The sequence below is a fragment of the Polypterus senegalus genome, chromosome 15 (genome assembly GCF_016835505.1).
Source record: "Polypterus senegalus isolate Bchr_013 chromosome 15, ASM1683550v1, whole genome shotgun sequence".
In the NCBI taxonomy this organism is placed as follows: Eukaryota; Metazoa; Chordata; class Cladistia; order Polypteriformes; family Polypteridae; genus Polypterus; species Polypterus senegalus.
Genome location: NC_053168.1, coordinates 19,872,854 through 19,927,425, shown reverse-complemented (window position 1 = coordinate 19,927,425; position 54,572 = coordinate 19,872,854). Strand labels below are relative to the sequence as shown.

The 54,572-nt window shown below is 42.7% G+C and overlaps 1 protein-coding gene across 1 annotated transcript; it reads right to left on the bottom strand.

The window, feature by feature from the left end:
- Positions 1 to 24,612: 24,612 nt before the first annotated feature.
- On the bottom strand, positions 24,613 to 39,125 carry gstr (glutathione S-transferase rho). The gene is made up of 6 exons (XM_039737052.1): positions 38,863 to 39,125; positions 37,887 to 37,952; positions 33,190 to 33,295; positions 29,579 to 29,697; positions 29,278 to 29,366; positions 24,613 to 24,803 (listed from the first exon to the last, which is right to left on the bottom strand). Exons 1-6 carry the CDS (start codon positions 39,034 to 39,036, stop codon positions 24,671 to 24,673), a joined length of 687 nt encoding a protein of 228 aa, XP_039592986.1. The 5' UTR covers positions 39,037 to 39,125; the 3' UTR covers positions 24,613 to 24,670.
- Between the last annotated feature and the right edge of the window lie 15,447 nt (positions 39,126 to 54,572).

Genomic DNA, 54,572 nt, shown 5'->3' with positions numbered 1-54,572 from the left:
GATTATCTGGTTACAACAGCAAGCACTGTCAAGTGTGGCATATATTAGGCAGCAAGTGAACAGTCAGTGCTTGAAGGTGATGCATTAAAAATAGGAAAAAGTTCAAGCATAATAATCTGAGCGACTTTGACAAGGGCCAAATTATGATGGCTAGACGACTGGGTCAGGTCATCTCTCAAAGGCTAGGTCTTGTGGGGGTTGCTTAAAATATTAAAGAAAAGTGTCATCTTTAATGTTAAGTCTTAATGATCAGTTTGTCTTCTGTTCGCAGTAACAGACATTTTAAGTAAGAGGGTCCAAACTTTTGTATACCATTATATCCATAAGTATATACACATACATTTACATGTCATTAGTCAACTGTGGAAAAGGCAGTTTGCAGGTAGTGTGGACCTGACTGCGACCAAACCTAAAATGACAGACAGAAAGAAAAACTATGGCACAGTGGTGACAGCTGATGCTAAAATGTAAAAGGTTGATGTTATTCAACAAGAAGCCAGCTCACAAGGACAGTGCTTAAGTGATGAATATTTACAGAAAAAACAGAAAAAATAAAATCTGCATGGGTTCCAGGCCATGAGACCACCCAGCCCCCTCTAGGCATTCTACCTCACATAAATGACCTCAATCAGTCCTCATTGTTTTCAGGGTTTTCATGGAAGGACTTGATGATGACGGTCACATGGACTTCTGGTCTTTAATCCATCAATGTAGGGACATCATGGTGCTTTGATTAGGTGGTGGTGGTGCATATCGCCAAGTAATGATAATTAATTGAATATACAGAGAATCAGGATTAAACTAAAATGAAGCTATGAGAAAGCCATGTTAAAGTAATGTGTTTTCAGCAGTTTTTTTAAAGTGCTCCACCGTATCAGCCTGGTGAATTCCTATTGGCAGGCTATTCCAGATTTTAGGGGCATCACAGTAGAAGGCCGCCTCACCACTTCTTTTAAGTTTAACTCTTGGAATACTAAGCAGACACTCATTTGAAGATCTAAGGTTACGATTTGGAAAATAAGGTGTCAGACATTCCGATATATAAGATGGAGCGAGATTATTTAAGGCTTTGTAAGGTTATTAGAAACAAACTTGATGTATTAGGATTAAAAGTCAAGATGAAGGTAAAGAATTTAGGGGAAACTGTTGACTGTGACCTGAATTTTAAATCGCATATTAATCAGATCACTAGGACAGCATTTTTTCACTTAAGAAAAAGCAAAAGTTAGACCTCTTATATCATTGAAAGATGCTGAGAAATTAGTTCCCGCTTTGTTTTCAGTCGACTAGATTACTGTAACGCACTCCTCTCAGGACTACCCAAAAAAGACATAAATCGATTGCGACGAGTCCAGAATGCAACTGCTAGAATCTCAACTCGGAAAAGAAAATCCGAGCACATCACACCAGTCCTAGCGTCACTACACTGGTTACCTCTGTCATTTAGAAGTGACTTTAAAATACTGCTCATGGTTTACAAAGTCTTAAATAATCTGCTCCATCTTATATTTCAGAATGTCTTACACCATACACTCCAAATCATAACCTTAGATCTTCAAATGAGGGTCTGCATAGAATTCCAAGAGCTAAACTTAACAGAAGTGGTGAGGCGGCCTTCTGCTGTTATGCACCTAAAATCTGGAATAGCTGACCGATAGAAATTCACCAGGCTAATACAGTGGCTAATACTTTAAAACACTGCTGAAAACACATTACTTTAACATTGGCTTTCTCATAGCTTCATCTTAGTTTAATCCTGATGCTCTGTATATTCAATTTATTATCATTATTATTCATGGTGGCTCTAAAATCCATACTAACCCCTACTTTCTCTTCTGTTCTTTTTCCGGTTTTCTATGGTGTGATCTGCACCACCACCACCTGTTTAAAGCACCTTACATTGATGGATTAAAGGCCAGAAGTTCACATGACTGTCATCATCAAGTTCTTCCATGTGAACCCTGAATACCATGAGGACTGATTGAGGTCATTGATGTTAGGTAGAATGCCTAGAGGGGCTGGGTGGTGTCGTGGCCTCGGAACCCCTGAAGATTTTATTTTTTTCTACAGCTGTCTGGAGTGTTTTTTTTTTTTTGTTTTTTCTGTCCTCCCTGGCGATTGGACTTTACTTTTATCCTATGTTAATTAGTGTTCCCTAATTTTAATTCTTATCTATTTTGTCTTTTTTCTCTTTCTTCATCATGTAAAGCACTTTGAGCTACATTATTTATATGGAAATGTGCTTTATAAATAAGTTATTGTTGTTGTTGTTACCTTTACCTTATAATTTACTCTCATATGTAAGACACCTCAACAAGAGTAAATTGAGTGCAGTATGAATAGACAAAGGCAGACCATTTATGTTGCTGTTACCTTGTTTTCCTGCACTGCCTCCTTGATGCCCCAATCATTATCTGTTTATATTGTGGTCCCCGGCCGGGACGCCCAGGAGGACCAGAGGAGGGCTTGTGCCTCCTCCAGACTGCGAGGGGGCGTCCGTCCTGGTTATGTTAGGGGCCTTGGGTAAAGGGCTTGGAGGCCCAGCCCTGTAGGAACCCGTGGCCACCGCCAGGCGGCGCCCCGATGCTGGTATATCCCGTGTGGTCCCCACCTGGGACGCCCAGGAAGACCAGAGGAGGGCTTGTGCCTCCTCCAGACCGAGAGGGGGCGTCCGTCCTAGTTATGCTGGAGGCCTCGGTAGAGGGCTTGAAAGCCCAGCCCTGTAGGGACCCGTGGCCACCGCCAGGCGGCGCCCCAGTGCCTGATTATCCCGGGAGCCCGGCACTTCTGCCACACCAGGAAGTGCGGGGAAGCGACAGGGGACACCGGACAGCTTCGGGTGCGCAGCGGCACTTCAGCCACGGGGTGTGTCCGCGGGGAGATTGCCGGGAAGCAGCTGGAGCCCATCCGGGTTCCTATAAAAGGGGCCGCCTCCCTCCAGTCCTTAGTGGATGTCGGGTGGAAGTGGATAGAGCTGGAGAGAGGACGGGAGGCAGTCAAGAGAGAAAGGCACAAAGGACTGTGTGGCCTGGACAATTGGTGGATCGGTGCAAGAGGCACTGGGGTTTGTGCACGTGACTTTTGTAAATAATTATTGTAAATAAACAGTGTGTGGTGGAGCCAACTATGTCCGTCTGTCTGTGTCCGGGTCCCAGTTCACAATATATATAAAAGTCAATGTATGTGTGTGTTTGTATGTATGAACAGCTGGAACGATTTTCATGAAACTTAGTCCACATGTTCCTCATTGGTTGACTAAAAATACTGTAGGGTGAAATCAACCCTAACCCACCTCCTTCTGGATAGGGTGTGGGGTGATCTTGTGGTCTTGTATGCATGCTGTCATCCAGTTGACACTCGGAACGACCACCAGAGGAAGAACTGGAGGTGACTGCCAGCATTCGTTATGTTTGAGCACCACCACCACGCACCCCTGTTGCTTTTCAAATTAAATAGTAACATACATACAAGACCGCAAGACAAGCACATTAGTGAGTCTTCATTGTTTGTTAATTTATTTTTATTTTTAAAATTGTGTTTTTTTTTAAATTATATTTTACAATAAAAAAAAAACAACATTATTTTCCTCCAGGGCAACACCAGGTATTTCAGATAGTAACATATGTAGTGTGGCGAGTGGCTGGTACACAGCCGGGACACCCAGGAGGACTGGAGGAGGGCTTGTGCCTCCTCCAGACCATGAGGGGATGACCGCTCTGGTGGCTTTGGGGACCACAGGAACGGAGCTTGGAAGCTCAACCCTATAGGGGCCCGTGGTCACCACCAGGGGGCACCCAAATGCCTGAGGAGCCCTGGCCCTCAGCACTTCCGCCACACCCAGAAGTGCTGGGGGGAAGAAGACCAGGGACACCCAGAGTGCTTCCGGGTGTGCAGCCGGTATTTCCGCCACACTGGGGAGTGCCGGCGGAAGATTATCGGGAGTTACCTGGAGCACATCCGGGTGATTATAAAAGGGGCCGCCTCCCTCCTTTCAGTGGCTGGAGTCGGGTGGAAGAGGACGGAGCTCAGAGGAGAGGAGTGGAGGCGGTCAGCAAGCGAGAAAAGACATTGTGAGAGGCCTGGACTTGAGGGGTGATTGGTACGGGGTACTGGGTTATGTGTGTGTTCACTGTAAATAAGTATGAATAAACGTGTGTTTGGTGATAATACATCGGTGTCTGCCTGTCTGTGTCCGGACTGTTCCCCACAGTAGGTAAGCATCTGAAGGTGTTTACTGAGTATGCCATGCAACTTTCTATACGCCATAGCCCTGTCAGTCATAATATCAAGCATATACTGTATGTGCTAATTAACAGAAGAATGGCATCACACTACTTCTGTAGAATCCAAGATGCCACTACATTAAGTGGGATGGCACATAAAAGCAAATTGTCAGAGAGCTGTGCTCACTTGTGACAAGCGTCCCCTTTTATGTGTCAATGAATGAATGAGCCACTAGGTGTCGCACTTTACCTTCTCTTCTTTAGCTTTTCATGCAGTAACGGGGCTAACTTAGCCCTTATACAGCAATTGTGTTTGTTGCTCCTCGGTCAATACACAATATTACGGTTTAGGACACAGGCTAATGTTATAACTATTTAAAGCCCGAGACCATCCAGAGTATATAGAGGTCCTTGGCAGTTGCATGAAAAGCAGTTTTCTAGAGGACAAATAACAAAGGTGCTGCTTTCTACTTGTGTTGTATCTCATTCATCATTTTTCTGAGGATGTGTTTCTTGGCCCTGGTCTGATGAACTGGACTGGCCACCCCAGCAATTTTCTTCAACGTGTTTTGGGGAATGATGAGATTCTCCCCAGACAGTCAAGATGAGATAATCCCTCCAATATGTCCTAGTGGGTCTTCTCTGAGTGCACCACACCCTGCACATCTTCCTGGGGTCATGCCAAAAGCATGGCCAAACCACCTGAACTGATACATCTATCAGGTTCTATCAGATCAGAATTAACAGCACTACTGACACAGGCTCTTTATTCTCTGCCCTCCTCTACCTCCTTCCTCAATCTCCTTGTCCGATGATGACTTTGCCTCCTTTTTCCGGAATAGGGTGACCATTATCAGCAGTCAGTTCTCACCCTCGCTGTCACCCTTTATGCTGCCTCCCAAACATCACCCAACATCCTCCATATTCTCTCCACCCTCTGCCAGTGACATTTCCAACCTCCTCTCCAATCACCCCCACTACCTGTCCACTTAACTCTGTCCCCTCAAATCTCCCTTAACCATCTCCCCCTCACTCATTCCTGCAATTACAAATGCCATTATCACTTCACTCAGCTCAGGCACATTTCCTACCATCTTCAAACACGCTCTGATAACCTCATCAACACTTGATCCATCCCAAGCTAGCAATGGTCTGTCTCTCTCCTTTCCTTTCTGTCCAAAACTCTTGAACGTGTTGTTTCTAACCAGGTCTCTTGCTACCTTGTACAAAATGAATTGCTCAATACCCACCAGTCTGGCTTCAAGAGAAACCACTTGACTGAGACTGCTTTACTGACTGGTCGACCAGCTATGACTTGCTAGAACCACCAACATCTCATAGGTCCTGATCCTTCAACACAGTCAACCATGACATCCTTCGTGCCTCCCTCTCTGACCCTGGTATCACTGGAACTGCTTTCAGATGGTTTGAGTCCTACATCTCAGGCAAATCCTACAGTGTGTCCTGTTGAGGAGAGTTGTCAAAGGCTCATTAGACATGCACAGGTGTACCCCAAGGATTGGTGCTGGCTCCTCTACTGTTCTTTCTGTACACCATCTCACTGGGCTCCATAGTAGTATCAGCCAAGAACATTCTGTCAAATTGTCAATCAGAATGATGAATGACCTTAAGCCCCGCCGTCATACCAAAAGTCCCGCTCCTTATAACGTCACACCGAAATTTCCTCCCCGTACGATCCACCCCCCTTATGACGACATACCGGAAGTCCTGCCCCCTACTTGAACCCGCCCCCTGCACCTGATTGGTTAAAAAAACTATCAAGGGCAGTTTGATGGATGTCTGCCCCCTCCTTGAAAACACCACCGCCCCCACCCACTTCTCAGCCCCCCTCGCCCGAAAAACAAGCCCATGCATGTTTCAGCCTTTACTTCGACAAGACCAGGCATGTCCCGACAAGTTCAGGCAGGTTGCTGCCTTTGCCCTGGACAAGTGCGGGCACGTTCCTATCCGTACCCTTTCCGGCCTGAAGGGCCTGCCTCAGCCCCAGTGAGGCAGCACCTGACGGCCGGCATCCCCACACTTCCCAGTCCCCCACATTTCCCAGTCCTCTCTCCGGAGGACGTGTGTTTCCTGCTGAAAGCCCTTCTGAAAGTGCTGTATAAAAAAGCGAAGCATTTTCTTTGGTTCTATCTATGATTTTAATATTAACACGAAATTAAAATATCTATCGAATCTTTGCTTTGTGACTTGCAGCTCCAGGCTTTTTCCATCTCACAGACAGATTCTTTTGTCATCTTGCCACAGCAATAGGCACATCAAGAGAGAAAGAAATCAAGCACACTGAGACCTTGGCCAGTCCCGTACTCCCTCGTTCATCGCTCTTAGGTCATATGCTAACCTCCCTCTTTGATTTATCACCTTTCAAGACATGGAGCAGTCCCGTGTTACAAATGCTCTCTGATAAGTCTTTGCTCTCAAATCCCTCTAATAAAGTCACGTGTGGCACAGCAGAAGGGTTTCTGAACCATTTCTTAGTGAATTTATTTTGATCTGTTTGTATAACAGCTCCCTGTTTCCTGGTTATCACATAGCGTGTGACAAGAAGGACATTCTGAAAAGCAGTTTCAGAGACCCATCTCCACTCCAATTATTTTAGACCCATTTCTCAACTATCAACTTGTTGTTTGCAAGTTCCCTTCCTCCGGCCCCAGCCTGTTGGTGAGCACCCAGAACGTCTGTCCATGGGATGTACTTTTCAAGGTGATGCATGAGATAACTAGTTTGATAAAAGCCTTGTAAAAATCACACAGATGTATGCCGCAGTTCCCTTTTAAATCATGTTTGAGACGTATAAAAAATCTAGCCTGGGCTGATTGATGGCTGATACCAAAAATGTTCACATATATACAGAGCTTAACCTTAGGGCTTCTTTTCCGGGGTCTCTCTAAAATCAGACAAAAGACAGTTGCTAAGAAAGAGAAAAGCCCTGATTTCCTAAATTATAATAAAGTCCTCCTGGCTGAGTAATGAACCATGTTTCTACCTTAGCCTGGTTACTCACCTTATCCCACCTTTGTATGTAAAAGCACTCACTGTTACACTAGCACAAAATTTTGATATTTTCTGTCTACTCAAAAACTAAAATTATTTATATTAACACAGGTGATAATTAGAAATCATTTTACTATTTTTAATTGAAAAGTTAAAAACAGAAAAGCCCAATTATGATTTTTGTTTTGTCATGGGAGGGTCCTAGGGTGACACTTTTCCACTTTATACTCTTACTTGTATAGACCTTAACACATATTCTTACCAAAATAGTTCATCACTTCCCAATTCCCAATTTAACTTCAAGTAATTAAAAAGATCTCCATAACAGGCAAGAGAAGATTATAGGTCAAATATACAGTGCCATAAAATAAAGTGTGAACGCCACACAACCTGGTATACCTAGAGGTTTCGTTTTTTCCAGGTGACCCATTTTTGTGTTGCTTAAGGTATCAGCCATAAGTCAAGATCTTTCTTTTATTCTTTTTTGATAAGCTTTTATACTTATTTTATAAAGGTAATCTAGGTACGATGCGGTCATCCTGTCTCCTAGACAACTTTTCCTTTATTACATTTAAATTTCTTGTCTCTGAAAATTCAATCATAGCTCATACATTTCTGCTCTTTGAGCCAGAAGGTTATAGCGAGGTGTGCTTGTTTAACTCGAGGCAAGGGATGTAAGAAGCGCTCTTCTACACATCCGAAGTTCATTGAACTAAAATCATGTTTTTAAAATCAGCAGCTTTAGCTCATGCTAGTGACCTCATAAATGGGAGCCAACAGCTCAGCACGCTTGTATAGCTCACAAAATAGCAGAGCTAATTATCCATTCATCCATCCATCCTCTTCCGCTTATCCGAGGACAGCAGCTTAAGCAGAGAAGCCCAGACTTCCCTCTCCCCGGCCACTTCTTCCAGCTCTTCCGGGAGAATCCCAAGGCGTTCCCAGGTCAGCCGGGAGACGTATTCCCTCCAGCGTGTCCTGGGTCTTCCCCGGGGCCTCCTCCCGGTTGGACGTGCCGGAACACCTCACCAGTGAGGCGTCCAGGAGGCATCCTGATCAGATGCCCAAGCCACCTCATCTGACGCCTCTCGATGCGGAGGAGCAGCGGCTCTACTCTGAGCCCCTCCCGGATGACTGAGCTTCTCACACTATCTTTAAGGGAAAGCCCAGACACCCTGCAGAGGAAACTCATTTCAGCTGCTTGTATTCGCGATCTCGTTCTTTCGGTCACTACCCACAGCTCATGACCATAGGTGAGGGTAGGAGCGTAGATCGACTGGTAAATTGAGAGCTTTGCCTTACGGCTCAGCTCCTTTTTCACCACGACAGACCGATGCAGAGCCCGCATCACTGCGGATGCGCACCGATCCGCCTGTCGATCTCACGCTCCATTCTTCCCTCACTCGTGAACAAGACCCTGAGATACTTGAACTCCTCCACTTGGGGCAGGATCTCTCCCCCAACCCTGAGAGGGCACTCCACCCTTTTCCAGCTGAGGACCATGGTCTCGGATTTGGAGGTGCTGATTCTCATCCCAGCCGCTTCACACTCAGCTGCGAACCGATCCAGAGAGCTGAAGATCACGGCCTGATGAAGCAAACAGGACAACATCATCTGCAAAAGCAGTGACCCAATCCTGAGTCCACCAAACCGGACCCCTTCAACACCCTGGCTGCGCCTAGAAATTCTGTCCATAAAAGTTATGAACAGAATGGTGACAAAGGGCAGCCCTGGCGGAGTCCAACTCTCACTGGAAACGGGCTGACTTACTGCGGCAATGCGGACCAAGCTCTGACACGGTTGTACAGGACCGAACAGCTCTTATCAGGGGTCCGGTACCCCATACTCCCGAGCACCCCCACAGGATTCCCGAGGGACACGGTCAATGCCTTTTCCAAGTCCACAAAACACATGTAGACCGGTCGGGCAAACTCCCATGCACCCTCAGGACTCTGCTAAGGGTGAAGAGCTGGTCCACTGTTCGCGACCAGGACAAAACCACACTGTTCCTCCTGAATCCGAGGTTCACTATCCGGCGGACCCTCCTCTCCAGAACCCCGAATAGACTTTTCCAGGGAGGCTGAGGAGTGTGATCCCTCTATAGTTGGAACACACCCTCCGGTCCCCTTTTAAAGAGGGGACCACCACCCCGGTCTGCCAATCCAGAGGCACTGTCCCGATGTCCATGCGATGTTGCAGAGGCGTGTCAACCAAGACAGTCCTACAACATCCAGAGCCTTAAGGAACTCGGCGTATCTCATCCACCCGGGGCCCTGCCACCAAGGAGTTTTTGACCACCTCGGTGACTTCAGTCCCAGAGATGGGAGAGCCCACCTCAGAGTCCCCAGGCTCTGCTTCCTCGTGGAAGGCATGTTAGTGGGATTGAGGAGGTCTTGAAGTACTCCTCCCACCGACCCTAGCGTCAGTGAGGTCAGCAGCGCACCATCCCCACCATATACGGTGTTGACACTGCACTGCTTCCCCTCCTGAGACGCCGGACGGTGGACCAGAATCTCCTCAAGCCGTCCAAAGTCGTTCTCCATGGCCTCTCCAAACTCCTCCCATGCCCGAGTTTTGCCTCAGCAACAACCGGCCGCGTTCGCTTGGCCTGCGGTACCTATCAGCTGCCTCCAGAGACCCACAGGACAAAAAGTCCTATAGGACTCCTTCTTCAGCTTGACGGCATCCCTCACGCGGTGTCCACCAGCGGGTTGGGGATTGCCGCCACGACAGGCACCGACCACCTTGCGGCCACAGCTCCGGTCAGCCGCCTCAACAATAGAGGCACGGAACATGGCCCATTGGACTCAATGTCCCCACCTCCCTCGGGGCGTGGTTGAAGTTCTGCGGAGGTGGGAGTTGAAGCTACTTCTGACAGGGGACTCTGCCAGCCGTTCCCAGCAGACCCTCACAACACGTTTGGGCCTACCAGGTCTGACCGGCATCTTCCCCCACCATCGAAGCCAACTCACCACCAGGTGGTGATCAGTTGACAGCTCCGCCCCTCTCTTCACCCGAGTGTCCAAGACATATGGCGCAAGTCCGGCGACACGACCACAAAGTCGATCATCGACCTGAGGCCTAGGGTGTCCTGGTGCCAAGTGCACATATGAACACCCTTATGCTTGAACATGGTGTTCGTTATGGACAATCCGTGACGAGCACAGAAGTCCAATAACAAAACACCGCTCGGGTTCAGATCGGGGGGGCCATTCCTCCCAATCACACCCTTCCAGGTCTCACTGTCATTGCCCACGTGAGCATTGAAGTCTCCCAGCAAAACGAGGGAATCCCAGAAGGTATGCCCTCTAGCAACCCCTCAGAGACTCCAAAAGGGTGGATACTCCAAACTGCTGTTCGGCGCATACGCACAAACAACAGTCAGGACCCTTCCCCACCCGGCGGAGGGAGGCCACCCTCTCGTCCACGGGGTAAACCCCAATGCACAGGCTCCAGTGGGGGCAATAAGTAGGCCCACACCTGCTCGGCGCCTCTCACCGGGGCAACTCCAGAGTGGTAGAGAGTCCAGCCCCTCTCAAGGAGATTGGTTCCAGAGTCCAAGCTGTGCGTCGAGGTGAGTCCGACTATATCTAGCCGGAACCTCTCGACCTCGCGCACTAGCTCAGGCTCCTTCCCCTTCAGAGAGGTGACATTCCACGTCCCAAGAGCCAGTTTCTGTAGCCGAGGATCAGACCGCCAAGGTCCCGCCCGCCACCACCCAACTCACACTGCACCCAACCTCCTTGGCCCCTCCCATAGGTGGTGAGCCCATGGGGAGGAGGACCCGTTACCTCTTCGGGCTGTGCCCGGCCGAGCCCCATGGGTGCAGGCCCGGCCACCAGGCGCTCGCCATCGAGCCCCACCTCCAGGCCAGGCTCCAGAGGGGGGCCCCGGTGACCCACGTCCGGGCAAGGGAAAACGTCGTCCATGGTTTTTATTCTTCATCGGAGGTTTGTTGCTAATTACTCTTTCTGCTTAAACTAATGATCAAATATTCAAGTAATTCTTAATTAAACACTAAAGCATTAGTGAACAAAAACACATGTTCAGTAGCCAAGTAAAATGACCGCTTGCTTTAACATGAAAATAAGGCATCTTTAGAAAATAAAGCATCTAAAAGCATCTTTGTAAAGGTCCGATTTTAAAACATCATAAGAAAAATCCTTGTTTCCAAAAGAGTTCTGCCCATTTTTCAAACAGTTTTCTTGACTGATCTTTGGAATCATCAGTGCCTTTCTGATCACATCCACCCCAAACATAGCATATAACTTAATGTCTGTACTCATTTTAAATGATAATAGCCAGTATAAAGTCCCAAAGGACCTGGAGACATCAGATATCTTCTATCATATATCTTTTCTTACCAGCCCAAGTAATTCAGATTCTGCTTACAACACAAATGTATGATTATTTTTTCTCAAATGGCCAAATCTTTGGAATGCTAATCATGAAAAAATAAATACATTTAAAAAATTAAAAAATCAGATTTTATTCTCATTACACTTTATTTGCATATTTTATTATACCTACTTAACTTTTATCCACATTTATCTATCTCTATATTTATTTTTCTAGTATCAGAATGTAGTTTAAGTTAATTTGTTTCAGGTTCAATTGCTGTATTTTTCATATTTTCGATTCTTGTTTTCTTTTTTTTACATCTTCGAGCCCCCTTTTTGTTACTTCGCACCCCCTAGTGGGGTCAGCCCACAGTTTGAGAACCACTGTTGTAGGGTTTTAGTTGTAAAACACTCTGCGGCATTTCAAGCTAAATTAGATTTCCTTGTTTATTCAGCCGTCCACCGGTGTTCCATTTTTGTTATAAATTGTATTTAGTCTCTTTATTTACTAAACATTTTATATGATGATTAGAAAACAGTTATCTTGTTCAGGCTTTAATTTAAAACAGCATTTTCATAAAACAGCTTATAACCACTTTGGCACTCAGGGTGCTTTGTATAATACAAAGTTTTCGAAATTCTGTTAATGCTTGGTAATAGCCTTCCATTTTACATCAGTTATGAGCCCCTGAAAATAAGAACGGTTATAGTAGGTTATAGGAGCAAATACACTACAGGGCTGATGATGATTAGGCTTATATTGGACACGTTAGGCCAATCAGGATGGAAAATGTTTTAGTGAATAGTTACATCAGATCTATTATATGTGTTAGCACAAGGATTATAATTTTACTAAAACTGTGAGGTTTTATTCTTTCTTTTAGGTAGTCCAGGTGACATAGGACCTGGGTTTTTCAAAAGAGATAGGACGAGTGCGACGTGTGTTCGGTATTCTCTTTTCTGTGTTAACTATTCACAGTGACCATACCCCCGAGACCTCAGGTTTTTTATGCCGAAGTACCTTTCACAGACCCGAATAAGAGACATCCATCCAAATGCTCTTGACAGTTTCCTTAACCAATCTCGCCGGTGGGGTGGGAGTCTCTTTTCAAAGAGTTTCAAATGTTTTTTATCCATCATGGCAGTTTTTCAAATTGTAATAACTCCTTTATAACTCCACTTTTTCATGTAATTATTTACTTCATAATTAACTTGATTTATTTAATTATTTTGGCACAAATGTCCTTACCATCAAGACTACCAGTCTAGTTCATATTCTAAACTCCAATATTTAATGTTCTTCCTGAATCAGGAGGAACACAAGCCTCACTTTTAGTGCCAGATAAGATTCTAACAATAACCGGCTAATGTTAATTAGCTTCATACTAGCAGATGTTAAATAATGTTTTCCCCAACTCCTCTTTGCAATCCCGTGGAACTGCCTACATAGATGACAGTTCAGCTGATAATATACCGCAGAACACGTAGGTTCTGTTGTAGTGTGCGGTGAGCTTGGGGTGATCCCTTGTTGATCCGGTCTTAATATGTTTTTTTAATCTCCTCTGTGACTTAGTATTTGTAAATTTTAGTTTTTATATCTTATATTTGTGATATGGGTGAGTCAATGTTTCATTTTGGAATAATAATGTCTACCTTAACTCTGCCCTTGACCGTGATCACTGCACAAACCCTGGTCCTTTGACTCGTATTCAAGACGTTTGCAGACACTTGTTGACTCTTGGAATCACAGTTTAAACTTACATCCCCTTCACCCTGAATGCTACTAAAACAAAGGGGGCTTTTTCACAAACAGAGGGGAAAAGCAGTTTTCAATGATAGCTGTCCTATGTCACCTGGACTACCTAAAAGAAAGAATAAAACCTCACAGTTTTAGTAAAATTATAATCCTTGTGCTAACACATATAATAGATCTGATGTAACTATTCACTAAAACATTTTCCATCCTGATTGGCCTAACGTGTCCAATATAAGCCTAATCATCATCAGCCCTGTGGTGTATTTGCTCCTATAACCTACTATAACCGTTCTTATTTTCAGGGGCTCATAACTGATGTAAAATGGAAGGCTATTACCAAGCATTAACAGAATTTCGAAAACTTTGTATTATACAAAGCACCCTGAGTGCCAAAGTGGTTATAAGCTGTTTTATGAAAATGCTGTTTTAAATTAAAGCCTGAACAAGATAACTGTTTTCTAATCATCATATAAAATGTTTAGTAAATAAAGAGACTAAATACAATTTATAACAAAAATGGAACACCGGTGGACGGCTGAATAAACAAGGAAATCTAATTTAGCTTGAAATGCCGCAGAGTGTTTTACAACTAAAACCCTACAACAGTGGTTCTCAAACTGTGGGCTGACCCCACTAGGGGGTGCGAAGTAACAAAAAGGGGGCTCGAAGATGTAAAAAAAAGAAAACAAGAATCGAAAATATGAAAAATACAGCAATTGAACCTGAAATAAATTAACTTAAACTACATTCTGATATTAGAAAAATAAATATAGAGATAGATAAATGTGGATAAAAGTTAAGCAGGTATAATAAAATATGCAAATAAAGTGTAATGAGAATAAAATCTGATTTTTTAATTTTTTAAATTTATTTTTTTTTTCATGATTAGCATTCCAAACATTTGGCCATTTGAGATAAAATAATCATACATTTGTGTTGTAAGCAGAATCTGAATTACTTGGGCTGGTAAGAAAAGCTATATGACAGAAGCTATCTGATGTCTCCAGTTCCTTTGGGACTTTATACTGGCTATTATCATTTAAAATGAGTACAGACATTAAGTTATATGCTATGTTTGGGGTGGATGTGATCAGAAAGGCACTGATGATTCCAAAGATCAGTCAAGAAAACTGTTGGAAAAATGGGCAGAACTCTTTTGGAAACAAGGATTTTTCTTATGATGTTTTAAAATCGGACCTTTACAAAGATGCTTTTAGATGCTTTATTTTCTAAAGATGCCTTATTTTCATGTTAAAGCAACCGGTCATTTTACTTGGCTACTGAACATGTGTTTTTGTTCACTAATGCTTTAGTGTTTCATTAAGAATTACTTGAATATTTGATCATTAGTTTAAGCAGAAAGAGTAATTAGCTCTGCTATTTTGTGAGCTATACAAGCGTGCTGAGCTGTTGGCTCCCATTTATGAGATCACTAACATGAGCTAAAGCTGCTGATTTTAAAAACATGATTTTAGTTCAATGAACTTCGGATGTGTAGAAGAGCGCTTCTTACATCCCTTGCCTCGAGTTAAACAAGCACACCTCGCTATAACCTTCTGTGTCTAAGAGCAGAAATGTATGAGCTATGATTGAATCTTCAGAGACAAGAAATTTAAATGTAATAAAGGAAAAGTTGTCTAGGAGACAGGATGACCGCATCGTACCTAGATTACCTTTATAAAATCAGTATAAAAGCTTATCAAAAAAGAATAAAAGAAAGATCTTGACTTATGGCTGATACCTTAAGCAACGCAAAAATGGGTCACCTGAAAAAAACGAAACCTCTAGCCATACCAGGTTGTGTGGCGTTCACACTTTATTTTATGGCACTGTATATTTGACCTATAATCTTCTCTTGCCTGTTATGGAGATCTGTCTAAATACCTGAAGTTAAATTGGGAATTGGGAAGTGATGAACTATTTTGGTAAGAATATGTGTTAAGGTCTATATAAGTAAGAGTATAAAGTGGAAAAGTGTCACCCTAGGACCCTCCCATGACAAAACAAAAATCATAATTGGGCTTTTCTGTTTTTAACTTTTCAATTAAAAATAGGAAAATGATTTCTAATTATCACCTGTGTTAATAGAAATAATTTTAGTTTTTGAGTAGACAGAAAATATGAAAATTTTGTGCTAGTGTAACAGTGAGTGCTTTTACATACAAAACTGGGATAAGGTGAGTAACCAGGCTAAGGTAGAAACATGGTTCATTACTCAGCCAGGAGGACTTTATTATAATTTAGGAAATTAGGGTTTTGCTCTTTCTTAGCAACTGTCTTTTGTCTGATTTTAGAGAGACCCCGGAAAAGAAGCCCGAAGGTTAAGCTCTGTATATATGTGAACATTTTTGGTATCAGTCACCAATCAGCCCAGGCTAGATTTTTTTATACGTCTCAAACATGATTTAAAAGGGAACTGCGGCATACAGCTGTGTGATTTTTACAAAGCTTTGATCAAACTAGTTATCTCATGCATCACCTTGAAAAGTACATCCCATGGACAGACGTTCTGGGTGCTCACCAACAGGCTGGGGCCGGAGGAAGGGAACTTGCAAACAACAAGTTGATAGTTGAGAAATGGGTCTAAAATAATTGGAGTGGAGATGGGTCTCTGAAACTGCTTTTCAGAATGTCCTTCTTGTCACACGCTATGTGATAACCAGGAAACAGGGAGCTGTTATGCAAACAGATCAAAACAAATTGCTGCCTTGGCCTTGGACAAAAAAAAAAAAGCCTGGAGCTGCAAGTCATAAAGCAAAGATTCGATAGATATTTTAATTTCGTGTTAATAATAAAATCATAGATAGAACCGAAAAAGATGCTTCGCTTTTTATACCGCTCTTTCAGATGGGCTTTCAGCAGGGAACACACATCCTCTGGAGAGAGGACTGGGAAGTGTGGGGAGGCCGGCCGTCAGGTGCTGCCTCACCGGGGCCAAGGCAGGCCCTTCAGGCCGGAAGGGTATGGATAGGAACGTGGCCACACTTGTCCAGGGCCAAGGCAGCAACCTTCCTGGACTTGTCAGGACATGCCCTGGGCATGCCTGGTCTTGTCGAGGTAAAGGCTGCAACATCCCTGGGCTTGTTTTTCGGGTGAGGGGGGCTGGGAAGTGGGTGGGGGCGATGTTGGGTTCAAGCGGGGGGCAGACATCCATCAAACTGCCCTTGACAGTTTGTTTAACCTATCAGGTGCAGAAGGCGGGTTCAAAGCAGAGTCTGGGCAGGGACAGGACGGGGGAGGGGGTGCGGGTCTTACGGGCGGGACTTCCGGTATGACGTCATAAGGGGCTTAAGGTCAATAACCATTTTGATTGACAGTTTGACAGAAGGTGCCTGGCTAATACTACTCTCCATCATCCAATCCCATAGGTTCTTTTATCAGTGCTATGCAGATTTTACACAGCTGTACCTGTTGTTCACTCCTTAGGACAATACAGTATCAGCTAGAATCTCTCTATGTCTTATTGATATCGCAACCGGGATGTAGGACCACCATCTACAACTCCACCTGGCAAAAACCAAGCTTCTTGTGATCCTGGCTAGCCTGTATTGGGGAATTATCAGATCCTTCCCAGATAATCCTCCCAATATGTCAGCCCTAGGTCAGCCCTGGGTCTTCTTTTATTGCACCAGTCTGTTCAGTTCCCCATCTCTGTACAGCTTGGCTTACTGTCGGTAACACCTGCCAAGTCAGTATGCAACTTTGGGGTGGTGACTGGTGAACAGCTATCTTTTTCTGACCACATTTCTACTGTTTCTCGTTCATGCAGGTTGATGCTGTATAACATTTGTAAGATCAGACCTTATGTGACAGAGTATGCAGCGCAACCTCTGATCCAGGCTTTGGTCTTGTCGCATCTGGACTACTGTAGCTGGTTCCTGGCAGGAGTACCTGCATGTGTTATGAAGCCACAGCAGATGGTCCAGAATGCAGCAGCCCAGCCAAGATGGGCACATGTCACTCCTCTCTTCAGGTCACTATATTGGCACCCTGTAGCAGCTCACATAAAGTTCAGATCCCTGATGCTTGCCTACAGAGTAGTCAGTGGGTCAGCACCTGCATATATGAAGACACTGGTGAGGCACTCTGCTCCTTCTCACCCACTCAGGTCTGCCAGTGAACAGCGTCTGGTGATGCCCCCCTCTGCGTGGTGTCAAGTCTCAGTTCAGACTCTGTTCCTGTGTAGTTGGTGGAATGAGTTGAGCTGCCCACCTCCATCCATTTGCCGAATCCCTCAATGTATTTAAGAAGCAACTGGAACCCCACCTGTTCTGTGAGTTTCTGTTTAACTGATTAGAAAACAAACTTCACTCTGTGATCTTTCATATTGTTAGTTGATTTATTGCTACATTAAGCTTAATTGCTTAATTGATTATTAATCTATGATTGTAAATGTATTAGTTATTACATCTTTTCACTTGTTGCAATCAACTTTTGCTACCTATCCTGGTGCACTTGCTGAACAAACAGGCCCAGGCCTAATGGGACTCGATTCTATTTACCTCATTTGTAAATTGCTTTGGATAAAAGTGTCTGCCAAGCAAATAAATGTAAATGTGCATCTGTTTCTAAAGAAGCAGCAGTTAAACATCAAGGTCCTCCCCTGTCATGGAGAGTAAGCCTAGAAACAGTGTGTAGAAATCTCACTGCAACTACTTGTCTCTCTCTATTATATAAAAAAATCTTTTGATGAGACAAGACTTTTTGGAAGAGATTCCCACCCTCCTCTCAAACGTTTTCAACCACACCCGCGGTCCTCTTACCTCTCATTCGTGTGAATGCTTTTGTCAGACACACTTCCTGCGCTCTCAGCTCTTATAAATTTTAACGTTTTCCTCACTTTAAGTTCCCAATTAAAGAAGACTTTCATTATTGAAGAATTTCATCACAACAGAAAAAATGAGTACACCGAGAAACGAGGAAGTCAAACAAATTAATGGCAAAAATGTCGAAGGGTTACATGGCAGATTGATTAAATGCGTATCGATAGACTGTGCTGAAACAGTTGGTGGTGATCATGCGGAACATGAAAACATCTACTTACAATATCCCAAAGAATATCTATAACTGTTAATACCGTCTGGTTTTCCACCACACAAATTACTGTAGAAAGATGGATGTATCCAAGAATGGAAATGTAGTTCATCTCCAGGGGATAATTAGTGATGAGCGAGCACCAAAGTGTTCGGGTGTTCGGTCCAAACACATCTGAGTCAATGGGAGACAACCAGGCACCCCCTGCTCTGAAGAGGGGAGGGTGCCTGGTCCATTAGAAAAGGTCAGAAAGTGACAGAAACACCACCCAAATGGACCGGGAACAGCATGGGGACGATGTCTGGATGCATCTTGGACTCCCAAGTCGCTGCTGGGAACCAGTTTGTCTGAGTTGTACGCCACTTTTAAAGACTGACAAAAATACGCCCAAAACCCCCCCAAAAAATTAATTTTACAGGAAAAATGACGCTCTAAAACATTATATGCCAGTGCCTGCAGGTGAGCTGACGCTCTAAAACATTATATGCGAGTGCATGAGGTTTAGCGCCCGATGACGTGTTCCGGCCAGCCAATCACTGTAATGCCAGCACCTGACATGGCTACTGGCATTACAGTGAGGGCAGTACTTACCTGCCCCTTGATTGGCTGTCTCCAATCCGCGAAACGTGCGGGGCGGAGACTTGAGTGGTGCTTGTTCGAGTAGTGCCGTGCTCCGAGCATAGCGATGCTCGAGCCGAACACGTTCGGCCGAGCATGCTCGCTTATCACAAGGGATAACATTAGACACCAAAGGAGATCTGGATATGCCATTCATATTAAAACGTTTACAGTTTCCCGTTAGAATAGCTTTTGCAAAGACAATTAACAAATCTCAGAGACAAAAATTTGAAAAAGTAATTTTAATACAGAGAAAGAAACGAAATTCACTCACGGGCAGTTATACGTTGCGGTGATGCATATGCAACAATTCCCATGAAAATAAAAATCTGTTTAAATTGTACATCTGCATCCCCATACGCAAGCGGCAGAACAGCAAAGAGGCTAGAGTGAAGTGCAGGCCCGGGGTTGATGAGCGAAGTGAACAGTAGCTTTACTCAATAAATTCACACTTTTGACCTTGAACTTTATTGCCTGGCAATCTACGTAGTCGCTAGGGATTCCTCTTTGTGTTAAATCAGTGACAAAGGCAAAGACAATGAACAGCCCAGCGTAGACTAGTGAAGCCTGCACCACACATCAACAACAACAACATTTATTTATATAGCACATTTTCATACAAAAAGTAGCTCAAAGTGCTTACATAATGAAGATTAGAAAAATAAAAGACACAGTAAGAAAAATAAAATAAGTCAACATTAATTAACATAGAATATATGTTAAATACCTAAAATCATTTTACAATCCCTCCCTTTCAAAGATCCAAGAGGACACTGGGAAAAAGATCTCTCAATTAATATATCAGAAAAGGAGTGGAAAGTAGCAATGCAGAGAATTCACTCGAGCTCCATATGCGCAAAGCATACAATTATACAACTTAAAATTATATATCAAGCAGATCTGTTTCGCATAAAACTCTCCAAAATATTTCCAGGGCATGCAATCAAGTCCCAGCCTCACTGGGTCACATGGTTCTGGGCCTGCACCAAATTAACATTATTCTGGACAAACATTTTTAATTACCTTTCAGACAACCTTGGACTCACAATCCCTCCTAACCCATTAACGGCTGTGTTCAGTGTTCTTCCTGAGGGGTTTAAAGTGGAGAAAGACAAACAAACTGTGATTGCATTCACTACACTGTTGGCACACAGACTTATTCTGCTAAACTGGAAGAACCCAAACTCTCCTCTTTTAAGTCAGTGGGAAACCGATGTTTTATACTATTTGAAATTGGAAAAAATCAAATCAGTTAGAGGATCCGTACAGACTTTTTCAAAACATGGCAGGATCTAATCAGTAATATTTTAAAATAAGTTGATAAAGCACAGAGAATTTATTAATTTAGGTATTGTGGAGGACTGCTGGCTTCCCATGCCGGTCCGCACCCCCAGGCCGCCAGGAGGAGCTCTCCCAACAGCAGGATCGTGCCCCGAGGTCCAGCAGGACCTTATGGACTTTGTAGCATTTATACACAGCCGTGCTGGATACCTTGGGGACCACCAGGAGTCGCTGTGGGGGGGCTTATGGGCCCTGTGATGCCGCATGACCCGGGAGTACGTCACGGTCACGTGACGGGAAGAAATGTCGTGCTCCCGGGTTGAATAAAAGGACTGATTGCCCTGACCCGGAAGGAATTAGGAACTATGGACTGATGGGACAGAAACACCTCTGGGTCAGGGGCTATAAAAGGACGGTGCCTCAGTCCAGACACTGAGCTGTGCTGGGAGGTGGAGGAGCAAAGTGTCTGGGCGAGGAGGAGAGAGAATATTGTTTATTTGTTGTATTTCATAGTGTATGAGTAGTGTGGAAGGTGCTTGGGCACGGTGGAAAAGAATAAAAAGTCTTGGACTTTTACCCGGTGTCTGGAGTCATCCCTGAGGGTTCAAGGGAGCACTAGCGCCCCCTACTGCCACAGTATGTTTACAAGCCTTAAATTTAACGCCGTTTGGCTTGCTCTCTCTCTCAGGGGTGGGGATCGATCTTTTCTTAACTAAATTTTTCTTTTTGTAAAAACTTGATTGCTTTGTATGGATTGTAATAAAATTAATAAAAATAAAAAAATAAAAAATAATTAACATAGAATAAGAGTAAGGTCCGATGGCCAGGGTGGACAAAAAAAACAAAAAAAAAACTCCAGACGGCTGGAGAAAAAAATAAAAGCTGTAGGGATCCCAGACCATTAGACTGGCCAGTCCCCTCTGGGCATTCTACCTAACATAAATGAAACAGTCCTCTTTGGATTTAGGGTTCTCACGGAAGGACTTGATAATGATGGTCACTTAGACTTCTGGCTTTTGATCCATCCATCATTGCACGATGTGTGCAAGTCTAGAGTCACGTAATGCAGAGATGCCAGCTCATTACAAAGAATTAGTTGGGCAGGAGGCAAGGACCTCCCTCCGTGTGCTGCCCCACGAGCCTCCTCCTACCGAGGGAACAGTTAGCTAACCCACCACTGGCAGGACGGGTGCCACCATTAAGGCGAATTAGGAATTCACCTTGGGCTCATGTCATAAATTGGGGAAAACAGAGCTGCACGGGTTAGCAACCGAACAGTCGGTAGGCGCACTAAGAAGCTTGGCCTAGGGCGTAAAATAACCTAGCACTGGCGCTGACCACTGGCTCTATGTTTCAGGGTTAAGCAAATACTTCTCGATAAACTGTGTTCTGAATAAAGACTTGGTCTAACATTTCAACTAATTTTCCTTTTGACATTGTCTGAATGAATAAAACTCGCATAACCTTTTATGTAAAACTACAATCGTGCAATGTGCTAGCGTCTACAGTAAGTACAGTAAATGAAATGGTGAAAATGAATCAAAACATGACTGGTATACACTGGATGCACTGTACCATACGCGTCACATTAAATAAATAAAAATAGAAGATGAAATGGTATTACAAATCAATACTCAATCATTCACAAAGAAACACTTACTTCAGCCAGAAAAATAGTGGAGGTGTTAATCTGGAAAAACTATTCAACATTACCTTCGAGATGGAATTAGAGGGCTTTGTGTTTGAAGGGATTTGTTAAATTTTTTAAGCACTGGGAAGGTGCTCTATAAACTAAATGATTAAAACTGAAAGAAAGGGCGTCTCAGGGACTGGGCAAAGCATACAAAAGCAAGCAGCAGTAACTCAGAGTAAATTCTTAGGACCACAATACGAATACTGGGTAGGAACCTCCTTTTGCTCTCACCACAGCCTCAGTTCTTCATGGCGTTGATTCCACAAGATGCTGGTGAGATTCCGGCCCATGTTGACATGATTGCATCACACACTTTCTGTAGATTTGTCAGCCGCATATTCATGCTGTGAATCTCCCATTCCACCACATCCCAAAGGTGTTCTCCTGGATTCTGACCCAGCAACTGAGGCGGCCACTGGAGAACACCGCTGATCTCTCATCAAGATATTCATGAAACCCGTTTGAGATGACTTGCTTTGTGCCATGACAGCAGCCATTAGAAGCGATGCACATGGTTAGCAACAAAACTCTGACAGGTTGCGGCTTTCAAGAGATGATTGTCTGGTTTTAAACGGGGCCCAAAGTATGCTAATAAAACATGATCCAGTTCATTACACCACCACCACCACCACCAGTCTGGACTGCTGCTGCAAAAAAAAGCATGTTGGGTGTGTATACTCAGTCTGCCCCTACCACCGGTCTACTTCAACAGAAATCGAGCTTCATCAGCCCAGGCTACGTTTTCCTGTCTTGAACTGTCCAGCTTTGGTGAGCCTGTGCCCACTACAGGCACAGCTTTGTTCATGGCTGACAACACTGGAACTGGATGTGCTCCTCCGCTTTTGTAGCCTGCCTACCCCAAGGTAGGATGTGTTGTGTATTCTGTACAATTGTAGAGATAAGAGTTACAATAGAGTTTGTCAGTGCAAACCATTCTGGCCATTCTCGGCAGCAAAGCGTTGCAGTCTGCAGAACTGCCATTCACTGGCAAGTTTTTTTTTTTTTGCACCATTCTGAGTAAACTCCAGAGATGGATGTTGGTGGAAAATCCCAAGAAAATCAGCAATTACAGAAATACTGGGACCAGCCTGGCTGGCACTAAACAGTCCAAATCACATTTTTTCATTAACTGAAGCTCCTGACCTGTCCCTGCATGATGTTATGCTCTGCTGCTGCATGATTGGCCAATTAGATAACCGCATGGATAAACAGTGGCTCCATTTGTGGATTTGCTTTTGTGTTTTGTCAGTTCCTTTGTTACCCAAAAGGAACCACTTTTAGAAATTTTGCATTACATATCAGATGTGTTCTAAATCTTAAATATTGATTATATGTTGCAAATGCAGAAATGCAAGGATTCACAAGCAAAAGTCAAACGTGAAAGAGAGTCTTCTAAAAACTACACAGGATCAACGTTGAAGTGCTTCAGCCACTTACTGTAAGTCAATGTTCCTGACATTAGTTAAGGAAAATCAGTTTATAGAATACCAGCAAATGCCGTGCATGGGAGTTCCATCTTAAAATGTCGATGGAGTGAAAGACCATTTACTGTTAATCTCTCTACTGCTTTGGATCTGACAATCTGTGTGGTACTCTCAGCCAACACTATGAAGAAAAAAAATTAAACTGAATAGGCAGTGACAACAGATAAGGAGACCAAAAGGATGCTGCATGACTCAAAATGCACCCTGCCCAGGTTTGGTTCCTGCCTTGTGCCCTGTGTTGGCTGGGATTGGCTCCAGCAGACCCCCCGTGACCCTGTATTCGGATTCAGCGGGTTAGAAAATGGATGGATGGATGACTCAAAATGCATTTCTAGCAGAATATTTTTACATTCGCATTTGGCTTTGCCAAAACCTTAAAATGTGCAGCTTGAAGCCACAAGTCCATCCATCACTTGTCTTTACCCGTTTATGTAGGCAATCTGGTACAAGGCAGGAACATCTAGTCAGGGTGCCAGTCCAATCCAGTCCATCACTGGGCAAAGACAGACAGGCCAGTTTAGCATGGCCAATTCACCCAACGTGCATGGCTTTGAACTGTTGGTGGAAACCTACATGGAGTTTGCGTATTCTCCCCTTGTCCAGGTAGGGAGCACCTGGGGCACGAACGCCAGTGCCCTTGTTGTGCGGCAGCCACGTTATCACTGCCTCCCAACCCAGAATTTTTTTTTTTTTAAAAAAATAAACCAACCATTTTAGAAATAGACCAGCATGCACCTGTGCAGTAAAAATATGTGAAGAAAAACCAAACAAAAGTACGTTTGAACTTTTACATTTCAATGGCCAAAAGAATCAGAAATAGCAGGTTTAACAAGTTGTGCAACCCTAGTAATAGCAGTCAAGGCACAAGTTATACAAAAGCCCTTGTGTAGAATTCTTGCGCATTCCACTACAATTTACGAATGTTAAATTTGCCCTTTGTTGCAATAGTAAGACACCTTTCAAATGTGTTATACTTACTGCCGATTAAAGGTTTAAAAAGTCTTATAGTTAAGTGTAATTTGATGTATTTTATGGTGGACATATAAAAACCACACAATTGTATTTTTCAGTATTTTAATAATAACACTACAAAAAGGTTACTAAACATAGATGTGCCATTCTAGAAAAGTTTCAATTTTGTTTTAAGTGCTACAGCATAAAAGGCACTTCACAGTATAAGAATCTTTTTTTTTTTTTTTTGCCTGCTGATAAAACGAAGAGCAGTTACATTAAAGGTCTTTCAGCAGATCCATTGCTTGGGGGCTCTCCTTCCAGTGTGGCGGCCAGGTGGCCTGGATGCTGGGACGTTCCTTCACATGACTGTAGTAATCTGTAAGCCTGGGGAACTTCTCCTGCGATAGTCTGTGGAGGAGGGTATAAAACGGATTAATATTTCAACTGCCATCAGGTTGAATCCAGCTGTATAGATAGATCAGCGGCGTATATAAAGTTTAGTCTATTACAATACGGAATCAAGATTTACATCTATTGCACATATGAAACTAGCTAGTGAAATGTATGTAGCCGCAGGAGTGTAAAGGAAGATCAAACACAGGAAAAAAACGCGTGCCGAAATAAATTTCAGTCCAAAAGTTTGTTTAAAAAAAGATTTAGTTAAAACTCAAAGTAAGCAGTCCACACAAGAATACAGAATAAAAAGTTGTTACACACATAGAATAAAATACATTTTCCCTCTTTTTTTTGCATCTTCTCAAAAACTTAGCTTTTCTTGTAAAACTTTAGTTGTTTCAATACTTCGATTCTTGACTTCTGCGCCGTACTTAATTGAAAGTGCTTTTGTACGCTTTAAGCGCTTTGTCTTATAGGTTTCTTAGCATACAAGGCCGGTTTAAAACCATGTGCCCTCTACACCTTACACATGGCAAGGCTGATCACTAACGGAGAATAATGTTTAGTCAGAGAAGTTAGAAACAGCTGGAATATACCAATTCAATTCAGCTCATGGGGGGTTATAGGAATCTCCCATAGATTATGAACTAACATGTAGTAAAACATTCATGATTATTATGTAACTAGGAAATGGCTCTTACAACGTATATGCTTTGTGTTATGGTAAAAAGGGCAACACATAAAATATCCATCCATCCATTTCCTAACCCGCTGAATCCAAATAGGGTCACGGGGGTCTGCCGGAGCCAATCCCAGCCAACACAGGGCACAAGGCAGGAACCAATCCCGGGCAGGGTGCCAACCCACCGCAGGACACACACAAACACACCCACACACCAAGCACACACTAGGGCCAATTTAGAATCGCCAATCCACCTAACCTGCATGTCTTTGGATTGTGGGAGGAAACCGGAGCGCCCGGAGGAAACCCACGCAGACACGGGGAGAACATGCAAACTCCACGCAGGGAGGACCCGGGAAGTGAACCCGGGTCTCCTAACTGCGAGGCGGCAGCGCTACCACTGCGCCACCGTGCCGTCCACATAAAATATCACCTCAGTAATTTAGTTTCTGTATTTTATGACAAACCCCCACTTTGAGCAAGTGTCACCATAAACATCCATTTCAATGAGCAAAAGAATATGGACCACTTGACTTTAACCTAATCTCTACATGTGCACAAACTGAATCAGTAAAATCACTACAAGCCACTTTTTTTGGTTTTATACTCGTGTTCAAGTCTGCCACAGAAAGACAGCTTGTGGGATGTTATGACTTAAAAACAATGTAAGTCAGTTATGATCAAACAGAAGATAATGGATTGTCAATTTCACTGTGCCATATTATAAACCATTAGATGAAACTTGCACATCATCATGCTTGCTTAAAATACTAAACATTCTCAAACCTGCTCAATCCAGTTTAGGGACACATGTGGGGGATGCCCTGAGCCAATCCCAGTAGCATTGGACACAACAGGAATCGGCTCAGGAAGGAGTGGCAGCCCACTACGGGGTTTATTCACGCACACACCCACATGGGGGCCAATTTACAGAAGCCAATTATCTTAACAGGCACATCACTGGGGATAAGGGAGGAAAACTGGAGTTCCCAAAAGGAGTATCCATGCAGACACAGAAGGAAACGCAAAGTTTACATGGACAACTAGGCATGGGATTCAAACCCAGAACACGACACCCCATGAGGCAACTACACTAACCAGTGTGCTTCTGCAACACCCTAATTCTCCGATATAGCACAGCAACTGGGTTTCTGCAGATATTCTCCTCCTTCATCATCTTTTCCCCACTTCTATGTAGGGTCCATGTGCTTCTCTATATAACTTGGTCCTGCACCTCCTCGCCAGTCAAGCCCTTTTCCTTCATCCATCCACCTCAGCTCTGTCCTCCCTCACTTTCACTTCCCCTGTACTTCCATTCCCATCACTCTTTTGCCCACATATTCCTGGTCTCTCCTCATCACAGGTCTACACTGTCTACTACACTTTTAGATGTTTGTCCCACTTTGTTTACATCCAATTGTCACGTGTTTTTATTTTGTCTATTTTTGTAACTCCACACATCCATCTAAACCTTCTCATTTCTGCCACATCCAATTTCACCTGCGCTCCCTTTACTGGCCGTCTCCGCTCCATACATCATTCCTGGTCTTACGACTGTCTTAAAAAGCTTACCTTTAACCCACACCTTAATTATTCGATCACACAATAATCCTGGTACTTAGTGCAGATGGAACAATCTACACTGCACTCTATGGGTTTTATGCATCTAGCTGTTCCACCTCAGGTCACCACTGATCCTAAATACAGGGTGTCCATAAAGTCTGTGTGCAATTTAAGAGTTGTAACTTTGTAAGTATATGCGATAGAAAGAATCTGTAAAAAGGATTAGAAAGCTTGATGCATCTAGTTTTGTCTTTAGAAGTTTTATTTTTGCCATATTTGGGAAACTGAAAAATCCACGAGTCTGTTGAACATGAGAGATTTTCCCAAATTTAATGTGTGGTGTGCTTTGGGAAAAGAATCGAGTCATAGGGCCATTCTTTTTTGAAGGGCGTGTTGTTAATGGTGATACTGTTGTGATGTGAAATTTTGCATACAAGTTGATAAATAAATATTTTTGTACATATTTATTTGTAACTTACTGATAACAGCAATGGTTTAAGGACCGAGTCTCTTTGTAATTTTACGACCGGGTTGGGTTTTAGACAGGTTTGGCTAATACTGCTCTGCTAAAGTCTCTCAGTCAACCCCCACAGGAAAGCCAGGCTGCCTAACTGCCAAGCTTTACCTTAACACTTGGTTTGGAGGGCAGGTGTGAAGGTATTCTGTTCCCCTATTGGTCTGAAGTATGGCTGTTTGGAATGGTCTTGTATCAAAAGCCTTTAAGTACCATAACACCCTATTGGCTGTAGGGTTTGGACAGAAAACCAATAAATTTGCTTGCTTTACCTCACTCTCTCTTTTACAAAACTGATGAAAGACCACCACACACCAAGAACTGAAAAGGACAACACAATGAAGAGCACAGCTTGGCAGCCATATTGAGACAGGCATGCAGTCTGTTCTGAAGAAAGCGGACAACAAATAATGCCTTAACTAGAGACATTTTAAGTAACTAACAAGTCTGTGTGCCGCCTGAAACTACACATCACCATTTATCAGGTTATATGGTTGTCAATATTCAAATGTACTTTGCATATTATTATTTATGATTATCAATACATTGTTTAAAAATTGTAGCTTAACTCCTGCTTGTCTTTTACTACACCTAATTGCCCGAGGTTATACATGTAGAATGGAAGGTGGAATACCTTATAAACAGTGGTAAGTCTGGGAGATCTGAAGCATTTTGACAAAGGCTACATAATACAAAAGGGCTCTACCAATACAAAACAGCTATTTAGAAATGCTGCAAAATTACATTATTCCTCAACTTAAACAATTAGGACTGATAGAGAACAGTGTTTCAACAAGATGGCGGTCCTTGTCACTTTGCTTTGCATGTTAGACAGTTTCTACATGAGAAATTCCCTAACAGATGGATTGGAAGACGTGGACCATTTTCTTGGCCTCCACGTTCACCAGATTGGACACCAATGGATTTTTTTATGGGGACATGTGAAAACTAAGGTTTAGTCAACCAAACCTCAACCTTTAGCAGACCTGCAAGCGAGGATAAGAGATATGATTACTGCCATTACAGAAAATCAGCTTGAAAATGCCCCCCCCCCGCCGAACTACAGAATCGTATTACCCTTTGTATTAGTAGTGATGGTGGACATGTTGAAAATGAACAAGAACAATAACAAATGTAAGTGTTTCTTCTTTCTAATCCTTTTTACATATTCTTTCTATCACATATACTTACAAAGTTACAACTACTTTAAAAAATTGCACACAGACTTTATGGACACCCTGTATTTAAATGTCTGCACCATTTTCAATAACTCTCCCTGCAGGCTAACTTCTGAATCCTGATCATCAATGAACCTCAGATATTCTGTCTTCTTGTTTGTTTATCTTCCTTTATCCATCCAAAAATACCAAAGCCAAGAAGGCATGCTGCAGTAGTCACCCTTTGCATGCTGGTCTCCCATTTGAACACACATACAAGCACATTGCCAACTGATCTGCAATTCACCATTCCGTTTCAACATTTACTGGCCGATTGACAGATCAACTTAATGATCAGTTTAGCATGTCTGTGTTACTGTACCGGGAATTCACATTCATAGATCATTTTAACAGGAATTCAATAATATTACTTGCAGATTTTATCAATAGGGTACTTCACCAGTTAGTCTAACAAACATGCAATATTTTTTAGAAAGAAAAAAAATGGCTCGATTTCTCCATGTTGTAGAATGTCACTTTTTCACATATTTACTGTAAGCAGTAACTCACCCATAGCGGAATGCGTAAGCAACCTGCGGAAAGAACATAACATCTGCCATTGTGAAATTCTTTCCAGTTATAAAGGACCCAGACTCCAACTGCAATGAAGCACAGGGAAGATCAGTTATAACATTGTATGTATGACAAAAATCCTTGTATACAAAAACTAAAAAAGTATTTTAATCTAACACTGCTATAAACTTGCAATTGCCAGCAAACTTTAGACATAATGTGTACAAAAATTACAGTTCTGCTTAAAAAAAAACACAAACAATTTGCACTCCGATTTTACTTTCTACTTCGTATTTACCTTCTTAAGGTATCCTTCCCAGAGTTTCAGCTCTGTGCACAGAGCTTCCAAGTTCCTCTTCACAGCAGAGTCATGGCGCTCATTTTCAGGAACAAGCCAGGTATAGTAAACCACTTCACCTGTAAAGAAGCACATTCATTCATTCATGATAATCTTAAAAAAAGTACAATTCACTACTTACAGGGAAAAAAAGCCAAAAAATTGTTTTTAAAAGCTTCATTAAAAAATAAAAAAATAAAAATCTACTACTTAGAGAAAAAAGGCAAACATTTTTTTAAAAGCTTCATAAATAAAGGACTGAATCTTAAAATTTAACCTAATCATTTTTAAACTAACAGCTAGAAAATGTACACTGCCCATCTAGACAATTTATTCAGGTGATCTTTTTCCATAAAGAACCATCAGCCCAGGGCTGTCTTAACATATGAGCAGAATGGGCACTGGCTGGGGCGCAATGAGCATTGAGAAGCCCAAATTAGACAGAGAAAAATCTGTACATGAATGGGGAGAAAGAAAAGATACAGACAGTAACTGGAGTGGGAGGCAGCTGTGAGGCAGAAATGGTAACTATTATACTATTTTATTTAATTTTCATTATTATCATTGGTATAATGACATTCTTCTGTGTTTGCCCAGGTTGTTGGTTACTCTCCACCCCTCTCTCTACCCCCAATAATTTGTTGTGGTACTGGCCATTCCCTGGGATGAGACCCATTCTTTCCTATGCCCATTTAGATTTCTGTTTCACTATCAGAACAGGGGCCACAGAAAGCTACCTTGCCTGGGGGCCTCTCATGCTGTTAAGACAGCTTTTTTTTTTTAATGGGGGCTCAAGAATTAGTGTGCAAGAGTATAGTGCAGCAAGGCAGGCAAGACTGAAGCACAAAGTGATTTTTTGCTACAAATACAACACACTCCATATGGAGAAAAACTTAAGACTATAAAGTACTTCTTTTAAATTTCTTGATGAGTACTAAGCCAGCACAGCCTACACTATCTAGAAGCTTTAAAACGAGTTAAAAATTAGACATTTATTGAGTAGCAATCTTGTATTAAACCTTACCTTGTCTTATTTTTGAAGTATGAGGTATATTGCACAGTAAACTACATTAATGGTACCCTTTATGAAACATGTTACACACCCAATCACCACTATATTAGGTCAATTTGGTCATTAATGTAAAATGTTTACTCTTCTTTATAGCCAAGCATGTTGAGGGCATGCAATTAAAACCAGACAAATTAAGATTTTTTTTTAAAATGTCACCAACAGAATCTATTTTCAGGGGGACATGCAGATAAGGTCAGAATTTGAGGTAAACAAGGCCAGAAGTGGTGGTGTATATGGTATGTGAAATGTCTTCTAGGTCACATCATACCTCTTGATATTGAGCAAGTCCTTTGAATGCCACAGTGTAGCCAAGTGTTGTTGTCGACTGTGTGCATCACTTTAAGGGCCGAGATCTCAAACAGATTCTTCCAGAAGAACAATCCATCAAGTCAGAAATAAAACCATCAAGCTGGTTCCATGAATATGATTCATGTTTATTAGTTTCTCTCTGCATTTGAACAAACTGTATTCTCATATAATACGCTACTGTGGCTACCCGTTTGTCTGTCCAGGATTTTAAATCACCTGTAGCTCAAACCGGTTGAACTATTGACCTGAAATTTGGTACACATATACTATGTGATGTCTATCTGCTTTCAGGGTGAGGATTGTCCTCCAAGGTTATTCCTCTTTTTATTTTATTGTAGAATCAGCTCTTGGCAGCGGCCAGCAGATGCACAATGCCGCCGTTCTCATCCCTACCATCTTCGCCATCACTTTCCCCTACCTCTTCATATCTTAAATCATTCTTGAAACAGATTGAAGACTTAAGTGTCAGCTTAAGTGAAAAATTAAGGAAAACGTACTAAGTAATTGCAACACAAACACTGACTTAATGAACGCAAAAAGATGGCGACGAAAGAGAAGAAGCGGGCCACTAGGGTGGAGAAAAGTAGAGCTGCGCAGGAAACAGCAAACACATCAACCTCTGAGCAAATGAATGGTAAACGTACAGAGAAAGAAAACTAGGAACACTCGAGCCAAGTGGATTGAGTTGACACGTAACACGTGTGCTGTAACTGGTAGTTCTGTATTTAGTGAGTGGTAGAATCTATACTTGCATTTTGCCTCGAGTCATCATAGGGCTCTGTATCTGCTTTTTGTGAGGGGAGCTGTGCAAGAAGTAGTTTGTACTGTTGTATTGTATTAGTGGAGTGGCCATCTTGCTCTGTGAAGAGAGTGTTCTGTTTTGGGTGTTGTACTTACCCCATTTTTAACACTCATTGCACACACAGCCCACCTGGATTTGGGTCTCTCTGAATTGCCTTTCTAAAGAGATTTCTTCTATTCAACAAACTTTTGAGAGTCTGCCTTAAGAAGTCAAGTCTGGGGAGGCTGTCAAAAAAGATGGCTTGTCTAAGCCCATTGAGGTGTTCCTTGTGTGAATTTAGAGAGTGTACAAGAAATAAATTGTTTCTGTGGTTTGCTTCAATAGGCGGCACAGTAGCCAGATCTCAATCCAATAACAGCCCCTTCAAGTGAGGTTATATGGGAGGCTTGCAGTACACAAGGCCAAAATAATCTGCAGGAACTGAGACAAGTTATCAAGCTGGCGTGGAAGAAAAATACGGAATATCTACAGCCTCTGGGAAAATCAAAGTCTAAAAGAAATCTGGCTGTTCTATGAGGGGGAAAAAAGGGCTTCTACACAGTACTAGATAGGTGGAGTGTATTAATAAAAAAAAAAAATTAAAGTACTCAAAGATATGTTTAACTTCAGCAACAAATAACTTGCCGAGACTTTACTAGAGGTACAAATTACTCAAAGCTATGTTGCAGGTTGTGTTGGGAAGCTAAACGTTGCACAATACCATTTATGTTCATTAGAGTTAAAATGATTGTAAAAATAAATGCAGCACAAAATCCGAATGTTCTTTTAAAACAGAGGAGAGAAGAATGTGTCTAAAAGGAACACTATTAGAATTTAAATATTTAGCCAAAGTATACGCATAATGAAGTCAAATGCAAGCCTTGTGATAAACAATCGGTTATGGACAGGGGATCAGGCATTTGAATATAATCAGGCAAGGCTCTAATTTAGCATTAGGTAAGGCCGCTTCATATTACTTCACACTTAGGAAGCACAGCAAAGCGCACTTATAATAGCTGGCCTGTAATTTAAGCTGCTAGGCTGGAGTTTCCTTCCATTGTGTAGAGTTGTATTTTATGCATCATTCGTTTTCTTGACACAAAAAAACTGGAAAAATAGATATATAGTGAGAATGGCAGGTGTGCAGTCTACAAAAACAATTCTATTTTTTCCTAGTAGCCATTTTAATATACTGTTTACATCAATGGGAACAATTTTAGACAGTTGTGCTCGCTACCCATTTCACTTTATCCCAGACACTCTTCAAGCCTATTTTGAGATCACGTTTCAATTCACGTTCACCATACACTGTAATTTTCTTTCACTCGGCATGCCATTCAAACAGGTCTCGGCTCCGGTTACAATCTTTCTTCAAGTATGCAATTCAAATCATGCAGATTAAAATTTTACCCAATTTCTGTTGTAAGGTCAGGCATTCAAACATCCTCTGATAAACAAGAGCTTGTTCTTCACGGCAGTCTGGGATCAGCTGGGAGCCTTGGGACTTGAACTGGCTCTGGAGGCAGAAAACAAAGTTGTATGATGCAACAATGCGGCGTTAAACACACTCTGCTGTTTATCACTTGCTTAACCAGAATATACATGCCACGGGGACTAGGGTAGTGTGGGGCCAATTAAAAAGGAAAATAAGGTCTTTCCCTAGGAAGATGGGCTGAACGCAAATGTTGTTTTGGGGGGGTTAATGAACTGAAATCAGAATGAAATATTCAAGGTTATAGGGTCGGTTTTAAGTACAAGCCATAGGTAGCTTTAAAAGTCAAAAACAGTTTCATTTCCAGTAGTATCAGCAGAATAATTATCTACAATTAAAATGTACTGGAAAGGAGTGCAGTCTGGAGAGAGTCCCATCCCAATGATCAACACCACATGTGACTGAAATCAACGTACAAGAGAACCTGCACAGATATTTGGAAAACAATGAGCCTTCAAGTAAAGTGTGCACATATCAGAACATTAAAATGGACCATCCTGTGGATGGTGTAGTGGGTACAACTATAAATCACAAGGCTGCCGTTTTAATTCTCATCACGGACTCTGTGTGGCCAAGGGAACTTTCAACAAACTGGTGCCCCAGTTCATAAAAAGGGTCATGTGGTGATTTTTTATTATACTTTATTAATCCTGAAGGAAATTACTTGGTTTTTCGCATACCCCTTGGGGTCAGAGTGCTGGGTCAGCCATTGTACAGCACCCCTGGAGCAATTGAAGGTTAAGGGCTTTGCTCAAGGGCCCAGCAGAGTAGGATCTCTTTTGGCAGGGACAGGGATTCGAACCGGCAACCTTTCAGGACACCTTAGCCTCAGAGTCTCCGTATTCTTTACATGTCAATGTTACTTTCACACCCAGAAACATTTGCAGACTTGGTGAATTAACCGCTCTAATTTGTCCCAGTGGGAGTTCTAGCAAGGGTGCGTACTTAGTGGACCCTGTGAAATAAGTTGGCACTCCATTTAGGTTCTAACTTCCCTCCCGAGATCCTGAATTGAAGTAGGCGGTTTTGAGAAGAAAATAATCCATGGGAGTGTGGCATGAAGATAGATACTACAAAAAATAAATGTGCTTAAAACGCATCATGAACTAAATGTACATTGCAGTTTAAGGACATTACAGTTTGGGACGGTGTGGCAAAGTTAGCATTAATATACCCACTGCAGGGTGCCAATGTACTTTGAAGGAACTGAATATATGGATAGAAATGTTTAACAGAAAGTATTTTTCTTCTGCAAGCCTATGGAGATTTCCACAGGGTAGGAGGCAAACAATATATCTAGATGGTTTATCTTTAGACTAGCTTATAACAAAACATTTGAAAAGCTGGAACGAGAACACTGATTTTAGAAAGCAGGTGCTGCAGCCTTTAAGGCCCAAACAGCTGAAGGCTAATGGATGATAAAGCTACAATCAGCTCTATAATCCGAACTCGTCTGGGGGAATTGGAGGGACAGGACTTCAAAAAATTATCCAAAAGACGCAAGGCTGCTCATCATGATGCTAATCAGAGCTTTTAGCAGCTCTACCCTAATTTTATTTATTTTTTATTAAATATCCTAAGCATTTCAGTGACCTGATTCAAGAACAAATACGCTCATGTTTATAGAATACTCTTTGCTTAAATCAAACTATGTTTTGACTTTTAGATTGGCGCAGATTTATAGAGCTTTGAACTATCAGATGGGTGAAAATGAAATTAAACAGCTACTGCCATTCTTTAGGATTAGGTCAGTCCCCCCTCTTTACTCCAATGCCGACCAACATGCCACAGAATGAAAGAAAGCTAACTTAGCCGGAGTGACCTAAAAACAAATAGCACAAAAGGAAATTAAGGGGATCGGGTGGTGGGGGTTACATTAAGGGATATCATGAAATGTGCTACATGCACAGTCTACTTGTATTGTGCAACAAACTGTGTAAAATTAATAAAAAACATTTTTAAAAGAACGTTTCTCATTTTTTAAAGTATGTATCTTATTGGGAGCGACTAAGCACACTCCTCGGCCCAGCAATGTATACTTGGGATAACTGGGAATTGCCTTTACACACAGCCAGACAGGAGAGCAGCGGATTACAAACATCAGCTTGAACAGAAGAGCAGCACGAAGACAAATGAGAAAGTTAAACACGCTGTACATTATAGATGCAAGGTCGAAAAAAGGTAAAGTCTACCTGTATTCATTTAAAAAAAAAAAAAACTGAAAAAATCTGTTAATATTAACATCATTTGGAGCAAAGGAAACTGCACAGCAAGACGACAAACAGCCAGTGAGCAGGAATTTGGTGGCCAAAGACTCCTTAATAATGAGAAAGGTTACAAAGGAACACCAGACTCATTCATGTTAGGAAAACCACCAACACTCATAAAGAGCTTTTTACAACACTGGTGTACAGAAGGGGCATCTCTGAACGAACACGCAACACAATGTACCTTTATGCAAATGGCCTAAAGCAGAAAATGACCACACAAAGTTCTGCTTCCATTAGCTAGGGACAAGACAATGTGGCTATAGTGGACATGTGATCTTTTATTTAAAAAAAAAAAATAAATAAATCACAAGACTGGAAAAATGTCACCTGATTTGACTAAAGTTTATTTCTATGACATATAGATCATGGGATCTGAATTTGGCATTAACATAAGGGTCTATCCTGCCTCATGTCAGTGGTAAAGGAGCGTGCTGGTGGTGGCTGGAAGACTTTCATTGCACATATTAAAGCATCTTGTACCCAAGCATCATTGCTGACCATGTGCATCCCGTTCTGGCCGCAGTCTTCCCCTTTTCATACTGACAATACACCACATCATCATTTCAGACTAGCTCCACAAACATGACAGGAACTGCAGTTTACTTAATGGCCTGCACAATCCCCAGACGTCAGTCTAATGAACCATCTTTGGGATGAGGTGGAACAGGAGGTTTGCAGCAGACAAATCCACAGCAGATGTATGACGTTACTAAGTCAGCATGGACCAAAGTCTCTGATGAATGCTTCAAGCACCTTGTTGAATCTACAGTATTTGTTAAAGAAATCGGATTTATTTATTGGGTTGGCAAAATAGGGGTCCTATCCTCTAGCAGAAAGATGGACCTAATAAAGTGGCCACTCAGTATAGAGAAACAATTACTGAATAGCAAGGTTATTGCAAAGAACCTTCTAATCATTTCTTTCTATAGCAAACACCTTCGATCTGGTCTGAAGGGCCCAGAGTCACCTTGAAAGCTTCCATATTGTAATCTTTTTAGTTAGACAATAAAAGGCGTCATTTTGCTTGACTTCGCACCAATGTTCATAATGGCTAACCATAGTGCTATAGAAATAAAGAAATTTTAATTTGCTCAGACATATAACATTTATGATTGGTTTCTGGTTTACACAGAGTATTGTCAGGACAAGATCCGGCTTCCAGCGACACTCATTGAATAAGGAGCTTCAGAAAATCCAGTGGATCTCTGGTTTAAAAGTCAAACTAAGAAGTCTGTGCAGGCCACTAAGCAATGCATTACAAACTTTAAAATTGGCTTCAGATAAGAGTGCAGAGACAGAGAGATTGTAAACGGGTAAAATGAGACGATTGTATTCAGCGAATGGTCATAAGAGAAGCGGGATGTCCCTTAAGGCTTATAAAGTGCACATCCATCTAGATAGCATTGTTTGTGTGTGTGTGTGCCATGAATGGTGAATCTGTTCAGTTCTTTAACTCGTGCTGCACTCAGGCTTGTGTTGTTTCAGCACCAATGGGAGCAGAGCTGTGGAGTCGAAGTCGAAAGCAATTATTGCGTCACTGGAGTTGGGAAAAATGTATCGACTCCAACTAAACGTAAATTGTAATAAGGTGTTACAATTGCCAATTTCACATATACAGATTAAAATTAACCCAAATTTTTTTTCTTCCAGGCTTTTCATAATAACACAGCCGTATTCTTGTAAATTCTGTCTTTTGTTTAATGTTACAAAGTGTTTGTAAGCTACAACACTGCTACACCATTAAACCTAAATTTTAACAGGTTAGGGTGCTAAAAGGTAGCCTGATGATTCAAGATGGCAGTGATGAAGTGTCTCGAATCTTGTATGCTGTTGATCAACATAAGGAATGTATATTAGTCTAATTACAAATAGGAGAGTCGGAGTTGGGGGTACCAGAAATTGAGGAGTTGGAGTTGAAGGCTTTGGGGGTACCAACCCCTTAGCCCTGAATGGGGGCATTTAATTTGTTAAATTGTTTGGTTTTTCTTTTTAAAGCTTAACATTTGAAGGACATTTAGTGGAAGGATCTGCAATGCAGGATATCAAGGACAAGTTAAGATCTTTCAATATTTGCTTTCAACTTTGAAAACTTATATACCGCTTTTAATGTGCTCCAGTACTAAACCTAATAGGAGGGAAGATAAAGACAGGCTTGTTAATTCTTGTGCAGGTGGCCAAACCCTCACCCCTTCAAAATGAACTCCATGCTTATCTTTGTGCTTTGTTTTTCAATTTTTTTCTTTCGCCAGTTTTTTAAATTCAGTGTCTAGGCCTTTACTTAGGTTAAAAAAAAAAATCAGCATTCTTTGCAGTCTAAAATAAAATAAGAAAACAATTACATTTACCTCCAAGTACATACACACTCCATAAGATTCGTTTAGGATAATATTTCCGTGCTTGAATGATGGGAGCTATGAAAGGAAAGGGAAAAATTTTTAAATAATGAAAAATAAAATACAACATTTTTTGAAAATGCTCTACAAATACATTGCCTTAATACTTTCAAAAATAATAAATGGTTAATTTTAATAGTAGGCATTCCTGGTGCCTTCCTATAACCGCGGCAGTTTCTATGAAGTTACTCAATAGTCAGTTATGCTTACAAATCCATGAATCCTCCCAACACACCCGCACACACACACACGCACACGAATGCTGTAATCAACGAATCATGCAGTCTTTATTGTATTTGTCTTCGTCTGATAATGCAGAACTATTGATAGTCTGTGGGAGGCATGCATTTGAAACATTTCATTACACAAAAAACTAAGCAAGTGAAAAAGTCTCACAACAAACCATTATATTTTGTTTCCTATTGTAACGTTTGTTGGCTTATTACTAAATTTTAACTGAAGATTTAGCCATTTTAATAAATCTTATCAAGTATATTTTTCTTTCCGATTTGCGAAGCTTGATTTTGCATATGCATTTTTTACACTGCAAGTAACGATAAACTTGGATTTGTGCAGAATTCCGGCAGTATATAAAATGTACAGTATACGCTGGCACCTCATGTTTGCATACTTGAGGCTTTCTTCGCGCCACCTTCCTCGCAATTGCCCACCACATTTCACTGTAATTTTTTGCAAAGACACGTCATTAACAGTTTTACAATTATTGCAAACGGTCACCTTCGTCACGTTCAAAACTTTTCGGGGACAAAAATGCAAAGACACTGCTATGTGGCGTGGCGATTCGGTGTCACGTCTTGCACTTTGCACTAGTTACATAACCATCACGCCGCTTGATTTAAACTTCAATCCGTTAAAAGCAGCGCACCTCTTTTCTTTGGTTCCCCGGCCCTACAAAGTACTCACTCACCTGGCCCCTCGGATTGATGGCGAGCACCTCATCGGACTTGTGCTCTTTCTTTTCGAAGGACAGCATCTTGTTCTGATAACCCTGCAGATTCTTCTCTTCGAGGGCAATCATGATTCTCCAGCAAGGGGGAGAACCGGAGCCCCAATACAGAAACATGTTGCTAGCAGCAGACATTGTTAATTAGAAGCGAAGGGGAAGGAACCACAAAGAAACCCCAAAGACAACTGAGAAAGAAAAAAGAGATAAGCCGATCAAGCGTATTTAACAGTCACGCGAGCCACACCTCTCTCGCTACTCGCTCGTTTTCTTTCAGTGGGCGTGGCGTGGGATGATAGGGTGTAGAGGCCAAACTAATGTGGAGACTGCACAGCTCCATCTGCTGCCAGCACACAAGTACGACAAGAGTCTACAATGCGACGGCGAACGGAATCGGGAGCGTTTATCTATTAATCGGGACTAAGGATGCTTAAATTACTAAACTGCAGTTTTAATTTGAGTGCATTTGTACATTTTAACTTTCAAAGCAGAAAGCGACTAGCAGCATAATATGTATATGTTGCTAAAACATAATACATCTTATTTATTTGTATGGGGCTCTTCACCGAGTGCTGACACAGAGCGCTGAGAACAATTCCCAGTTAAAATACAAGTACAGATTATACTAATTACTAAAGGCAGAAATGGTAAACTTTTAAAAACACTGGTTTATTATAGAAAAAAATGCAAAAAATATGTATTTCCTGAACTCAATTGGTCAAAGCGTGCAGAAAGTGAAGGGTATGAAACAGTGGCGCAGCTAGCTTGCTGAAGGCCACTGTGCAGCGCCCTGAGGTGAGCCCCTCCTGTCTAGCATAACTGTTAGTAATTTATTCACATCTTGATCCTAGGGGCCGGCTGGGTAGTGGTGTCCGCAACTGCGACTGCGACACCATCAGATCACATGCTGGTGACAAACAAACCGGCTCTCCAAATGGAATTTGTAATAACTTTTTTAATCGCTTTATTGCAGCTGCTGTAAGTTAGTACAAATAAAGTACAATGTGGGAATGGAATGAGGGAGGTGTGGGTGGTAGTAGTCGTACATAAATACATGCAAGATGTGGACCCACTTACTTTTCCAAGACAACTTTATGAAGGAAGATCACTAAAATGTATCGTAGTAAGCTAGAAAGTTGAAACTGTTCTGTGCCATAAAATGAAGCCATTTCAATTTGTAACAAAACTACAACACCTGCTGACAGGGTACTACTACAGCATCAACCTGCTTTACACACGTTCTGACAAAATGGGCATCATAAAGTGAGGTGTCAGTGGTTCCAAGAAATTTTCCTTGTTGGTTGGAAATTGCTTGGTCATATATATTGCTTATTTGTTTTAGTAGTTTCTCCATTTTTAACGTTATTAGCAGATAACGTGATCTGAAGCCGTTGTATCGCTACTTCCAAACTCGGTAGTTGCCATCATTTCAGTCCCTGCACTGTCAGCATAACCTGCAAGCGACCGTTGCGAAGATTCATCAGCATTCTCAGTTACTACCGCTGGCCCTTGCTCAGTTTTGAGAAAGGTACAAATCTTGGTAGGCTTAGCATTTTTCAATTCTTACTATTAGCAGCACCACTCTTATAATGTTTGTCGGATCTGCTGCTACTGGCCGACATGGCATCCTATGATGTAAAAAGCGTCAAATTGTTCAAATATTCGGTGTTTGCCGACTAACGGGGATCACGACTTAACATAAGAATTGCTATGATTTACCGTTTACGAGTTCGAATTTCGAAAACCGTTGACATGAAATTAAAGTACAAAAGTAACAATTATTTACGACTAGTAACGGCGCACTGCACGAATCCACTTGACTTGAGCATTCTTAGTTTTCATCCTCATTCTTTCTCTGTATGTTTATCATTCGTTTGCTCAGAGGTTGACACGCTTGCTGCTTCCTGTGCAGCTCTTCTTTACTCCACCCTAGCGGCCCGCTTCTTGTCTTCTTCCGTCGGCATCTTTTCACGTTAAAACTGATTCAGCCAGTGTTTGTGTTGCAATAACTTATTACTGTACATTCTCTTTAATTTTTCATTTAAGATGGCACTTAAGTCTTCAATCTGCCTCAAGAATGATTTAAGATATGAAGAGGTAGGAGAAGTGACAGCAAAGGTGGTAGGGATGAGAACGGCGCCCATATACATGCCCTGCACGGCCGCCCTGCTGGCTGCTGCCGAGAGTAAAAATAAAAAGAGGAATAACCTTTGGGGTCAATCTTCACCCTGAAAGCGGATAGCAGACGTCACGTTGTATTTGTGTACCAAATTTCAGGTTAATCGGTCAAACGGTTTGCAAGCTACAGGTGATTTAAAATCCTGGACAGACAAACGGACAGCCACGGTAGCGTATTACAGGATATATAAAGATAATAATGCATATTTACACTATTCATGTGACGTCCTTCAAAACTTCTTCCAAAGGTCGCCAAATTTGGGAATGTACACTTCTCTGTAAGGCAGACTAGGATGCGTTGTCCCTCCGATGAGGCTCCGAGCCTCCAAACTCCCATAGTCTAAATTTGTGTAAACTGTAGGTCTGCCAAATACGTAATATCATCATGGATTGGATTGGACTTGCCTGGTGATGGTGCAAACATGTCACAGAAACTGTGAATTAATAACAAAATCAACTGTGCAAGTGATTGGACTGGACTGCCAATACTGATGCTCTGTGCAAGAGAGGACAGAGCCGACTATACTTCCTTAGAATGCTGGTGTCCTTCAACATCTGCAATAAGATGCTGCAGATGTTCTATCAGACGGTTGTGGCGAGTGCTCTCTTCTACGCGGTGGTGTGCTGGGGAGGCAGCATAAAGAAGAGGGACTCCTCACGCCTGGACAAACTGGTGAGGAAGGCAGGCTCTATTGTAGGCACAGAGCTGGACAGTTTGACATCCGTGGCATAGCGACGGGCGCTCAGCAGGCTCCTGTCAATCATGGAGAATCCACTGCATCCACAGAACAGGATCATCTCCAGACAGAGGAGCAGCTTCAGTGACAGACTGAGGAGATCGTTCCTCTCCCACACTATGCGACTCTTCGCTTCCACCCTGGGGGTGGTGGAGGTAAACGTTAACATTATACAAAGTTATTGTCTGTTATACCTGCATTTTTATTGCTCTTTAATTTAATATTGTTCTTTATCAGTATGCTGATGCTGGAGTATGTGAATTTCCCCTTGGGGATTAAAAAAGTATCTATCTATCTATCTATTATATAGTGCCTTTCTATCTATCTATCTATTATATAGTGCCTATCTATCTATCTATTATATAGTGCCTTTCTATCTATCTATTATATAGTGCCTTTCTATCTATCATATAGTGCATTTCCTATCTATCTATCTATCTATCTATCTATCTTTAAGTTATTCAATTTGTTTTTTTAAATTTATAGGGCCCCAGAGTGCCCCCCCAAACTCGTAGACCCTTCTGCTTTGCACAATCTGCACAATCCATTGCTATGTCACAGGTATGAAATCCTGCTGCATCCACAGTATGTCTGTGCTGATCTAGTGACACAGTCATTAATAATTACTCAATTACGTATACTGCTTGCCAGTATACTGCTTGCCATTATGCAGCACTTTTTGTCTTCAGTCTAATGCTAAAACCTTTCACCTCTCATTTAAACTCAATCCCAACCAAATTAGTTACAAACTCAATCAGCATTCTCTGGCATTCTGGACATAATCAAAGAATCTTCTTTGACTGGTACAGTTCCTAATGCACTTAAAGTGTTAATTTCAGACCATTATTGCAAATAAAATCAGCTCTAGATTGCAATATACTTAATAATTAAAGACATATTTCTATCTTTGTTTGATCTGATGTACAGTATTTGAAAAAGTCGATGCTTTCTTTCTCTCCTTATTATCCAGCAGCCATGCCACCTGCACTTCAGATCAGGCCATCCACCTGAAGCTTGGCCAGTACTTGGATGGGAGACTCTCTTTACACTGAGAATCATAGACTTGTGGAATAAGTGACCAATTAGTGTGGTAGACAGTAGAACTTTATGACTTTCAAAACTAGAGAGGAGGAGAGAGAGGTCATGAGCACACGCTGACATGAGAAACCAACTCAGGATCCCAGATTAGGACCCGAGTGCAGCCATGCAACAGGTGACAATTCAGCATCACACTAGTTCAGATGGCATGGAACAAGGTGAGGTTTTTTATGGTAGCATTTTATTCTGCTGAGGTTTTTTTTCTGCCACCAACCCCCAAGTTTTTCCCTGCAGGTTGGAGGGCCTACATGCAGGGCTGGATGCAGACTAACGTCATACCCAGGACGGAGCAATTGCAGGTTAAGGGCCCAACAGAGCAGAGTCCCTTTTGGCATTTATGGGATTCGAACTGGCAACCTTCCGATTGCCAGTGCAAATCCCTAGCCTCAGAGCCACCACTCTGCCCAATTTCAAAACTAGACTTGGTTATTTTTTAAAAGAATTAAGTGGATAGAACTGGGAAACGTTTTCGGCTGAATGGCATGTTGTTGTCTAGATTGTTCTAATGTTCTAAAAAAGAGGATTGGGTTGCTTCTGGAAGAGGTGTTGGCGAGGCCAGATGAGGGCTCTTACCTTGTGGTCTGAATCTTAAAGCCCCAGGGCAGAGATAGGGACAGTATGCTGTAAAAAATGGCACCATCCTTTGGATGATACGTAAAACAGAGGCCCCGATTCCTTGGGGTCATTAGAGACACCTGGGCATCTTTCGTAAAGAGCAGGGTATATCCCAATGTCCCAGCTTGTCATTGTCCCTAATTGTCTTTCATACTCCTTCACCACCTAATAGCTAACATGTGGTGAATGTAGTGGCGCAAAATGGCTCCCTTTACATCATCCAGGTGGATGCTACACAATGGTGGTGGTGGAAATGGTTTCCCAGTATCTATGTAAAGTAATCTGAGTGTCTTGAAAAGCGCTGTATAAAAGCAGTGTCTTCTTTCTTATTAATTACAACTCCTTTCAGCTAAGTTTCATTTTCAGTCTGTAATGTATCCTAACTCTTTCTTTGATACAGTATGTGACATCGGCTGTATTTATTATTTTACATTTTTTCTAGCCCAGCGGTCAACAGTTTACGACGTAAGAGACATTCATGAAGGCCACCCTGGGAGAGAAGTCATGTGGTCTACAAGGGTATTCCCTGCTCGGTGGGAAGTGACGAGGAGGAGGGGGTTCCGGGCGCAATGAGAAAAAAGTCATCAGCTGGCAAACAAGTACGTCACGTAGTCGCCGCGTTCTGAGACACGAGGGCCCACACACCCCCATTGCACCGGGGCACGGATTTTCCCTTGGTGGCCCTGCCAGCGACTAATGGGCTATACCTATTTTAGGAAGGGATTATACTGGTGACCCTTTTTCTAGCGATGAAGGTGGTCTGTGGAATGTTTTCAAAGATGTACATGTATGGCATTTGACCTTGAAGAGGGATTTTAAAAGGGTTACTCTTAGAAGCATCTCAAATATATACAGTATCTCACAAAAGTGAGTACACCCCTCACATTTTTGTAAATATTTTATTATATCTTCTCCTGGGACAACACTGAAGATAAGACACTTTGATACAATGTAAAGTAGCCCGTGTACAGCTTGCGTAAATTTGCTGTCCCCTTAAAATAACTCAACACACAGCCATTAATGTCTAAACCGCTGGCAACAAAAGTGAGTACACCCCTGAGTAAAAAATGTCCAAATTGTGCCCAAAGTGTCAATATATTGTGTGGCCACCATTATTTTCCAGTACTGCCTTAACTCTCTTGAGCATGGAGTTCACTAGAACTTCACAGGTTGCCACTGGAATCCTCTTCCACTCCTCCATGACGACATCACGGTGCTGGTGGATGTTAGAGACCTTGTGCTCCTCCACCTTCCGTTTCAGGAGGCCCCACAGATGCTCAATAGGGTTTAGGTCTGGAGACTTGCTTGACCAGTCCAGCACCTTTACCCTCAGTTTCTTTAGCAAGGCAGTGGTGATCTTGGAGGTGTGTTTGGGGTCGCTATCATGTTGGAATACTACACTGCGGCCCAGTTTCTGGGGAGGGCTTCATGCTCTGCTTCAGTATGTCACAGTACATGTTGGCATTCATGGTTCCCTCAATGAACTGTCGCTCACCAATGCCGGCAGCACTCATGCAGCCCCAAACCATGACACTCCCACCACCATGCTTGACTGTAGGCAGACACTCTTGTCTTTGTACTCCTCACCTGGTTGCCGCCACACACACTTGACACCATCTGAACCAATAAGTTTATCTTGGTCTCATCAGACCACAGGACATGGTGGTTCCAGTAATCCATGTCCTTAGTCTGCTTGTCTTCAGCAAACTGTTTGCGGGCTTTCTTGTGCATCATCTTTAGAAGAGGCTTCCTTCAGGGACGACAGCCATGCAGACCAATTTGATGCAGGGTGCGGTGGGCGTGTGGTCTGAGCACTGACAGGCTGAACCCCCACCCCTACAACCTCTGCAGCAATGCTGGCAGCACTCGTACGTCTATTTTCAAAAGACAACCTCGGGATATGACGCTGAGCACGTGCACTCACCTTCTGTGGTCGACCGTGGCAAGGCCTGTTCTGAGTGGAACCTGTCCTGTTAAACCGCTGTGTGGTCTTGGCCACCGTGCTGCAGCTCAGTTTCAGGGTGTTGGCAATCTTCTTATAGCCGAGGCCATCTTTATGGAGAGCAACAATTCTTTATTTCAGATCCTCAGAGAATTCTTTGCCATGTTGAACTTCCAGTGAGCAGTATGAGAGAGTGTGAGAGCGATAACACCAAATTTAACACGCCTGAGGCCTTGTAACACTAACGAGTCACATGACACCAGGGAGGGAAAATGGCTTATTGGGCACAATTTGGACATTTGTCACTTAGGGGTGTACTCACATTTGTGTGTTGAGTTATTCTGAGGGGACAACAAATTTACACAAGCTATACACTGACTACATTGTATCAAAGTCTCATATCTTCAGTGTTGTCCCATGAAAGGATATAATAAGATATTTACAAAACTTTGAGGGGTGTACTCACCTTTGTGAGATACTGTATATATAATGGAGGATATAACTTGAGAAATCCGCTCAAACGGGACACGCAGACCTCAAAAGTGGGCCTAATTAGGCACGGGGCCTGGGGCGGTCACCCTACTTGCCACCCCCAAATGCCGCTCTTTATCCCACCTGGAATAAGGGGGTCCGAGAAATTAGATAATTTCATGCTTTTTTTTATATAGTGTTGATAAACAATTGTGTTTTAACAAGCTGTATGGATCTTGTCACTTATCTACTCTGCACATGAAATTGCTTTTAAAGGAAAAAGGGAAGTCAAGCCAATGTAACATTTAGAAATATCTCAAAATGCAACTTAAGATATCAAGACATGCCTTTAAGAGATCTTAAAATTAATCCCAGGCACATGAAAGTAACCGTATTTTCCTTTTTGCTGGTGCTCTGCGTCTTGTGGATTTTGACCTTCGGCCTGCACTTTCGCTTCTCCTGTGAGTTGTGTTCCCATCCTTTCAGGGTTGGCTGCGGCTACTGACCTTTGCTACGTTTCCAACCCCGACTGCTAAAACCACATTTTAGGAACCGGCCTTCATCTTTGTTTTCAGCCAATCTCATCCCTTCATGTGCTTAGCCCTCATAAACAAGAGCCGGAGAAGAGCGATCATCATGTGGGTAATTACTGCTCTCTATTTCCTAAAGAAGGAAACCAACCTGTTTCTGCAGTTCAAAGCCTGCTGCGTAGCTTCAATTTACAACTTCCATACCGCTGGCTCCACCATGTGGCCTGAGATGCAAACTGCAGGTAAAATCGATGTTAGACATGTAATGTGAAAAGTGCGTGTTTTTAATTTCTAAAACATAGAGCCTTCAAGTTACATAATTAAAGCAAATTAATTTTGCAATAAGTAAGACTGTGGTCAATAAGTATCTAGCCATTTTCTGAACCTATTTTTTCCATTAAGGGATTAGACACCATTACATTTAGGCATACAGTGGTGTGAAAAACTATTTGCCCCCTTCCTGATTTCTTATTCTTTTGCATGTTTGTCACACACAATGTTTCTGATCATTAAACACATTTAACCATTAGTCAAATATAACACAAATAAACACAAAATGCAGTTTTTAAATGATGGTTTTTATTATTTAGGGAGAAAAAAAATCCAAACCCTGTGTGAAAAAGTAATTGCCCCCTTGTTAAAAAATCACCTACCTGTGGTGTATCACACCTGAGTTCAATTTCCTGATTACTGCCACACCTGTTTCAATCAAGAAATCACTTCAATAGGAGCTGCCTGACACAGAGAAGTAGACCAAAAGCACCTCAAAAGCTAGACATCATGCCAAGATCCAAAGAAATTCAGGAACAAATGAGAACAGAAGTAATTGAGATCTATCAGTCTGGTAAAGGTTATAAAGCCATTTCTAAAGCTTTGGGACTCCAGCGAACCACAGTGAGAGCCATTATCCACAAATGGCAAAAACATGGAACAGTGGTGAACCTTCTCAGGAGTGGCCGGCCAACCAAAATTAAGAGCGCAGAGACGACTCATCCGAGAGGTCACAAAAGACCCCAGGACAACGTCTAAAGAACTGCAGGCCTCACTTGCCTCAATTAAGGTCAGTGTTCACGACTCCACCATAAGAAAGAGACTGGGCAAAAACGGCCTGCATGGCAGATTTCCAAGACGCAAACCACTGTTAAGCAAGAACATTAGGGCTCGTCTCAATTTTGCTAAGAAACATCTCAATGATTGCCAAGACTTTTGGGAAAATACCTTGTGGACTGATGAGACAAAAGTTGAACTTTTGGAAGGCAAATGTCCGTTACATCTGGCGTAAAAGGAATACAGCATTTCAGAAAAGAACATCATACCAACAGTAAAATATGGTGGTGGTAGTGTGATGGTCTGGGGTTGTTTTGCTGCTTCAGGACCTGGAAGGCTTGCTGTGATAGATGGAACCATGAATTCTACTGTCTACCAAAAATCCTGAAGGAGAATGTCCAGCCATCTGTTCGTCAACTCAAGCTGAAGCGATCTTGGGTGCTGCAACAGGACAATGACCCAAAACACACCAGCAAATCCACCTCTGAATGGCTGAAGAAAAACAAAATGAAGACTTTGGAGTGGCCTAGTCAAAGTCCTGACCTGAATCCAATTGAGATGCTATGGCATGACCTTAAAAAGGCGGTTCATGCTAGAAAACCCTCAAATAAAGCTGAATTACAACAATTCTGCAAAGATGGGTGGGCCAAAATTCCTCCAGAGCGCTGTAAAAGACTCATTGCAAGTTATCGCAAACTCTTGATTGCAGTTATTGCTGCTAAGGGTGGCCCAACCAGTTATTAGGTTCAGGGGGCAATTACTTTTTCACACAGGGCCATGTAGGTTTGGATTTTTTCTCCCTAAATAATAAAAACCATTATTTAAAAACTGCATTTTATGTTTACTTGTGTTATATTTGACTAATGGTTAAATGTGTTTGATGATCAGAAACATTTTGTGTGACAAACATGCAAAAGAATAAGAAATCAGGAAGAGGGCAAATAGTTTTTCACACCACTGTATCTACATTCACAATGGGACAGTTTACACTGGATTCACAAAGTAGTCAGACCCTTCACTTTCTGCACACTTTATTGTGTTGAAGATTTCATTTAAAATGGATACACTAGCCACTTGTGCCCATCAATCTACACTCAATAACCCATATGAACTTGTTTTATTCTGTGTACATCTCAACTCCTTATTACAAAAAGGATCTAACAGTGCTGAAGAAAGTCTAGAATAAGGATATTAAACTTGTGGTATCATTGGACTCAAATGAACACGGAAAGAGGTGAAAGTTTTCAGTTTAGACATATAAAGACATGCGGTTGATTCAGAAAGTATTCAGACCCCCTCACTTACTGCACACTTACAATGTTGTAGATTTCATTTTAAATTCATAACTTTGCCGAACGACACTCGACACTCAATAATTCATACTGACAAAGTGAAAACATGTTTTCAGAAAGGTTTCCAAATGTATTAAAAATAAAAATCTGAAATCTCTCGTGTTTCAAAGTAATCAGACCCTTAATTCAGCACTATGTAGAAACTCCTTTAGCAGCGATTACAGCTTCAACTCTACGTGGGGAAGACTCTGCAAGCTTAGCACACCTCAATTCAGGCAGTTCATCCAATTCTCCCTGGCAGATCGTCTCAAACTACAATAGACTGAATGGGAAGCCTCTGTAAACTGCCATCTTCCTGTCTATAGATTTTTTAAATTATCCATTTTTATCTCTCAATCAACACTCGATAACCATTAATGACATGACAAGTGAAAACATGTTTTCAGAATGGTTATTAAAAATCAAAAACTGAAATCGCTTCTTCTAAGTATTCAGAACCTTAATTCAGTACTTTGGCAGCAATTCCAGCCTCAAGGCGTCTTAGGGGTAAATCGGTGGAAGTATAAAGTGTGAAGCACCGGCACAGAAAGACCAGAGGCAAACGTCTGACCTGTCTGCACAGATGATGCACGTTTTACCTCCATCAAAAAGATAGAAACACTTTGTCCATAGTAATACATCTTTTGTTACTATTATTATTATTATTGCACAGGGTTCGTTTATTTCAACAAGTATTGTTGTGTATGCCTTTGGTCCGTGTCCCCTTCCCTTACACTCCTAAACATAAAGGTACCAGAGTGGTGTTCTTCAGCACAATAAACCCTTTTTGGTTTCCAAAAGACCCAATCAAATGAGGATTCCAGAAAGAACCTTTCATTATTTAGACCTGTAACAGACTCCATAAAGTAAATAATCATAAACAGACGGAAACGGATTTGTGAAATACCAAGCCCAGTCCCCATTTTCTTAATCTGTTTTTGTCCTGCTAGGTAGCCTGCCATACATTAAAGATTTCAGAATCAATTGGCTCCAGCAGACCCCCCGTGACCCTGTAGTAGGATATAGCGGGTGGGATAATGGATGGATGGATAATCAGAATCACTTTAACTCACCGTTAATTAATGTACAAGAATTTAACTTGGCAGCTTTGGAGCTTCTTATAACACATGTAATAAAGTCGCTATATAGGTGCCTGACCCGACACAGATAGACATGGAAGCACATATGAAAAACACAAAGACTTTTATTTTTCTTCAGTTGTGGGACACGTCTTCCCCGTGCCACACAGCCCAAACACAGTCCCAAAGCACAATAAACACAACCAACAATCCTTTCCCCTTCACCACCACTCCTCCTCAAGCTTAGTCCTCCTTCTCCCGACTCTGGCTTCTTGAGTGGTGGTGGCTGGGCCCTTTTATAACCCACCCGGAAGCGTTCCACGTGACTGACCACCTGGTCCTAATTGCACCCAAGACACACCGGTCAATCCCGTGCCTGTCAGCGGGCTGGACATCCGGCCCGCGGCCATCTTGTCTTCCTTGCTCTGGGTGCGGTGACGTGTCGACTGGCAGCTTCGCAGCTGCGGCGACTCCCCGAGCCACAGCGGCTCCGACTCCGCAGCCTCCTCCGCTGCCACCCTCGCGCTGTCGACAGCCCTTGGCCAGGCGTGCTCCTGCCACGGACGCGGATCCGGATCGTCCCTCCCTGTGGAAAACGAGGTAAGTACGACCCCGAAGGGCCGAGTACAGCAGGGCAGGGCACTCACCTCCCAGATCCCATCACTCCGAGGCCCCTGCCTCGGTATGGCCTTCTGTGTTGTGACGCCGGCTGGGCCGTCCTTCGTGATGGCGTGTCTCTCGGAGCCCGCCGCAATCAGGCGATGCCTGTTCTCCTTCCTCCACACCTGGGGATGGCCATTCTGCGGTCCGCCGGCGGTCTCTGGGGTAAACCGCTCCCGCGGGGTTGTGCACGGGCCACTCCCACGGCGAGTGTATGGGGTCCACTGCTGCGCCGGGTCGTCCACAGAAATATTTTTTAATGCAGGTCCCCACCTTGACCCAGGTGGAGCATCCTGCCGACTACGCCACTGTGGACGCTGGCCCGGACACATACAGACGGACATCTTCAGTTCACCACACATTGTTTATTTACACTATTTACACAGTTCTTTACGTGCACCACAAACCCCAATGCCTCTTGCACCGATTCCCCAAAGTCCAGGCCTCACAGTTCCAATGCCTCTCTCCTGGCCGCCTCCAGTCCTCTCTCCAGCTCTGTCCACTTCCACCCGACATCCACCATCAACTGAAGGGAGGCGGCCCCTTAAATAGGAACCCGGATGGGCTCCAGCTGCTTCCCGGCACTCCTCCGCAGACACGCCCCAGTGTGGCAGAAGTGCCGGCTGCGCACCCGGAAGCCGTCCGGGTGTCCCCTGTCGTCTTCCCCCCAGCACTTCCGGGTGTGGCGGAAGTGCTGGGCTCCAGGGATATTCAGGCACTGGTGGCCACGGGTCCCTACAGGGCTGGGCTTCCAAGCCCTTTACCCGAGGCCCCCAACATAACCAGGGCGCACATGCCCTCCTCCGGTCCTCCTGGGCGTCCCAGCCGGGCTCCAGCCCTGGCCGGATGCCACAGGGGTCACACAATAACTTTCACACCTGCCCCCAATACCATTTGTTGAGCTGATGTTTTTACCAGCTAGGCAGTCTGGCTTTCCTGAGGGGGTTGACTGAGAGGGTCCTGCAGAGAATCACTTGCCAAACTGGTTTGAAGCACTTCCCCCAAGCCTGTCATAAAATTGCAACTATGTTCTTAACCATACAAATAAAGACATACAAAATATGTATCAACTTATATGCAAAATTTCACACTACAACTGTGCTGGTGGGCCTTTAAACAATGAAACACAGTCAGTGAGTTTTGACCCCCCCCCCAACAACACCTGCACAAAATTCAAAAACAGATGCACAGCACAGTTAAACATTGCTGCACTTCTGCCAGGACCGCCAGCAGGAGAGAAGAGCTGAATGTAAGCAGCAGGTGTTGCATCCAATTCAGACCCCCTTGCAGGCAAAAATGTCAATAAAACCAATAAAATCAGTGACGTTTCATGATCAAGGCTCGCACAGAAATCAATACATTGACCGACGATCAAGACATCAGCCTTCACTACGGAGCACTGCAAGGTCCAAACTCCATTTTATTTAAGAAAAGTTATTCATCTTTACAAAGAACCAGTGAGAACGCGCATTTCTATGACTCATTCACAGGTGACAATTGCGTGTGGCAATGCCAGATTCCTTTCATATCATAGAACACAAACTAATAAATGACCTACAAATGTCAGCTCGCTGCAAGACTCCGCTTGCACCACAATGAAGTTGGACAATGCACCTCGTGACAGAGCCTTCCTCTTTGTTGCACCAACTGAAATGCCAGCTTGCATCCTTTGGTGGTGTGCACATCCCGGGTTGGGGGGCTGAAAACAGCCAAGATGAGCAGCAGTAACAGACTTTAAAATGGGTCAGAACAAGACACGTTTTTCAAAGCACAAACAACCAACTTCATATTCAATGAAACTTTCCAGAATTAAATGGTGGTTTGTCAAGCAATAGTTCTACGAGGAACCACATAACTCAATAAAGAACCATAAAGTCCCATTAGAGAACTTTTATTTTAAAAAGTGCATGTGACTTTGATGAGCCATCTACAGTATTACTCAAAGGTTGGTTTGCTACCCATTTTGTGGCATGACCAATCTGTGTCCCTAATATTGAAACTCTCTGAGGAAAATAATACACATTCTTGCATATTGCTAGTCTGTGGCTATTTATTGTATTTTGTTTGTGCTTATCATCCTGTCTGCTTATTTGGTTGTGTGAGACTTGGTGGTGTAATGATTTTTTCGATTTATACGTGGGTATATACGGTATTCAAAACTAGTTCAGTTCCTCTTTCTTTATTGACTTCAATGCATTTCATCAAGTGTGGCAAAACATCCAAACATTTCTGTGATTTCTAGAAACTCATGGTGAAGCACACTCCATAGGGTTTGTTCATCACTAGTTTGGACATGTGCATAATTGAGCCCAGTGATGGACAGGGACTTTGTCCAGTGCGGTTTTCTGCCTTGTGCCCATTGTTACTAGGATAGGCGCCGCCCTGCAACACTGAAATGGAGTAAGCAGATTTAAGACAGTTATGTCACATGGACATCAGAACAATCTAGACAAGCCCAGGTCATTCAGGCCAATAAAGCTTGACAGGCCTATCCACTTAACTACCTGAAAATAACATTAAGTTGAGTTTTGAAGGTCCCTAAAGTCCTAATGTCTACCACTCTACTTGGTCACGTATTCCACATGTCTGTGGTTCTCTGTGTAAATTTTTTTCATATTATCCATCCATTCATCCATTTTCTAACCCGCTGAATCCGAACACAGGGTCACGGGGGTCTGCTGGAGTCAATCCCAGCCAACACAGAGCACAAGGCAGGGACCAATCCTGGGTAGGGTGCCAGCCTACCGCAGGGCACACACACACACACACCAGGGACAATTAAGGGCCGCCAATCCACCTAACTAGCATGTCTTTGGACCGTGAGAGGAAACCGGAGCGCCCGGAGGAAACCCATGCAGACACGGGAAGAACATGCAAACTCCACGCAGGGAGGACCTGGGAAGAGAACCCAGGTCTCCTAACTGCAAGGCAGCAGCGCTACCACTGCGCCACCGTGCCGCCCTATTACTATTTAATTACATTTTTTTTTTTTTTGTATCAGTATACTGCTGTTGGATCATGTGAATTTCCCCTTGGAATTAATAAAGTATCTATCTATCTATCTATCTATCTATCTATCTATCTAAAGAAAAACCTCCTAATGTTTGTGCGATATTTACTGTTAAGTTTTCAACTGTGTCGCCGTGTTCTCGATGAACTCATTTTAAAGTCACAGTGTTGATCCACTCAACCAATTTCCTACATAATTTTAAATATTTCAGTCATGTCTCCTCTTAATCTCCTTTTGCTTAAACTGTATCTCTTTTAATCTTTCCTCATAACTCCTGTAGCCCTGAATCAGCAGAGTCGCTCTTCTCTGGACTTTTTCTAACATGGCCTGGTGACCAAAACTGCACCCAGTGCTCCAGATGAGGCCTCACCAGTGTGTTATAAAGCTTGAGCAGAACCTCCTGTGACTTGCACTCCACACATCAAGGCGCTATATAACCTGACATTCTGTTATCCTCCTTAATGTCTTTTGAAGTCTGTCTGGCAGCTGATAGTGTCGAGTCCACTACGACTCCTAAATCCTCCTCTTAAGACATACTTTTAATTTTCAGATCTCCCATTGCGTATTCAAACCTCACATGATTCATTTGAATTGTTTTTTTCTTCAGTGAGTGAAATTTCTCTATGGTAAGTATATTAGCAAGCCGACTATAAATTAATGCTGACTTTTTCTATTCAGATATTGCAGTAGTTCTTGCCGGCCATCACTCCGTGAGCAAATCTTGTAAATAGGATTGTGTGTCCCAGTTTACCTTTAAATGCCATTCACTGAACTGGTGGAGTGCCATGATGAATGTTCAAAGGGAGAGAATCAAACAGTAGGCAGCAAGGCACCCTGACATCATGGATCTTATAAATGGCCTGTAACAAATAACATTTTTAACAGCTCTCCACGTTATATATGAGCCCCCAGTTTCAAATCCGATTGGAACAGTCAGGGGGTATGTTGTTTTGGCTGGCGCCATTAAGTAATTGAA

Coding starts and splice junctions, on each gene's coding strand:
- gstr (XM_039737052.1), bottom strand. CDS start 39,036: ATGTCTGCTGCTAGCAACATGTTTCTGTATTGGGGCTCCGGTTCTCCC. Junction 29,367..29,578: donor GGGAAGGATACCTTAAGAAG/GTAAATACGAAG, acceptor GCTTCATTGCAG/TTGGAGTCTGGGTCCTTTAT. Junction 24,804..29,277: donor GCTTACGCATTCCGCTATGG/GTGAGTTACTGC, acceptor CCTCCTCCACAG/ACTATCGCAGGAGAAGTTCC.